This window comes from Pan paniscus, chromosome 1 (assembly GCF_029289425.2).
Source record: "Pan paniscus chromosome 1, NHGRI_mPanPan1-v2.0_pri, whole genome shotgun sequence".
NCBI classification, from domain to species: domain Eukaryota; kingdom Metazoa; phylum Chordata; class Mammalia; order Primates; family Hominidae; genus Pan; species Pan paniscus.
The window spans coordinates 193,769,594-193,841,284 of record NC_073249.2 but is presented as its reverse complement, the minus strand read 5'-3'; the positions used below and the strand labels follow the sequence as shown (position 1 = coordinate 193,841,284).

Sequence of the window (71,691 nt, the reverse complement as noted above, 5' to 3'; positions counted from 1 at the left end):
GAGTGCTGATGCAGCATCAGTGCAGGGAAGAGGCAGGATGAGTTGTTAAACAGTGGTGTCAAGGAAGGTCTTGCTGAGAAGGTGCTATGCATACAAAACTTTAAGGAGGTGAGGGAGTTAGCCATGCAGGTAACTGGGGAAACCCTTATTAAGCAGAAGGAACAGCCAAAGCAAACGCCCTAAGTGTGCTTGGTGGTTCCAAAGAGTAGCCAGGGCCGGGTGCAGTAGCTCACACCTGTAATCCCAGCACTTTGGGAGGCCAAGGTGGGCGGATCACAAGGTCAGGAGTTCAAGACCATCCTGGCCAACATGGTGAAACCCATCTCTACCAAAAATACAAAAATTAGCTGGGCATGGTAGCGCGCCCCTGTAGTCCCAGCTACTCGGGAGGCTGAGGCAGGAAAATCGCTTGAAACCGGGAGGCGGAGGTTGCAGTGAGCTGAGATCGCGCCACTGCGCTCCACCCTGGTGATAGAGCAAGACTTTGTCTCAAAAACAACAACAACAACAAACAAACAAACAACAACAACAACAAAAACAAAGAGCAGCCAGGAGGCTAGTATGGCTGAACAGTGAGCCAGGGAGAGAGTCCTCCCTACCCACAATGTTGCCCCAGTGATTCTTTCTTATACCTTGTTCTGTGCTTCCTTCCTTGCTCTTCTCATAATTTCCAAGTATTTAATTTACTTGAGTGTTTGCTTATTTCTTGTTCGTTTCCTCCACTAGCCCTAAGTTCCTTAAAGTCAGAGAACACACTAGTTTTACTTGGTGTTGACCACAGAGCCTGGGACATAAAAAGCACTTAAAGTTGAATTAATGAATAAACCATCCATCCATCCATCCATCTAGTCACAGTTATGATAGAATCTTCCCATCATGTAGATGGGAAATAGTAATTTCTCAGGGTAACTCTGGTTACCCTGAGAGTTCTAGTTCAGGACATTGGCAAGAGAGTTAAACTGCCTGGGTTCCAGTTCTGGTTCTACTGTTTACTGGTTGTGTGATCTCAGGCAAGTTAAGAAAAACCTCTCTGTGCATCACTTTCCATATCTATCAACTGGCAAAATAGCAGTATCATTCTCTAAGGGAGGGTTGTAAGCAGTGTAAACAGCACCAGGGGTATAGTGCTTATGTATATGTTTTCCCTATGCAGTCTAGCCATGAGCGTGAGGAATCCACTTCCTTCCTCCTGTACCAGATCCCAAAAGGGCAGAGAGAAGGGCAAGGGGTGCCACGGTGAGTGAGGCTACAGAAAATCCCTAATGCGTGCTGCCACATCTGTGCTGTGTGTTGGCAACTGGGGGTGGCCCTAGGGTCTTCACTGAAGTGGCATTCTGAGGATACTGTTCTTGATGTGTAGCCCCCCAGCCTGATCCTCTGGCCTTTTTCTGCTAGACAACCTTTAGTGGAATCTTACTGCTTGCAGTTGAGAAAGTTGACTGATACAGATATTAATACTGAATACCTATTTCTTTTTTTTCTTTTTGAGACGCAGTCTGGTTCTGTCGCCCAGGCTGGAGTGCAATGGCGCGATCTCAGCTCACTGCAACCTCCACCTCCCGAGTTCAAGTGATTCTCCCACCTCAGCCTCCTGAGTAGCTGGGATTATAGCACCTGCCATCATGCCCAGCTAATTTTTGTATTTTTAGTAGAGACGGGGTTTCACCGTCTTGGCCAGGCTTGTCTCCAACTCCTGACCTCAGGTGATCCGCCTGCCTCGGCCTCCCAAAGTGCTGAGATTGCAAGTGTGAGCCACCACGCGTGGCCCTGAATACCTATTCCTATGCCTGATACCTTACATTCATATTTTTATTTTTTTTGAGATGAAGCTCCACCTCCCGGGTTCACGCCATTCTCCTGGCTCAGCCTCCCGAGTAGCTGGGACTACAGGTGTGGCTAATTTTTTGTATTTTTAGTAGAAACGGGGTTTCACCATGTTAGCCAGGATGGTCTCGATCTCCTGACCTCGTGATCCGCCCACCTCGGCCTCCCAAAGAGTTGGGATTACAGGCGTGAGCCACTGCGCCTGGCCTACATTCATTATTTCATTAACTCTTTACACAGACCTGAGAGGCAGACATTAACCCCATTTTACAGATGAAAGAACCAGCTCAGAGAGTTGGAGTAACTTGATCAAGGTCATGTAGCCAACGACTGGCAGAGCCAGGGTTCAGGCCCAGGGTGATTCCTAAATTGCTGTCTCAATGTGATTAAAGGCCCCAGCAGGATTTTCTCCTCCAGCACTTGCTGTCGGTGATGACAGAGCACAGCTCAGCTCAGCCGGAAGGGAGGAAATCGTGTGAATCTCGTCCCTAAGCAAGAAAGAGAAATGGGTCGGGGCAGCCTGGGAGAGTTCTAGAACCTGGAGGGGAACTGACTGTGCCTTGCCTAGGTAAATGCTTCAAACATGAGGAGTCCTGTCCCTACTGCTCCTAAGACCAGAGACATTTTCTCTGTGAGGTCTGAGCCCAGCTATCGCTGAATGGCCTGATTCTCATGAAAATGTGGAGATAGAAAACATCTGGGGTGGCTGTGGTTGCCAGGCAACAACCAGCCATTCACTCTCTTGCCAGAATCAAGGAGGCTGTCTGATGCTGACAGAGATAGCTGCATCTGAGGCCTGGAGACCTAGATTTTGGTTCTGATTTGCTGTGTGGTCTTGGCAAGTCCCTGCCTTTCTCTGAGCCTTCATTTCCCATTTTTTATGTAAAGAGCAGTCAGACTTACAAGTGGCAATATGAGCAGGCACCAGATGGTCAGAATTAGAGTGATAGTGTGGCACAGGCAGAGGACCAGGGCAGGTCATGGGTGAGGGAAGACTCAGTTCTCCCTTCCATCCTGCCCTAGGCTATCCTGACTCTGGTTACTAGCTAGGGGCAAGGGATATTTCCTTTCCCACCCTGAGCTAATTCGGGCCACCCAGACTCCATCCCAGGCTCACCCTTGCAGCTCAGAGTCTAGGAATTGTCTTCATACCCACAAATTAGCACAGCCACCACCTACTTGGCCAACTTTTCCCCATGGGGAATTTCCTCAGTTCCTGCTGAAGTGAAGCTACCCAGCTTTGGGTGTTTCCCTGGACACCCATCAGAGGACCTTCTGACAGTTTGCAGAGATTGCATTGATGGTAAACCCTGAGGGTGGTGTGTTTCGCAGCAATCAGCAGAGTTTACATTTTCTATTTCACATCCATTACAAAATATGACAGCAGCTGCCATTTGCTGGGCCTGGCACAGCCTCAAATGCTTTATGTCTGTAATCTCATTTAATCCTCATACAATCCAGGGGGATAGGAATGAAGGTCCTATTGTACAGATGAGGAAATGGAGCCTCAGAGAGGAGAAGTGATTTGCCCAAGGTCCCAGTAAATGGTGCAGGCAGGACTCCCACTCAGGGCCACAGTCTGGGGTTTAACCACTACAGGACACTGCTTCCTCACAGTCCCACCAGACAGCATCAGAGCTGGAAGGGCTCCACCTGCTCCCAACTTTACAGATGGACAAATCGAGGCCCAGAGGGAAGAAGTGACTGGCCCAAGGTCATGTAACAAGTCAATGCTAGAGCAGATTCTAGGACTGCTCTGCTAAAAGGCTCACCACACCATTCCAGAAAACAAAAAGTGCCTCAGGCAGAAGCAGTGGATATACCAGAAATCTCATTTTAAGAAATCCATAGCATTTCCTAGGAAGTCAAACAGTGCATGAGGTTCACAAGACAAGGATCTTGCAGAGGTTCTTGAGGTTAGGGCAGAGTCCCAGCATTCCTCTAGGCAGTAAGGGGCCCCAACCTCTGGAGAGAGACAATATTCATCAAGTTTCCCTATCAGGAGTTCACTGACCATCTCATCAAGACCCAGACCAGAGTCTCTGTGCGGAGGACCCAGGCTCCAGCTATGTATACAATATAGAGTTTTGTTTTGTTTTTGTTTTTTGAGACAGGGTTGCCCGGGCTGGAGTGCAGTGGCATGGCCATGGCTCACTGCAGCCTTAACATCCAGGGCTCAAGCAATCCTCCTGCCTTAGCCACTCCCTAACCCCAGTAGCTGGGACTACAGGCGTGCACCACCGCCCCCAGCTAATTTTTTGTGTGTGTTTTTTGTAGAGACAGGGTTTTGCCATGTTGCCCAGGCTGGACTGGGACTTGGGCTCAAGTGATCTGTATGCCTCGGCCTCCCAAAGTGCTAAGATTACAGGTGTGAGCCACTGCCCCGGTCAACGGAGTTTTTACACAAGAAAAAATAAAATGAATTAAGCCTGTTAAAAAGATCTGGATTCAAAGATCTTGGTTCTGCCACTTACTAGTTATAAATAGTAATTTTAACTCTGAGAAGCCTCAGATGATGTTTTTGTTTGGTTTTGCTTTTTTAACCTGGAAAATGGGGATAACAGAACCTCCATTATAAGGTGGCTGTGACAAATAAATAAGATCATGCATATCAAAGTGTGGTCTCCAGACCAGCTGCATTAACATCACCTGTGAAGTAGCCCCACTTCTGACATACTGAATCAGAAACCCTGGGCATGGGGCCCAGCAATCTGTGTTACAACACACCCTCCAGGAATTCTGGTGTAGTTCAAGTTTGAAAACCACTGATATATATGTAATACGCCTAGTACCCAATTGGCTTACTATTGACAGTTCTAGTATACTCCCTCTGAGATGCTGAGTTAGGTAGGTATCTTTTCCCCCTCATGTCCTACAAACACTGTATGTCTTAATATCTGGGTTGTCTGCTAATGCAATCTATCACCCACACAGCTGCCCTTTAATATAAGGTAGTCTTCCGGTCTTTCCTTGCATACTTGCAGTAATAGGTAGCTCACTGTTTGTCTGGGTAGGGTAAACCCCCTGGTCAAGCCTGTTCATACAGGCATGCCAACTGCGTATGCACTGTAAAGACCTTCCCCTAAAGGCCTCTTCTCCAAGGTCCCTCAGCTGTGCTTAGGTCTCTCTTTAGCTTCAGGGTAGCTCTCCTGTATGTCTGAGCCTCAGATAAGCTTGATCAGCCCTGAGGAGCAGGGGAGGTTTCCTTCTCAAATCTGGGACCATGTTTCTACTTGCTTGCCTGGTGTTTTGGCAGCCACTTCACCCTGCTGACTCACTCTGGTCTGAGGTCACGCAAAACCTCCAAGCCTTTTTCTCAGGAACTACATACAGGAACTTGCGTCGGCTGGGTCACTCCAGTCCTTGATGTGTGCAATTCATTTCTTAAAAATAACATTACTTTCAAATTATGAAAGACATGCTTGATATAGTAAGTTAGGAAAATGCAAAGGGAAAAAAACCTCACTGGTAATGGTCATCCTAAAATTGACATCTGATTTTCAAAAAGAGGATCCTATATTCTTGTATTCAAGAGAAAAAAAAAAAAAACCCACTTAAGCAATTTCCATTTCTGGGGTAAAGAAAAGAATCAGAGAAAATGAAACTAATGTACTGCAGGAATAATTGTGAATTCCAGCATATATGGACATCTCTTGTCTCATAATTCAAATGTACATCAATGCATAACAATGTAAACTCATCCCCCCAGAGACTACCATTGCTACTCTTTTGGATATAGCCTCCAGTCCTTTGCAGTTACCATCCTGTATTTTTTAACTTAACTCTAGGTCTAAATTTAGCACTGAATTTGGAGATAGACAAACCTGGTTCAAATTCTGGCTTTTGTACTTATGAGTTATACCACTTTGGAAATTCATTTAACCTCCTGAAGCCTCAATTTCCTCATCTGTAAAAGGGGGCTGATAATATCTGCTTTCCAGGTTTGTTGTAAAGATGGAAATTGAGGGCCAGGTGAGGTGGCTCACGCCTGTAATCCCAGCACTTTGGGAGGCTGAGGTGAGCAGATCAGCTGAGGTCAGGAGTTCGAGACCAGCCTGGCCAACATGGTGAAACCCCATCTCTACTAAAAATACAAAAATTAGCTGGGAGTGGTGGCGCATGCCTGTAATCCCAGCTACTCGGGAGGCTGAGGCAGGAGAATCACTTGAACTTGGGAGGCGGAGGATGCATTGAGTGGAGGTCGTGCCACTGCACTCTAGCCTGGGTGACAGAGTGAGAGTTCATCTCAAAAAAAAAAAAAAAAAAAAAGGCCAGGCGTGGTGGCTCACGTCTGTAATCCCAGCACTCTGGGAGGCCAAGGTGGGCAGATCATGAGGTCAGGAGATTGAGACCATCCTGGCTAACACAGTGAAACCCCATCTCTATTAAAAATACAAAAAAATTAGCCAGGCGTGGTGGTGGGCGCCTATAGTCCCAGCTACTCGGGAGGCTGAGGCAGGAGAACGGCGTGAACCTGGGAGGCAGAGCTTGCAATGAGCGGAGATTGTGCCACTGCATTCCAGCCTGGACAACAGAGTGAGATTCCGTCTCAAAAAAAAAAAAAAAAGAAATTAATGAGAATAAAGCTTCTGGCACACAGTAAATGCCTTCGGAGTTTGTATTGGGCTTGTTACCATTAACTCTTCATCTGGCCAACTACTGCTCCCTTCATCCTCCAAGGCAGATGCTGTCCCCCTTTGTATCTTTCCCCACCTTGCTGCTCTCACACATCACACTCCCTCTCTGTCTTGCTGCTGTCTCATGTCTATCTTTGTGTTATAGCATCAGACACGACACAGTGCCCCTCTACCCTATAAGCTCCTCCAGGGCAGGACCATGTCCACTTTATTCTTTTCTGTGTCCCCAGGGTCCAGGAGAAGCCATGACCCAGTGTGGCTGTCAGGTTAGAAGGGGCTGGATAAGAATTTGTGATGGAGGCCGGGTGTTGTGACTCATGCCTGTAATCCCAGCACTTTAGGAGGCTGAAGTGGGTGGATCACCTGAGGTCAGGTATTTGAGACCAGTCTGGCCAACATAGCGAAACTCTGTCTCTACTAAAAATACAAAAAAAAAAAAAAAAAAAAAAATTAATTAGCTGGGCATGGTGGTGCGTGTCGGTAATCCCAGCTACTCGAGAGGCTGAGGCAGGAGAATTGCTTGAACCCAGGAGGTGGAGGCTGCAGTGAGACGAGATCATGCCACTGCACTCCAGCCTGGGCAACAGAGTGAGACTGCATCTCAAAAAAACAAACAAACAAAAATAACGTGTTGATGGAATGAATAAACTTAGAAGAGATTGAATGCATGAATGGATGAATGCATGAATGAGTCAGTAATAGCAGGTATCCACCAGCGGAATCCTCTTTCCCCTAGGGATAGAATCCTCCACCTCCCAGACTCCATCTCAAAAAACAAACAAAAAGAATGTGTTGATGGAATGAACAAACTTAGAAGAGACTGAATGCATGAATGAGTCAGTAGTAGCAGGTGTCATCCACCAGCAGAATCCTCTTTCTCCTAGGGAGAGAATCCTCCACCTCCCAAGGTGGGCCCTGCCACGTATGGGAGCAGGGATCCTGCCTGGCACAGGCTGGGATGAGAGGCTCTGCCCCTCATAGCGAGAGTGTCGCTAGGGGCAGAGCCATCACGGGTCAGGGGTGAAGGGAGGGGGACACGGTGGGGCTGGAGTGGTGGGAGACTTGTAGCCCAGGTAGGGGGGTGCCCTTGCCTAACTTGGTGGGGCTAGAACCCGAGTACTGATGCAACCAAGCTGGTTTCCTACTGCAGCTGCACTCTGGCTCCCACAGTTTCTGTCACCCCATCACTGATGACTGAGGCGTGACCTACAGGAGGGCCTGGCCTACATAGCAGAGAAACAGAGGCCTTAGGGGTAAGGGGCAGCAGCCTGGCTGGCTGGCCGATGAATCCAGGTCCAAGCTTAGCGGGTACTTCCTGCCGCCGGGTCCAGCGCCAGCCAGTTCACCTGCTGTGCAACCCTAGCTAAGACATGTCTCCTCCCCCCTGCCTCAGTTTCACCATCCTGGGGGACTCTTCCTGCTTTGGCATCATTAGAAGTCCTACCTCTCTCCCAGGCAATCTTCAAAAAATTTTCTGATAGCAGAACAAAACCCAAAACCTGATACTCGATACCTCTTTTGAGTCCACTAAGCAGCCCCTTAAGAGAAGCAGAGAGCTCAGAGTCAGGCTGAAAAGCTGTGTTACCCTAAGTTACTTCCCTCTCTTCAGTTTCCTTTCCTGTAAAATGGCCATTGATAATGACTATTTCCATCCCCACAGGATAGCTGTGAGGATTAAGTGAGCTGTTGGGTGTAAACTGCTTTGCAGGGGTTAGGAGCATTACTCTTACTCAGAGAGGCAGTAGCTTCAGGCCCAACCTTTCCTGAGGCCAGCCCCCGACACACCCTCAGCTTGTGGCAGCAGCAGAGATGGGAGGGCCTCCTGGGACATTCCTGAGCCTGGTGTGGCCACAGCTGAAGAAGCAAGTCTGCATATACTCTGTGGTGAGAGCCTGGCTGGTCTCAGGGCTTGCAGGGAAGGGAGTTTTTAGAGAAGGAAATGGTTGTGGTGAGACAGAATGATGGAGCAACTTCTTGGGGATCTGGGTGGAAAGCCCCCACTCCTGGTATGTTCTCATGGTGGGATGTGGAGCAGATAATGCAGCCCTGCACCAACCTCATTCACCATCAGAAAGTACCTGGTGTTCACCGACTGCTGGGCTAGAGCAGAAACAGGTTTTAACATGAAACCTCAGACCACTTGCCATTTCTGGGCCTCAGAACCTCCCTCTCCCCAAGCAATTACTAGGGTCATCTGGAGGCTGGTCCTGCCAGCCAAGCCTCTATTCCGCCACTCCAAGGGATGGGCCAGGAAAATAGCCTTTGGAGTTAGCTCCTGATTTGCTGGTGACATGGGATGTCCTTTCCCCTCTTTGGACCTCGGTACTGGGTGAGAGTGAAGTTGTATCTGGTTTGGCCGTGGCATGACCTTGAACCCAAGATACTGTGGCCATGCCAAGTATTTTGTAAAGTTTGGGCTGTTGGACAGTGGAAAGGCCAAGTGCTGTGGAGGAATGAAGAAAACGCCCAGGACAGTTGAGGGCTTCATCACTTTTCACTGAGCAGCTTGAAGGAGACCCAACCTTCTGTGTTTCCACTTCCTCATCAGTGGAATGGGGACATTTCTTTTTTTGTGGTTATTTGTTTGAGACAAGGTCTCACTCTGTCATCCAGGCTGGAGTACAGTGGCATGATCATGGCTCACTACAGCCTCCATCTCCCGGGCTCAAGCGAGCCTCCAACCTGTGCCTCCTGAGTAGCTGGGACCACACGCATGCACCACCACGTCTGGCTAATTTTTGTTTTTGTAGAGATGGAGTTTCGCCCTATTGCCCAGACTGGTCTTGAACTCCTGGACTCAAGCGATCTGCCCACCTCAACCTCCCAAAGTGCTGGGATTACAGGCATGAGCCACTGTGCCTGGCTGGGACATTCCTCTTTAGGCCTCTCCTTCCTTCTCTGTAAAACAGGAGGCAGGTGAGCTTCCAGGGTCCTGGGCCCTGTGATTCTGCTTCTCAGCTGTGACCTTGGGCAAGTCACTTCATCTTCACCTCTCTGCATCTTGGTTTCTCCATCTGTCCAATGGGTATTTTCCCCCTCCCCATTCTCAGAGTTGCTGAGCTCAAATGGGATGATGAGCACTAAGGTGTTTCGAACAGGAAAAGTGAAAAGGGCTTCTGCAGGGCAGCTCCTTTGAAGCCCCAATCTCCTTGCCCTCACCTGTCCTCCCAAGAAGGTGTAAAGCCTTTTGTGGAGTTCCACCTAAAACAGAGGCCTCCAGTTAGCTCCTTCCTCAAACCCTGCTGGGTTATCTGACAGGCCCATAGCCTAACCTGGCTGGTGACTGGCTGCTTCTCTCTAGCTGGCACAGCCCTGGTGTCCAGGCTACGAGAGAAGAGGCCTGGGTCTCTGCCCAGTGGCTTCTGCAGCAAAGGGTTTTCTAGTCAGATAGAACAGGGTTTGAGCCCCAGCTCTGCCACATTTTAGCTGTGAGCTGTGATGGTTAGTTTTAGCCATTTTACAATTTGATGGTGTCAGTCCGACTGCACCATGGGATACCCAGATAACTTTGGACTTGGACTGGAACTAAACCACTCTCCTGGGTCTCCAGCTTGCCGACTCACTCTGCAGATCTTGGGACTTGCTGGCCTAGCCTGATATATATAGATCCTATTGGCTCTGTTTCCCTGACTGGTACAGAGGCCTTGGGCAATTTGCTGCTCCTTCTGAGTCTGTTTTGAAATCTGTAAAAAATGGAAATAATAATTCCTAGCACAAGGACCACTTTCCTGCTTTAGAATTCCCATTATTGGCTGGGTGCTGTGGCTCACGCCTGTAATCCCAGCCCTTTGGGAGGCCAAGGTGGGCGGATCACAAGGTCAGGAGTTCAAGACCAGCCTGACCAACAAGGTGAAACCCCGTCTCTACTAAAAATACAAAAATTAGCTGGGTGTGGTGGCACCTGCATGTAATCCCAGCTACTCAGGAGGCTGAGGCAGGAGAATTGCTTGAACCTGGGAGGCAGAGGTTGCAGTGAGCCAAGATCGGGCCACTGCACTTCAGTCTGGGCAACAGAGCAAGACATTGTCTTTACAAAAAAAAAAAAAAAAGAATTCCCATTATTTACCGAAATGAACTCTAAATCTTCTTTGCAAGTATTTCTTTTCTTTTCTTTTCTTTTTGAGACAGAGTCTCGCTCTGTCGCCCAGGCTGGAGTGCAGTGGTGCAATCTCGGCTCACTGCAAGCTCCGCCTCCCGGGTTCAGGCTATTCTCCCACCTCAGCCTCCCGAGTAGCTGGGACAACAGGCACCCGCCACCATGCCCGGCTAATTTTTTGTATTTTTAGTAGAGACGGGGTTTCACCATTCACAGGATGGTCTCGATCTCCTGACCTCGTGATCCACCCGCCTCGGCCTCCCAAAGTGCTGGGATTACAGGCATGAGCCACTGTGCCTGGCCTTTTGCAAGTATTTCAAGGACATGCTCTGCTCTGCCCTGGCCCACCTTGCCAAAACTCATTTCATCCATCACTGACTGGACACTCTCACTGGACACCATTCCCTTTCCAGCCTCCATGCCTTTGTACAAGCTGTTCCCTCCCTTGAAATATGCACATTCTCTTTAGTCTACCTGGTAAACTTACACGTCCTCAAGACCCATTTCCAATGTGTGCTCTTCGCAAGGCTTTCCCTGACTCCCCTAGGAGTTGTCTGTGCCCTCACAATGCCTGGCACATCCTTTGGCTATTGCATTATCCATGACACATTGGGGCTTGGGGTCTGTATGTCTCCAAACTGTGACCCTTTGGAAGGCCTGGCTCCAAATCACTCATCTCCATATAAAACAACAGAGTGGTAGTTTCCCCTTCCTCGTGTTCTTTCAACATTTTTCAGTTTCTGGAGCACTTTTAAGATCCTTGATCTCACTTAAACTCATCACAACTCAGGGAAGGAGACAGAGCCAAGATTAAAGCCCCCAGTTCGTCCCACCTTCCTGGCCAGGGCTTTTTCAGAAAGGAGATGTCCAGTGGGGAGTGGGGGTTGGTTCTTTGGTATCTAAGGTTTCCAGCTCAGCAGGAGTTAGGGAAGTTGGGGCCTGCAGGTTGGCAGAGGGTGCAAGGGCAGATGGAGGCCACAGGAAAGGGTCAGGTCTAGGGTAGGTAGGAAAGAGCTGGATCTGATTTCAGATGTATACCTCTGTGGGGCCTTAGGCAGCACTCATTTCTTCTTTCCCTTTTCTTCTCTCTTCCTCCTCTTTCTTCTTCCCTTCCTCCCTCCCTCCCTTCCTCCTTTCTTCTTCCTTCTACTCTTCATTTCTTCCTCCTCCTCTTTTTTTTTTGAGATAGGGTCTTGCTCTGTCACCCAGGCTGGAGTGCGGTGCGATCTTGGCTCACTGCAACCTCTGCCTCCCAGGTTCAAGTGATTCTCCTGCCTTAGCCTCTCAAGAAGCTGGGATTACAGGCATGCACCCCCACACTTGGCTAATTTTTGTATTTTTAGTAGAGATAGCATGTCACCATGTTGGCCAGGCTGGTCTCGAACTCTTGACCTCAAGTGATCCACCCACCTTGGCCTCCCAAAGTGCTGGGATTACAGGTGTGAGCTACCACACCCGGCCTTCTTCTTTTTTATTTTTTTTGAGACGGGGTCTTACTCTGTCACCCAGGCTGGAGTGCAGTGGCATATGCCACCATACCTGGCTGATTTTTTACTTTTTTGTAAAGATAAGGTCCCACTATGCTGCCCAGGCTGGTCTTGATCTCTTGGGCTCAAGCAATCCTCCCGCCTTGGCCTCTCAAAGTGCTGAGATTACAAGCGTGAGCCACCGTGCCCAGCCTGCAATTTTCAATTCTCAATCTTCCATCTCTTGAATCGTTTTTAGCTCCATAAAAGGTAGCTCTGAGGGTCAAAGTGGAATGTATAAGATAATCAAAGTGTGGGTGCTCTGGGAATGAAAGGGACTGAAGAAACTATAGACATGGCAAATACATGCCCCTAAATGTATTCAAACACTTCAACTGCTCCCAGCTTGCTGACAAGTGATCTGTTATTGTTAGAACTCCCTCCCCCAGGTACTCTAAAAACTCATCACCAGAACCCAAGTCTTTTCCTTAAGGGCCTAGAGGCCCTCCCAGTACCACAAAAGCTCTTGAATGGGATCAAGGCCTTCTTAGGGCCCAAAGATACCCCCTCCCACTTCAGGGCTTGAGGGCACAGTGTTCAAGAGCTTGGAGCTTCCTATAGCTTACAAGTCTCTGATGGTGGCACCCACATCCCTTAGAGAGATTACAGGGGCCTGCACTGCTTGCCCAGCATGGGGCTCATGCTCCATTTCATCCAAAAGCAGTTCTGTTTGCAATCTCAAGGGCAGAAATACCATAATTTGCTCTGAATGTCTGCTCTGAGCTCTGGGGACCCTCAGGCTCAGAACAGGGTTGCTCCCAAGTCAAACATATCTCTCAGGTCACTATGGTATTCCTCCAGGAAGTTGTTTCCCAGGCAAGTCCCTGGGAAACAACTGGGAACGTGTGTCTGTCATTCAGGGGTAGCCTGGCTCAGGGCAAAGCTGGGAAAGACAGCAACAATTTTCCTCCATGATCTCACCAGGTTATCCTGGAGCCCAGAGATGTGTGTTCTCATCCTAGTTCTGACCTTGTTGTGACCACGGATGAATCACTTAGACTTCCCAGGTCTGTATGCCTCTGAAAAGGGAGAGTGGGCCCTATCTCACAGAGGATCCAGCAATATTAAAGATATGAAAATTCTTTGCTGTTGACATTTGCATAATGGGAGAAAAATACCAGTGGGAGGGAACTGCAAATTAGTGGGCCTTGAGTCAGACAGATCAGAGTTTTGGCTCCAGACCTCCCTTACTGGCCAGATGACCTGAAACAAGTCATCTCGTACTTGGTAACACTCTTCCTGTGCTGCTTCAGGAAGCTCGTTCTCTAGAACCTCATGTTCAAACTGCAACTCAGGGATGCCTTCCCTGTCTGTGCAGGGAGGTCAGCTGATTGGTATGATCACATCTTTAGCATCTGTCTTCCCAGCCAGACTGAGGGCTCCCAGCAAGAATTTTGTCTGGCCTGTTCTCCAGAGGCCAACATGGGGCCTGGCCCATAGGTGCTCCCTGTTTCTGTATCACCTACAAGTTCTTTCAGTCTTGGCTGCCTCGCTAGGCTGCTGGAGAAACCCAGAAGGTAGACGATGAGACCCACAAGTATGAGGCATTTGGAATGCATGGGCTACCCTGTGAAGAACTTTACCGGAGGTTGAAAGGGGGCAGAGTGCCCTGAACAGGAAGGCACAGGGTGGCCTTTGGCCTCCAGGGAAGGGAAGGAAGTATGAGACACAGGAAGAAATGCAAGCAGCAGGAGGAAGAGTGTTACCAAGCTGGGACTCCAGAGGCTCGAGGCCCTCCCCAGTGCCTGTGAAGCCTGTATGTGGGCTCTGCTCCTTGTAGCCTCGGAGCCTTGAGCTGTGGCTCAGGAACTTGGCACTCAGTCCAGTCCCTGCTGCCTCCCACCTGCCCTGTAGCCCCATCTCCTTGCACTCACATTCCTTCCCACCATCTGCCACATGGAGCTCACCCTTTCCTCAACACCTGGTCTTTTCTGTCTCCCGACCACTGTGGAGGTTGTTCCCTCAATAGGAATGCACATCCCCTTCTCTACCTGGAAGATGCAGTAGCTCCACGTCCTTCCTATAGGGAAGCCGTCCAGGACACTGCAGGCAGTCAGCTGCTCTCTCCATGGAGCCCTGCAGCTCCTTGGGCATCCTTCTCGCTATGCAGTGCAGTACTTCCTTCTCTCTATGCAGTGCAGCACTTATCACACTAGGTTGATGGCTGGTTTTCCTGTCTGTCTCGCTCCACACCCCCCCTCCACCCCCATCACCCCCTGACAACCAACTGGGAGCTACTTGAAGGCAGGGATCAGCTCAGCTCCTCTCTGTGGCCCCAGTGCCCAGCAGTGCTTGGTACCAAGGAGAAATCCTAAATAACCTGGGGCCTGGGTTCTATGCAGGAGGGACTACTTTGTGGTATCCCAAATGTCCAGCCTGTCACAGAGGATATTATGGAGGAAGGTCACGGACAGGAGCAATATTATTCAACTGCCTTCCAGGAAACTGAGGCCAATGGAGGGGTAGGGATTTGCCCAAGCTCCCGCAGCACATCAGCCACCGAGTTGGGCCTGGAACTCAGGGGTCCTGGTGCTTGGTCCCCAGCTCTAGCTGTAGCAGCTTTGAACAGTGTCCAGGCATTGAGCCAGGGTGTCTGGAGGCCCCAGGGGCCCAGCCCATGCAGCTGATCACTCCACTCTGGCTCAGCCCCTCTGGCCCAGCTCTCAGCCAAAGGCAGCACGAGGCTCTGGCTGCCCCTGCCAAAGGTCACGCCTTCAGCAATTTGGGAAGGTGGCCAGGCCACTTCCCTCAGACACAGCAAGACCTGGAGCAGTGTCTCTATTGGACTGTGGGCTCTGAGGCTGGTCCCCCAGGTGGACAGTGTCCTTCTTGCCAACTTGATTAGAACCTGGTTAAACCTGAGGTAATAATCTGAAGCCCACAGAGCAAAGCACAGTATGGAATATGAGTTCAACAAATGTTCATTAGCGTATCATTATTACTGTGACGACGATGAGATCCTACCCAGCACAGTAACTAAAAGCACAGGCCCTGAAGTGTGCCAGCCAGAGTGCAGTCAGGCCCACCATTTACCAAGTTATGCAACTTATTTAATTTTTTTATGCCTCAGTTTTTGAACCTTAAAATGAGAATAGTATCTGTCTCATAGGGCCCTAGGAGAATTAAATCATTTAAAATGCATAAGGTGGCCCGGCACGGTGGCTCATGCCTGTAATCCCAGCACTTTGGCAGACTGCTTGAGGCCAGGAGTTCGAGACCAGCCTGGCCAACGTGGCAAAACCCCATCTTTACTAAAAATATAAAAATTAGCTGGGCATGGTGGTGTGCGCCTGTAGTCTCAGCTACACGGGAGGCTGAGGCATGAGAATCGCTTGAACTCAGGAGGCGCAGGTTGCAGTGAGTGGAGATCACGCCACTGCACTCCAGCCTGGGCAACACAGTGAGGCTCTATCTCAAAAAAATAAAATAAAATAAATGTATAAGGTAATGAGAATGGGGCCTGCAGAGAGTAATAAGACTAAGTGTTAACTGTTGTTAATACTATTAAGTGGCCAAAAGCCTTGGGCTAACAGAACACCCCTGGCCTCCGACCTGGCCTCTCTCTCCTGCTCCACATTAAAACAAAACTGACCACATCATCCCTTCCCTGCTTGAAAAGCTTCAATAACTGGCTCTAAAATGTGTCCAAACCCTTCACATGAGAGTAAGGTCTGCTCTTCCTTGTCCTCTGCCTGCTTCCCTAGCTGCTTCTCCCAGCCTGCTTCCATTCTTCCCATGTTCCTTCAGCCATACGCATACTCACTGACCCTGGAACCTGCTGTGCTTTTTCATGCTTCCATGCCTCGTACAAGCTCTAGTGGCTGTCTTTCACCAACCAGCAGATTCCTGCTCAATTTCCCGTGTGCCCAAAGTAGTTGATCTCTCCTGTGTCCCCTTCATGCTCCAGATATCCTTTCATCCCAGCACACATCACCCAGTATTACAATGGACTGTTTACATGTGAGTTTCTCTCTGGACTGTGACTGCTTCCAGGGTTGGATTGTACCCTTTGCTTCCTGAATCCTTTTTGCCTGACTTGACGCCAGCAGGCCTGTGGCAGAAGCTCAATGTTTGTGGAAGAAGTGAGACTCCCAACTACCTATCCCTGCATCAGAGATGCAGCTCTGATCAGTTGGTGCTAGGTGTGGCAGGGTAGAGATTGAGACCTACTCTTTGTCTTTGAAGGACCCCCAGTCCCCTGGAGAAGATGAGTCCATGTATTTACAAATAAAAGGGTGCTGAGGCTGCGTGAGTGGAGTGTGGGTCAATCACATTTCCAGGAGACAAATTAGAGGTTGCCAGGTGGGTGTGCAGAAGAAGAAGACATAGGAGGAGAAACAGGGAGGTAATGATTTCATGGAACTCTAGGTGGTTGTTTTGCGTGAGCATAAAATTAAGAGAAAGATGAAGCCAAACAGGCCTTGTGTGGCAAGATGATGAGCCTAGACTTTAGCATGCATTCAAAACTCTTCCCTGGCCTCTAATTCTAGGAACTCTTGGCCCAGGGAGGGGTTTCTAGGGCATTTCTTATGTTTCCTACAGCAGTAATGCAAGCTGAGGTATGAACCTAGAAGGGAAAGGCAGCCCAATTTATAAAACATTTACTTTGACACAGCTTATCTGATTCTCACAAAACTCTGCCCCAAGTGGCTGCCTGGCAAACTCTTACTAACCATTCAAGGTGTGGCTCAGATGTCCCCTACTCTGAGGCCTTCCCAGATCCACTTAAGCTAAGTTGATCGCTCCCTGATCTATGTTTTCCACTGCTCTCCATAAGTCTCTCTGATTTTATATCCATCTCCTCTGCTAGACTGGGAGGTCCTTGGGGGCAGGCACTGTCTCATTCATCTTTGTTTCTTGGTCTCCCAGGCCCAGCAAAGATAAGGCAAGAGTAAATCTGTTCAATCAATAAATGTGGTATTACTGTGTCTATTTTGCAAATAGGGAAACTGAGGCTCAAAGACTGTGAATGATACATTCAAGGCCACCTAGTAAGGAGCAGAACCAGCACCTAGGCCTTGTCTGAAGAATCCATCTGGTGAGGAGGAAAGGCACAAGGTTTCACATGGTTAAGGTCAAAGTTTGGCAAACTTTCAAAGGAATTGTGCTTTGGTTCTGATCCCCGCTGCCCCAAAAACAGCACAGCTGAGGGAAGAACTTCACATTCTGCACTACCTCTGTGATGACCTGAGGTCAGGCCACTTACTTCACACTAATGCAAACTTCCCAGGTGACCACTGTCTACTTTACTCACCAGTGTCATAGCTCCAGGCACAAGCTTCTCAGCCAGACAAGCTGGGTCCAAGTCTCAACCTCAACACTTACTGTGTGACCCCTGGGTTTCAGTTTCTCAACTGTAAAATGGGGATAATGATGATACCAAACTTGCAGGTCATTGTAAGGGTTAAGTGAGATAATGCATACAGAGAATTTTTTTTTTTTTTTTTTGAGATGGAGTTTTGCTTTATCGCCCAGGCTGCAGTGCAGTGGCACAATCTCGGCTCACCGCAACCTCTGCCTCCCGGGTTCAGGCAATTCCCCCACCTCAGTCTCCTGAGTAGCTGGGACTAAAGGAGTGCACCACCATGCCTGGCTAATTTTTGTATTTTTGTAGAGACGGGGTTTCTCCATGTTGGCCAATCTTGTCTCGAACTCCTGACCTCAGGTGATCCACCTGTCTCAGCCTCCCAAAGTGTTGGGATTACAGGCGTGAGCCACCACACCTGGCATACAGAGGGTTTAGTATGATGTCTGGCACATGGGAAATGTTCCTTCCTTTCCACCTCCCTACCCCATTGCCCAAATCTTTTACCTCTTCAGGGTTTGGCTCCAGTCTCTCATCCTCCTCCATGAAGCCTCCCTGCTCTGACTGCTGCAACCTTCACTCATTGCCCTCTAACTCCTGCAGCCCTTGTTTATGCCACACAATTCAGGGTATTCAATTGAGCTGGATTCCTATTGGTTACATCCTCAGGATCCGGACTGCTTTCCCCTTCCCCAAAGTCTCAGTTCCCATCAGGAATCCATGTAGTTTCAGGGAAGCTGATTCTACTCTCTCTCTCCCCTATCTCCCCAGTTCTAAGGGTGAGGTACATGATCTAGGCTAAGCCAGTAAACAACCCTTGCCACTAACTGCTGATTCAGAGGTGGGCATGTAATCTTATTCAGTTCACAGTGACTCTCAGGACTTTTGCTGGGAATTCTGTGATACAGGGTCTCTGTATTTTCTCTTGTTCTGGGTGTTGTGGAGTACAGATGTCACGTCTGGAACTGCTGCAGTCATTTTGCTAACATGAGAGAGACAAGCCTGATGATACCAAGGGGGCAGTCAGAGACTGGCACATAAGTGAAGTCCTGACCACACCATGCCTGACTGCTGGGCTCCACTAGACTTTTCAGTTGCATGAGTCAACAAATGTCCTTTATTGAGTTGGTTTTCTGTTATTTACAACTCAAAGCATTCTGATTTAAACATCTAGTTAAATGATTTTGTTTAGGTCACCAAGAAATGTATTTATTCACTTGTATGTTGACTAGGTCCCTGCTACATACAAGCACTGTGCTGGATGCTAGGATTTAATGATGAATAGCATTAATGTGGTACTATTCTCATCAGGGAGCCCAAGCATGACGTATAGTATGGCAAAAGGAATTAGAGATTAAAATGCCTGTGTTTAGGGGATGGCTCTGATGTTGTATTTAACTTCCTCAGTATCCATCTTACCTCCTTTGGATAGCAGAACCCTGACTTTTCTTTGGGAAGCCATCTAAAGGCCTGGTCAGTGGACCCAAGCCTGGCCAAGAGGCATATTCCATGCTCCTGGCCACAGCAACTAATTCAGCGATGGGCATAAAAGTCAGCCCTGAGACTGCAAACTTTAAAAACAGGTCCTGTCCTGCTGGGGTCACTAAACTGGGGAAACATAAGCCTGGGTTTCCTTAAGCTGAAAAAGAGTGCTAAGACTAGTTTATCTCTGAGAGTTGGTAGCAATAAACTTCTCTGACTTCACCCATTATTCAACTAGATATTATCAGTGCCTCCTCTGTGCCTGGCCCTGGGCTGCATGATAAGGAAAGAGGGATGAGGCAGACTTATTCATTTGCCCTCTTTAGCTGAGTGTTGAAAAGACTCAGCTAAACATACACAGTATAGCCATACAAGGGGTAATCAGAGGGCACCAACTCAGCCTGAATTGTTAGTTTTGTGTTTTAAAATTATGTGACATGTTAAACATAGAAAAATTAGAAGACATACTAAAAACTTTAAAACAAAAATCTCCCTTAGTTCAACCACTCAGCTATGATCATTGTTAACATTTTCATCTATATGCACCCGGATGCTTTTCTATGTACATACACTTTTAAATAAAAAAAAAAAAATGCAATGTGGTATAAAGGGTTGGAGCCTGGATAGAAAAGACATTAGTGGAAAAGCTAGTGAAAACCAAATATAGTCAGTCTAGTAATATACCAATGTTAATCTCTTAGTTTTGACAAATGTACCATACTTAAGTAAAATGTTAACATTAGAGGAAACTAGGTGAAGTATATACAGAAACCCTCTATACTATTTTTAGAACCTTTCTGTAAACTTAAAATTACTCCAAAATAAAAAGTTTCCTTTTAAAAATAGATCCATTCTTTACCCAGACATGGTGGCGCACAAGACCAGCCTGGGCAACATATGGAGATCCTGTCTCTAGGAGGAGAAAAAAAAAAAAAAAAGCATATTCCATTCTGTATTGTTTTAAAACCTTTGTTTATTCACTTAATAAATTTACCATAAAATCTTTGTCTTAAAATGACTTATTTCGTGATCACATACTATTCCATCCCATGAATGAATCAGCCAATCTCCCCTTTTGTTGGAAATTTAGGTTGTTTCCAATTCTAACCCTGTTATAAAGAATGCTTTCTGCACATACTTAGTCATTTCCTTGGGGGACATGTACAAACTGGAATTGCTGAGCCAGAGCTGCTAGCTAGGAAACACTTACTGAGCACTATGGGAGTCACTGTTCTAAAATACCTGACAGACATGAACTCATCCTGTCAACAGCACAAAGAGAGAGGTACTGTTCTCATTCCCTTACCACAGGACAATTTTCAAAGGTTTCCAAAACATGAGCCAACATATTCTCACTAAAGACTCTCACGGCCCACTCCAGCACCTCACTGGTGTCACGTGCACACAGATCTACCCCACCATGTTCTTTTGTGCTCCCTCCTATTTTGGCCTCAAGATAGGAGCAGGTACAGCCAGGCCAAGGTGTGGTTTCAGCAGTTGAAGATGCTCCCCTCATCTTCAACTATAGAATGTCCTACTCTCAGTAAGCTTTGGGGGTGCCAAGACCATTGGTATCTGGTTGGCTGCCATGTCAGGACCACAATGTCTCCTGCCAGCCTGGAGTAGAATCAGCATCCCTGGGGAAGATAACACTGATTCCCATCTCCACTCAGGGGCACATCTGGCAGCTCAGGAAACACTCCAGTGAAAAGCAACCTGTTCGGGTTTGGTACTGAATTCCAAGGGGGATGAGGTGGCACTGAGGAATAGGAATGGGTAAAGATACCTATTCTGAAATAGCTGGTAGCCATGGTAAGGTCCTTTTTTCCTCAGCAAATGGCCTTGGGAAAGGACACAGAAAGGATCATTTATTGGGCAGCTGCTATTTCTCAATTCATATGAACTTCACCACTCTTCTAGATGAGTGCTATGACCCTCATTTTACAGATGAGTTCATTGAGGCTTACAGGTTAAGTGTCTCCCTCAAGGCACACAGTAAGCTACTGTCAGGACCAAGATCTAAGCACAGACCATCTTTGTCATCCTCAGAACTCATGCCCATACCACTAGACACATGACTGGAAAAAAGAGCTGACAATAAAACTGAAGGACTTCCCCCGCTTCAGCCCCACAGCAAAGTATCGCCTGATTCATGGTCAAAGCACAGACTGTGGTGTGTTTAGGGGAGGGAGGAAGAGTGGCACATGGGCTGAGCTTAAAGCGGCCCATCAAATCTCTATGTACGTATCCTTGTCTTTTGCTCTTCTGCATTCTTGACATTATTCATGAGCTGAAAAACTTCCCTTCTACGGTCACTGTGCTTTGTTTGAAAAACTTATCTCTAATCAGATACAGATTTCCCAAGAACTCTGGTAGGGGTTCTCTAGGTCAGCAGTCTCCAAGATTTTTGGCACCAGGGACTAGTTTCATGGAAGACAATTTTTCCACAGACCAGGATGAAACTGTTCCACCTCAGATAATCAGGCATTAATTAGATTCTCACAAGGAGCGGGCAACCTACATTACTCGCATGCATAGCTCACAATAGGGTTTGTGCTCCTATGAGAATCTAATGCTACTGCTGATCTGACAGGAGATGGAGCTTAGGCGGTAGTGCTCACTTGCCTGTCGCTCACCTCCTGCTGGTGGTAGTCATGGCCTGGGGGTTGGGGATCCCTGCTTGAGGTTAAAGCAGCCCAGAGCACCAGTGGCCGCTGTACCCTCCCTTGTGCTGTGCCCTCAGCTGGAATGCTGCCACCCTCTGCATGGAGTCACCCAGATCCCACTTCCTTCACAAAGCTACCTTCTTCTCTGCAGTCTGACCTCCTGTACTGCATAATTAGCCCTTCCTTTACACTCTGCTTCTCTTCCAAAATAGACTCAAGGCAGTTTACAACACACATGAGCACAAAAATGCTAAACACTGAACTAAAATTGGGCTGGCGTTGAAATTATTAAGAAACCATGGCTGAGGAATGATTAACAACTGAACACAAGACGTAGTTTTGAGTTTCCTCACAGCCAGGGCAAGAAGGAAGACAGTAGAAAGTGAAGCATTTCTTTCTCTCTTTTTTTTTTTCTTGAGACGGAGCCTTACCCTGTCGCCCAGGCTGGAGTGCAATGGCGCGATCTCAGCTCACTGCGACCTCCGCCTCCCGGGTTCAAGCAATTCTCCTGCCTCGAACTCCCAAATAGTTGCGATTACAGGTGGGCGCCACCATGCCCAGCTGATTTTTTTGTATCTTTAGTAGAGACGGGGTTTCACCACGTTGGCCAGGCTGGTCTCAAACTCCTGACCTTGTGATCCGCATGCCCCGGCCTCCCAAAGTGCTGAGATTACAGGCATGAGCCACCGTGCTCGGCCAAAAATGAAGCATTTCTTATTTAGTAGAAGAAAGAAGACCAGCTAAACAGGAAGCATAATGAACTCCTAGCTAAGCTCAGAGGAATTTGTCTGCAAAACCCTTACAGAACACCACACAATCAAATTATTTGCTCCATAGCAACTTTACCCCCAAAGTGCAGATCTGTTTGGCTTATTGGCTTGAGGGCTATCTGCACAGGATCTAGGCCCATGTTGTCTTGCCCTCTGATGCTCTGTCTTTCCATTTCCACCTGTTTTCTGCTGGGGGCACCTCAATCTGGACTGGGCACCTGGAAGGGGCCCTCTGTGAGAGCAGCTCATCATCACACTGCCATGGATGACTCTAAACCCAGAGCTGCTGCATTCCCAAGACATCAGAAGCACACTGCTCCCCCTGGAGTTATGAATAATGCAACACCATCAGCTACACAGAGCTGCAATCTGAGACGGCTGCCTGTGACTCAACAGCCTACATACACACCCTCCCCTGGCCACCTTATCCAGAACCAGGAGATAATCGTGGAGGACAAGAGATGGGAACCGGCTCCTTCCCCCAACATAACTCACCCCTCCAGCCTTTCTGGAATACGGGTGATTCCAGGAGCTATGCAAATCCAGCACATTGGAACTTTAGTACCAACAATAAGGAAACAACGGAGGATGGCAAAATAGAAAAAGGTCTTACCTGTGGCAGGTCCTTCACTGTAACACAGCAAACCTACTTGAGTTTCTCCTTTTGTTTGGATCCATGGCTCATAGCCTTTTCTGTATCATGAGTGCCTTTGAGATCATTTTGTCTCTCCCCAGCAAAGTGTCAAAGCAATTGGCACAGTGTTAAGAGGCTGGGGTGTGGAGCCAGACTTGGACTCAGGCTCTGGTTCTGCCATTATCAGATGTCTGAACCTCAAAGTCTACAGACATACCATAGAGATAATAGCAGTACTTACCTCCACAGGGTTATCGAGGAGAATAAATGAGATAATGCATGCAGAACCTCTCACACAGCTAAGAATTTAATATGTTAGACTATTATTAATTATGAAAACACATAAAGAATTCTGCATATAATTTCAGAGGTCTATGATTTCTAGGGGATCCTTAGCCTGGTTCCAGATGGTCAGTAAGACAACTTTCTTCAATGCCTACATTTTCCCTCTGAATTCCATCTGTGTTTACTAAGCATCTGCTGTGTCCTGGGCAGTCCAACCCACATGAGTATCTTGGTCACTAGTGTCATCAGCACCTTTGAGGGGTAGGGATCATTCCTATTCTACTGATGAGGTGAGATAACTTGTCCAAGGTCGCATGGTGAAGTCGCTGTTGAAATCTGTCTTCTGACTCGTTGCTCTGTCTTCATCTGAGGAAAGACTTGTGAGGCTTCTGAGGAGGCTGCTCTCCATCCTGCTGTGTTCTGTCAGTGACACTTTGTGCACACAGGAGATCCTAAGACACATACCCCAGGCCCTCAGAGCCGGCAGTGACTTCTTCAAAATCAGTTCCGGCAGCGCTGAGTGTCCATGGAAAAGAGCTCTTATTCAGAGCAGCCCTTCCTGTGTGCAGAGCTATGCAAGTAATTAAATCACTTCAGCAACAAGATCAAGGGGACGGATAAGTGTTAGAGACTGTGTTTCAGTCCTGACTGCCTCTTATGCATGACCTCAGGAATGCCACTTCACCTCTCTGAGTCTGGTTTCCTCACCTATAAAAGTGAAGGACAGTTCTGACTCCACAGGGTGCTGTGTGAGGGTTACGTGAAGTCGAGGGTTACATGAAGCCTTTGCATAATACCTGGCATAACGTCAGTCTTCCGGGAGTGGTAGGACTAGTCTGCATTCTTGGTTTGCAGATTAGATGAGGAAACCCAGGCCCAAAGAAGCAAACAAACAATAGCTCACCCAGTCTTCTCTGTTTATTCTTCTCAACTACACCATGCTGCTTTGCAGGTTGGTTTGACAAACATTTCCCCACAATTAGATGCATGATGACCAAGGGAGGAAAGAAAATTTTCACAGGGTATTTAAAAAGCTCAGGGAACAAACAGATCAGTGCAAATCAGTAAGGCTAACACCTGAAAATGACTCTGCACAGGTGAGGAAGTGGAGCAGAAGAGGGAGGGGCTGGTTCAGGGAACAGGATTTAATATGTCAGTGAAGACCCTGCCTCTCTCTGTAACAAGATGCCTAAAGAAGAATAGTGGTGCTTCCAGCCCAGCTCCCTCTTGTTTTGGGAACAACAGTCATTTCTCAGAAACCTCACTTGCAAAGGCAGCCCTTCCAAAAACATGAGAGCTTTAGTTTGGAGAAATTATTTAAGCTCACTTTTGCTGGAGAGGAAATGAATTTAAACTAGGACACACAGAGAAGCAACAAAGAGTGTTAAAGAAGCAACTGAAAAGGTAGTCAAAGATCTGGCTTAGGGATTAGAAGCACTGGCTTTCTAGACTATGGACAAGTGTCCATTCAACAGTTATCCAGCCTGGCAGGAAGCAGATATCTTTCTGTGTATATCTGGATCCAACTAACATTTATCCAATGTCTGTTGCATGCCAGGTACTGAGCAAAAACCTCTTCCTATAAATTTCATTTAATGCCATTAAGGCCGAGAAGGTGGCATAACCAACTTCCTTTTTCAGCTGAGGAAACAGGAGCACAGTGAATAACTAACTGGCTGGGATTTGTCCTAGGTCCCCTGAACTCCAAGCACAGTGCTATCTCCACTAGACCAAGCTGCCTTGTCTCTGGGCTCAAGAGAAGCCTGCATAGGAGCTGAAGGTCAAGAGGGTGCAGGCTTATCTCATATGCACATACTTGGACCTCCCTACCACACAGCTGCCAGCGACCACAAGAAAGGGCTTCTTTTCCTTCCAGCCAGGTCCAGAATTCAATGTCATTTTTCTAGCTTAGATTATCTAAAAAAAATGCCACAACAGGGGATACAAATTTTAACATATTTTATTGATTTAGGGGCCAAACAAGGCAGCATTTGGTCAGTTAAGAAAGGCACCTCATTGAAAATAATACAACACAGTGCTGTTGAGTGATCCCAGTCACAGGATTTGAGAATGGAAAGGACAATCTTTGGATGACATAGCTTAGGACACTTGCTCATTTATTTAAAAGAGTCCCTTCACACACTGCAGATAAAAGAAGGCAAGAGCATAGGATTGTGGCATGTGCTGAGTAGCTGTGAGAGGTTACTCATGAGAGTAGGTAGCCTAGTAAATTAGTGGTAAGTCAGGGGAAGGGAATCAGCCTCCCTTTCCATTTCATTCCCTTCCCCCTCCCCTTGATTCCAGTTTGCTTGATTTGTTGAGCCACCATCCCTATGAATACACCTTACATCTCTTTCAAATGTGGAGATGGTTTTTTGATCTTACAGTGTGTGGAACCGGGGTCAGTAATCAAAGCTCCCTGTTCCAAGCTATAGACAGACAGGACAACAATTTGATTTCCTGTACTCTTGGTCTGGAACCCATGGGGTTCTGAGATAAAACCTGAGGTCTTAGAGCACTGGCTTTAAAAAATATTTTCACCAGTCCAGAGTAAATGAAAACCCGATTCCTTAGAAATAATATTGTGTCTATTTCTACCCCCACCCTCCAAGCATGGTGTTTTTTAAAAAATTAATTTTTCCCTTACACTTTAAAAACTCTCACCTATGTATAAAAGAAACTGCCACACTACAATAACACTGCTGTTGTTCCGAGTATTCCTCTGAGCCCCTCACCAGCCCTCCCTCACCATCCTCACCCTGACCACCCTTCCCCTCTGCCCAGCACCTAAGAGCAGGGATCACGCCGCGGGGTGATGAGCAGTGTTGCAGTCTCGCCTGGCCTTCTGATACTAGGCTGAAATAGAGAGGAAACAAGAGAGAACAAAATGGGTTTTTAAAAACCAAGTACATATCAGAGGAGGCTGGCATGTAAGCCCCAGCAACCAAATGCATTAAACACTGGAAATTTCTGTGACAGGTAAAAGCAGAACCTGCTGAGGCTGAGGAACTCTGGAATTAAATGAAGCAAAAACAGAATCCTAACCATACTGAGAAGGGTATATGCATTCCCTAGGAATCTTCCAGTTCTTATGGGCAGCCCAAATATTACTTGTACATGTTGTATGCACACGTGAATCTATGTGGACGGATGACAAATATTTGGGCAAGGATCATGCACATTCAATTAGCAAACATTCAGGAACCTCAACTTTGAGGCCAAGTGCTTACAATTGTCCCTAGTTAAAGGGGAGCTGATTCTAAGATTCATGATGCCACTGTCACCCAGAGAAGGATCCCAGACCAGGCACACATAGCTGACAGTTTTTGTTTCACTCCTCTTCCTTGCCCATTCCCAGAAGTCATGTGCTTCCCAGAAACACACAAAGCCAGACTGAGTTTCCACTAAGAGTGGGTGGAGTTGGTTTAGAGCCAGGAAAACAAGGCAGGACAGAGGCAGCAGACACTCACTTGGACCAGGCAAAGAGGGAAGCAAGGTGGCCAGGTACTCATGCCCAGTTGCCATGTGGACGGCAGATAAGACCTCTGGTAGTCTCACAGATGGCAGGAGAGCTCAGGTCAGGAGGCTGGGCACTTTAGAGTCCACTGAATCGAGTCAGCAGCAGATTATGCTGAGGCTGGCGATATTATTTACTGGATCTGCCACTGACTTTCTAATGGTTTTTCCAGAGGCTGCCGTTTTTGTGGTCCTTCATCGCAGTCTGTTACTTCATCTGTTTGCCACAAATCAAACCAGAGACCAAAAGACAGCAGGGACCTTAGAAAATGCTCAATAGTTGGGAAGCTAAGGTTATGAATAAAAGCTGGTAATTGTCACAGGTGGTCTTATTTCTGGGTGATCTTTTCTTGGGGAAGTCCATGGCTATAGCCATCATAAAATTAGGGGTGAAGGGTTGGATCTAGAAGGGAGAGGGTTTGGGCTTAAAAAGAACATATCTGATTTCAGTTTTATGTCCTGGAGAGAGACTGGGTTTGAATAAATACTGATCAAAATGAATCCAAGAATAGATCACACACTGTTTTGTTCACACTTGGAAACACAGGCAAACATTAAAAATAAAAGCAAATAAACCTACCCTGGTCTCTTTTTGGGGAAGTAGATTTGACTGCTCTCAGATGATCAGCCTGGATGTTCAGAAGACAATCTGAATTCAAAAGGACCTTTCACCTGGTTTAATTCTCTGGCAACAATTCAGTTTTCAAACCCAATTCCCAAATAATCGCTATTTTCAGCATCATGATGCAGATCACAAAAATATTCCAATTTGGCCTGGCTCTTTTTATGACAATATCCTCTCCCAGTAATTTCTGTAACCTGCAACATAAGTGCCTTTTTCCTTCCACCTAGGGGGAAAAAATTAATGATCCCTGTTCACACACTGACTCACGTGGGTTTTCATCATGGGTTAGAAAACAAAATGGAATTCTCTGTCCATAATGTGCCATCAGGAACTGTGACCCTGCCTGACTTCACATGATCCTGGACTTCCAATCAGCTGCTGGAAATGGAAGAAATACTATGAGGTTCTGGAATTGCGGTCCCTGGAAGATTACCTGGGTTAGTTCATTTTGGTCAAAAAATAAAATCAAAAGTATGGTTAAAGAAGTAAACAGCTGGGCTGGGTGTAGTGGCTTACGTCTGTGATCCTGGCACTTCAGGAGGCCAAGGTGGGTGGATTGCTTAAGCCTAGGAGTTCAAGACCAGCCTGGCCAACTTGGCAAAATCCTGTCTCTACAAAAAATACAAAAATCAGCCAGGTGTTGTGGCATGCACCTGTAGTCCCAGCTGCTCAGGAGGCTGAGGTGGGAGAATTGCTTGAGCCCCAGGAGGCAGAGGTTGCCGTGAGCCAAGATCACGCCACTGCACTCCAGCCAGGGTGGCAGAGCGAAACCTTGTCTCAAAACAACAACAAAAAAGAAGTAAACAGCTGGTAAAGCAACCTAGCCTAAAACTTACAAAGTAGGAGAGTGAACACATATGTACATGCACACACACACACACAACACACATACACACAGATGAGAGTAGCACACACGCCAAAGATACATTAAGCAAGTGCTTTTTTAATCAATACATCAAATGATATTTTTGCTAGCCTGAGGAAGCTTCTCTTTGCCTGTCCTATCATTCCCACCCATTCCCTCACAGGGATAGAAAGAAATTCCTTCTTGGACCCAACATTAGATAAACATAACCAAGTCTTTACATGTGGCTTTGGAGAAGGCTGCTAGGATGCTTGCGAACACGACATCGGGGGTCTGGGATGCATCGATGGCGGAGTGGATCCCCCGTTTCCTGTAGTACTCTATGAGTGGGGTGGTTTGAGTGTGGTAGGCTTGCAGGCGGATTTTCAAGGCCTTTTCATTATCATCTGATCGACGGATCAAAGGTTCCCCGGTGATCTGAGAACAGGAAGACAGCAATGAAAGGCTGGGACTGTTAGCAAGGTTTTCTTATTCCATGCCAGATGCAGATTTGAGATGGGACCATTCTGCCCAGGATGCTGTCTGTTCCCAAAGCCCATCAGAGACAAAGACAGGCAATCCAGACCCTCTCCGGTGAAGAACTTTGCTACTCCCAGGAGCAGAGCAGCTGGTGAACAGAAGTCAGAGAGTTTGTCAGAAACACCAGCTGTGAGGAAAGGGGTTCATGAGGGGAAGATAGGCAATGACTTTCTCATCTTTGTGCTCAGGCGATTCAGCTTCCAAGATAAACACTTCTAGGGTCAAAAGTAAGGAAGTCAAAAAGGCCCCTAAGACCAGAATACATCAAAATCAAAGATACATTAGCAATTGTAATCTTAGTTGCTTAAATATTTAGTGTATTTACTAGAGTGTCACCCATCAACATTCTAAAAGTGGCAAGTAAAATAAGAACTTTGAATGGTAGAATTAGCAACTTTGCAAAATGTGACTAAGTTGCCATAACGGCTCTGGAACCTGTATTTATAGAACCTGAATGACCTGATGAACTTGTTTCATAGGACAAAGGTAAACCCAGGAAATTCTTACTGTTGCCTGCATGCTTTAAAACAAACCATATAGACTCTTTATGGCAAATGGTGCAGTGACCATGTATGAAACCCCAGGACACAGTACAGCAGCAATAACTATAAAAAGAGAATATTTTTCTGGAGGACTGGTCATCAAACTTCTCTTCAGTGCCACACTCTTCCCACTCTCCAATTGTAGGCTTTTAAGAAACCTTCTCCTGATTAGCTGCTCACTTAGGTGGCCATGATGCCAGAAAAGGGGCTGCTCTTGACAGAAGACAGGTACAATCTGGGCACTGCAAAAAGCTAGCACCACTGGAAGCAACCTTGAGGCCAAGCAATAAACCACCTGAGGAGACACTGAATAGATCTGACACAGGCCATGTGATTTACTTGATAGTGTTATTTTTCATGACTAAGTTAGTAATATTGGTAGAAATAAAAGGAAGATGGAAAGAATAAAGGAAAAAGAAAACAGTGAAGAAAGTGGAAGGAAAGAAAAGGAAATTTTTTGTCCTGAGTTTACATACGTCATCTTTCATGGGCTCTTTTGGAGGGTTGAACTCCTCGTGGTAGGAACGGCCACTCTTGGGGTGAATCAGCCTGAAAGGCAGCAAATGAATATGAGTTAGGTTAACTGACAGTACGCACCTGCACTCCACTCTAGGGGGCTCCGGAATGACAAGCAGAAATAGGGACGCTGGATGCAAGGACCCAGCACCCAGCAGAAAATCCAGCTAAATAACTGGGCTTCCAGGAGAGCTTATGCCAGCGGCAGAGTATATTTTCTATTTTGACCAAACATTATTATGAGTATCTGGCTGAAGAGCAAACTGCTGGCATAACTACCTAATTCAGGACTTGAGAGAAGGAACTCTGGTGCTGGTCTCACACAGCCATCCATTCTGTTCACCCATTTACTTAACAAACATTAATAAGTATTCCATTCAAGCCTTAAGCTGAATTCAGAAGCTACAAAGCAATGAGTAATGATCCCTGCTCACAAGTAGTGCTTAGTGGGAGAGACAAATGTGGAAATAAATAACAAACGTGATAATCCTTTAACAGAGATTTGTACAAAGTGCTATGGGGGACAGAGGACAAAGAAATGACCTCTATTTTCTAACCTAGTTTGGTTACAAAACCAGGAAGGTACTAACAGGAAAAATAATTCCCATGGATGCAAACACCGCCAGATAATGGAACACATCTTTTCGATCACACAGATAAAAGATAGCCTAACCCTTATGGAGCAATATTCAAGTAATCGGGAAAAATGACTTATTAAACAAGTCATGGAATATAGAGCTCAAGAACAGGCATTTATTTGGCACTGAATGTATAGTGGGCAGCTGCATCTGTGCTGAGTCCCCACAGACAACAAGCCCATGTTCCTGACTGGGAATGGCCACACCACAGGAGCCTAGAAACCTAAGGAAAGGAGGCAGGCCAAGCTCTGCTCAGCAGCCAGGCCTTGCTTCACTTCTGTGGTTTCTCAATTCTCTGCCAACCAAGTGTTTGTTTGCTTATTTAACTAATGTTTGCTTTTCTCATGAAGGTCTATTAGACTAGAGCTCCCTAATATTTTTCACCATTTGGCAGGCATAGCAATATTTGGGCTGGGCCCAGCAGCTTATGCCTGTGATCCCAACACTTTGGGAGGCTGAGGGGGGCAGATCACCTGAGGTCAGGAGTTCGAGACCAGCCTGACCAACGTGGCAAAACCCCGTTTCTACTAAAAATATGAAAAATTTAGCTGGGTGGCAGGCACCTGTAATCCCAGCTACTTGGGAGGCTGAGGCAGGAGGATCGCTTGAACCTGGGGGTGGAGGTTGCAGTGAACCGAGATCATACCACTGCACTCCAGCCTGAGTGACGGAGCAAGACTGTCTCAAAAAAATAAAATAAATAAAAATTCTATTCAATTCTATTTAGACTATTGAAGTAGCACCTCTGTAAAATGTGCTACTTTCTTTTTTGTTAATCACAGCATATTTTGGGGGGACAAGATGGTCCATTTGGCATAAAGTGGCACTGGGTTATGGGCAGGAGGGAGGTGACAGTAGAGAAAATAAGCTATAGAGTCATCCCTTGGTATCCACGGGGGGATTGGTTCCAGGAGCCCCCTCTGTGGATACCAAAATCCATAGATGCTCAAGTCCCTGATATAAAATGGTACAGCATTTCCATATAACCTATGCATATCCTCCTGTGTACTTTTATTTTTATTTTATTTTTGAGACAGAGTCTCCCTCTGTCACCCAGGTTGGAATACAGTGGCGCGGTCTCTGCTCACTGCAAGCTCCGCCTCCCGGGTTCACGCCATTCTCCTGCCTCAGCCTCCCAAGTAGCTGGGACTACAGGCACCCACCACCAAGCCTGGCTAATTTTTTGTATATTTAGTAGAAACGGGGTTTCAGTGTTAGCCAGGATGGTCTCGATCTCCTGACCTCGTGATCCACCTGCCTCAGCCTTCCAAAGTGCTGGGATTACAGGTGTGAGCCACTGCGCCTGGTCTATTTATTTTATTTTTTGAGACATGGTCTTGCTCTGTTGTCCAGGCTGGAGTGCAATGGCAATGACCATAGTTCACTGTAACCACAAACTACTGGGCTCAAGTGACCCTCCCGCCTCAGTCTCTGGAGTAGCTGACTACAAGCATGCGCCACCATGCCTGGCTAATTCTTTTATTTTATTTAATTAATTTATTTTATTTTATTATTATTTTTTGAGACAGAGTCTCATTCTGTTGCCCAGGCTGGAGTGCAGTGTCATGGTCTCGGCTCACTGCAACCTCTGCCTCCCAGGTTCAAGCAATTCTCCTGCCTCAGCCTCCTGAGTAGCTGGGATTACAGATGCCTGCCACCACGCCCAGCTAATTTTTTGTATTTTTAGTAGAGACGGGGTTTCACCACGTTGGCCAGGCTGGTCTCGAACTCCTGACCTTGTGATCCACCCACCTCGGCCTCCCAAAGTGTTAGGATTACAGGTGTGAGCCACCGCGCCCGGTCTAATTTTTTAATTTTTTGTAGAGATGAGGTCTCACTATGTTGCCCAGGCTGGTTGTCTTGCATACTTTAAATCACCTCTAGATTATTTATACCTAATACAATGTAAATGCCATGTAAAAAATTGATATACTGAATTTTAAAATTTGTATTATTTTTTATTTTCTTCAGCTTTCCCGGGTTATATTTATTGGTGGTTTTGTTCTGAATATTTTTAATCCACAAATGCTTGAATCCGTAGATGAGGGAATCATGGATATGGAAGGCCAACTGGACAGAGTAGTAAAGGTTCCTGTGACTGCAGTCATGTACTGTGAGGTTGCACCTTCCATTATTTGAGTGCCTGGAAGGATTCCTCTGATGCATTCATTCAGAAATGGCATCCACTGGGAGACCCAGGGAAAGGAGAGAGCAGACTGCTGGGCTCAGCTGCAGCAACTTTGGGAGGGGCTAGGGGCATGAGATACGGACCAGGATATTTTTTTACCTTCTAGAGAGCACAGGGCACATAGCAGCCAGGCTGCAACAAATATGACTCCCACACACTGCTCTTTTGCCATTCACAAATACCACTTTTTAAAACAATACAAGGCTCATTCCATAGAAGGTAAGTGAAAGAAACCCCACTCTCCAAGTTCTCAAAATGGGATTGCTCTCAAGTACCAACCAAAATAGCTCCATGAGCCACTGAGCGTGGCTTGGAGGTATCATCAGGACTGGGAATCTACAATCACTGCTACCGTGAGTGTGATACTTTATTTTTATTTTTTTGAGATAGGGTTTTGCTTTGTCACCCAGGCTGGAGTCCAGTGGCCTAATCATGGCTCGGTGCAGCCTCGACCTCCCTAGCTCAAGCAGTCCTCCCACCTCAGACTCCCAAGTAGCTGGGACCACCACCGCAGGTGCACACTACCACACCTGGCTAACTTTTTTTTTGCTTTATAGTAGAGACGAGGTCTTGCTATGTTGCTCAAGCTGGTCTGAAACTCCTGGCCTCAAGTAATCCTCCTGTTTAGGTCCCTACCAAATGCTGGGATCACAGGCATGAACCACTGCACTCAACATTCAGTGCGACACTTTAAACACTTGTTTTCTCATCCACAAAATTGGGATGGTACCAGGTATTAAGATAATACCAGAGAGCCAACTGGTAGGATAATTAGGATTTGAGAGAGCCAATATTGAATAAGTTAAAAACAAAAACCACAACCACCAACTATTCATATTCAAGAAACAGAACAATGACTCAAAATTACTAGAAGTGAGGTCAGAGCTAATTCAGAAGATTGTTACAATGGGTCCATATCATCTCAGACTTGAAAAAGATCCTGTGTGAGGTCCGGGGTGCATTCCCCAGCATCTTCAAACAGCCGACATCTGTGTCCAACCTGGGCAACAGAGTGAGACTCTGTCTCAAAAACAACAACAACAACAAAAACAAAAAAACAGAAAAGAAAAAGATCCATATTAAACTGACTAGTTCCTGCCTCATTTTCTTCTAACCATCAACATTTTGGACTAGGAGGCAGAAAGCAGGCTTCCAGGGCTAACCCTGCCACTCATCTGTTGGGTAAACTTGGAAAAACACCTTCAGCAGTGACATGCTCTGTGAGGAACGGGGTCCTTCTCTCTGTGAGGAAGTCACACTAACCACCTACTTCCAAATGGAGGGACTGAATCTTCTCTCTTTCACCCTTTACAGCAATCCTGCTGTTTGTTCTTCAGAATCTCTCTGTTCTCTCCCACCCAACCTCAGTTAGAAATCTCCACCACATCATGTGGATCATAAACAGGCTCCTAGATGGTATCCTTATCTGTTTCTCCTTGCCGTAATTTACCTTGTACACCAGGACCAAGCTAATGTTCTTAGAATACTGTTTTTGCCACAATACCCAGTGGCTCAAGAATATCTCATGAGTCCTGAACTCCGTCAAGTCTACCCTCTTTGGTTTGGCAGATCTCCCCAGTAAAGCTCTTCTCAACAGCATTCCTTCTACCTTCCTGCCCCCCAGATCACTGGGCAGACACGTCTGCTACTAGCCTCAGCGAAAGTCCAACACATACTCATTCCGGCTTCTCCTCCCTTCTGGGAAAGGCTCTCTGAAATACTCTTCATCGAGGAAGAGTTTAATGTTATCTCTATCCTAGGCAGCCTTTCTTCCCTGTCCCCAGGCTTTCTTCTTGGACTTTCTACTACACTGAACAGCCCAAGTTTCATATATGACTCTCTGAGGTCAGAGATGGGCATCACTATATGGTTATCCTAGAGCCTCTCGTGGTCCTCTGCTCCCAGGGTCTAGTACTGTGCTATGCACGAAGCAGGTACTCAGGAAGCTGGGCCCATAGAATCAAAGGTCTCCAGTATCACCTGGTTCTGCTAATACGTGCTTAGTGCTTCAGAGACCCCAGGCCTAGTGATGTCTTTACTGTTAACCCTACTGCTTCTCGACCTACATCAGCTTTGTCTACTCTGTGCCCAGTGGGGATACAAAGAAACAGAAGTTCCTGCATTAAAGGAGCCTATGGAATAGCCGGAGACATGTAACCTGGACATTTGAAAAGAAAATGAATATAAGGTAGAGTCCACTGTATTTCATATTGCTTTCCAGGATAATAGTGCTAACCCTGTACTGTCTATTCACATGTTTGTCTCTTCTTGAAGGTATGGACTACAAACACATGGAAAAGATGTTCAACCTCATTAGGAAATCAAAGTAATAATGTCTGAAATAAGAAAACATTTTTTCCCTAATCCAAAAATTTACATGCATTATGATGGCCATAGTATCATTTTAACAGTGGCTAACTGGAAGAAACATAAATGTACAACAATAAGGAAATAAGTAAACAATGGTTTACCTACTGTGAAATATTACACAGCAATTAAAAGTAATGGTCATGGATGTCTGGTTCAAGATGTTTGGCTGACCGCTTTCCTGAGACACCATTAAAATGACAAAGACATAAAAAAGCTACAGCCCACAATAAAGAAGGGAATGGAGGGTCCATTTGCAGTTGAAAGCTTCTGTCATACTTCTGGAAGGCACAAAGCAGATGGCAGTGATTAGTGAAACAGGGTAGAGACAACTGTAGGCTAAAGCAGTGTTGGTCTGTCAGAACAAACGTGTCCAGAAGCAGAGGCATTTCTGTGTTCAATGCTATTACAGAGAAGCAAACATGTTAAAACACACACACACACACACACACAAAGTGGCTGTACTATGAGCAAATTCTTCCTCCATTTTCTAAACTTTGTACAGATGGTTATATTATTTTTACAATAAAAAGTCTACAGCAAAGTATGGCAACTCCAGCTGAAATCAGATTTAAGGAGCACTAAAATGGAGGAGATACACATGTAAAGACATTAACATTTCTTAAGCACCTAATATAGGCAAGGCTTTGAACTATGCATTTTATGTTACCTAACACGTGAAATAGCTTCTCAAAGCAGGTGTTATCAACCCCCTTCTACATATGAGGAAACAGCCTCAGAGAGGTTAAGAAATGTGCCTAGGGTCACAGTTAAAAAGTGACAAGAGGCCAGGCACAGTGGCTCAAGCCTGTAATCCCAGCACTTTGGGAGGCCAAGGCAGGTGGATTGCTTGAGGTCAGAAGTTTGGGACCAGCATGGCCAACATGGTGAAGACCTGTCTCTACTAAAACTACAAAAATTAGCTGGGCGTGGTGGTACATGCCTGTAGTCCGAGTTACTCGGGAGGCTGAGACAGGAGAATTACTTGAACCAGGGAGGCAGAGGTTGCAGTGAGCCAAGATCGCGCCACTGCACTCCAGCCTGGGTGACAGAGTAAGACTCTGTCTCAAAAAAAAAAAAAGCAACAAGAGCCAGGCACAGTGGCTCAAGCGTGTAATCCTAGCACTTTGGGAGGCCGAGGCAGGCGGATCACTTGAGGTCAGTTCAAAACCAGCTGGGCCAACATGGTGAAACTCCATCTCTACTAAAAATACAAAAAAAATTAGCCAGCCCTGGTGGCAGACACCTATAATCCCAGCTACTTGGGAGGTTGAGGTAGGAGAACTGCTTGAACCCAGGAGGTGGAGGTTGCAGTGAGCCGAGACTGCGCCACTGCGACAGAGTTAGACTCCCATCTAAAAAAAAAAAAAAGTGACAAGAATGAGATGCTGTCTGACTTCAAATCCCTTGCTCTTCTTTCCATATCCCGATCCCATCTCACCACTTCAGCGGATGTCACCAAATAAAATCAATCCATGTTGAAATGGCACTAAGCTTCATGGCCGGGATTAGGCAAGAGCAATTCTCAGAGTTTGAGAAAGCTCTGAGAAGCATGAAAAGGGACCTTCAAGGGACAAATACCTTCCTGTGATTCTTCGGATCAGCAGAGAGTCTGGGATGCTGAATTCAATCACAGAATCAAGCTTCTCTTTCCTCTTCTCCATGAGGTCATCGAGCTGTAAAAGAATGTGTGGCCCACCTAAGCTACCAGAGCTTGGTTAGACCCATCTCCTTCAAAGGAATTAAGAAAGACAAAGGACAAGAGTTTGGTTTCATGCAGTAGTAATATAAAAACTAAGCTACCCACCATTTCTGCCTGCCTCACAGTCCGAGGGAAGCCATCCAGAAGAAAACCATTTTTGCACAAGGGGGTCTCCAAATTCTTCTCAATGAGCTCCACTACCATTTCATCACTCACCTGGAAGTTAGGAACAAAATAGCCTTGGGTTTAAATCCATTACCTAGGTGACTGACCTTAGCCCAACTCCACAGCCAAAAGTTTGTGTATATAACCTTATTACTAAACAGCAAGTTTTCTTGGACCCAAAGAAGCAAAAATAAGAGCAAACGTGAAATGGTTCCATTTGGAAGATCCAGTTTCATAATTTTATCTCTGTGGTTGCCAAATACACACTCTCGTCTCTTGAAATTCTCCTGTATCCCAAAAATCTGGGTGAGGGAAGACAGATTCCATTACTTGTTACTTCACCAGGAGAGCTTTGTGTCTTAGGTCCTGAAGGTCCCTCCTGCCACTAGAGTCCAGAGTCCAAACTGTCAGATAACAGCTTATCAGCAATCAGTGATCCTCAAGGCACAGGAAATGTGAGGACAAATGGCTGACAGACCACCTGAGAGAGTGCCAGGAGAGAATGGGGTTGACCAAAACACAGGCATCAGCTTTCCCTGTTCCACAGCTGTCATTAGGCTAACAGTAACGTGACTGATGTGTGTACTTGGTTACACATCTGGGCCATCCTGGACATGAGGAAACAGAGAAGTTCACTGAATTGGCAAGATTGGGTCAGAACCAAGGAACTGAAGAGCCAAGCCAACACTCTTCCCTCACTTTTTTTTTTTTTTTTTTTTTTTTGAGACAGTCTCATTCTGTTGCCCAGGCTGGAGTACAGTGGCACAATCTCCCCTCACTGCAACCTCCACCTTCCAGGTTCAGGTGATTCACGTGCCTCAGCCTCCCAAACAGCTGGGACTACAGGCGCACATGACCATGCCCAGCTAATTTTTTGTATTTTTAATAGAGACGGGGTTTCACCATGTTGGCCAGGCTGGTCTCGAACTGGTGACCTCAAGTGATCTGCCTGTCTCAGCCTCCCAAAGTGTTAGTATTACAGGAGTGAGCCACCATGTCCAGCCCTAAGCCAATACACTTCTGAGTCTCTCTAAAACCCCAATAAGGACTTCTCCCAGTTTTCAGAAACTGGTTTTTCTCTTGGGCTGTTATAGAAAGAAATTCTCCAGCCTGTAGTGAAGCCTGCCCATCTTGGCAGCTAATGCTTTTATTTCTTGGTGCTGTGAACTTGGGGACAAAGTACACACTCTGCAACTAAGTGAAGGTTGGAGATAAGCAATCTCATTGCCACATCTCAATTTTTTCTTAGTACAGAGTCTTCTGTCAAGACTCAAAGTCCAAAATATCTAGCTTTCTGGTTTGACTCAGAGATTCAATTACATGAAGGGAAAACTAGATAGAAATGGGCAGGCAGAGGTATCATTTGATACAGCTACAGAATCTCAAAGCCTAACAGAAGGTAACTTGAGGATTAAAGCAAAGTCCAGCTCCTTCCCCAACCAACATTCTAAGATAAAAAAAGACCAGAAGACCAAGCACAAAATGACTTCTGAAGGTGATTCTCAGAGGCCAAGTTCCAGAATAACTCAGTTATAATTAATCTAGCAATCTTTGATTAGTGCCAGAAAATAATAGATTGTATTTGTCCAATCAGGTCAACTGGCCTAAAGAAGGAGAAAATGTGGCTGGGCATGGCAGCTCACACCTGTAATCCCAGCACTTAGAGAGGCTGGGGCAGGAGGACTGCTCCTGGGTTTAGCTCAGTTCAAAACCAGTGTGGGCAACACAGTGAGACCCCATCTCTACAACAACAACAACAACAACAACAAAAGTAGCAGGGCATGGTGGTGTGTGCCTGTAACCCTAGCTACTCATCAGGCCGAAGTGGGAGGATCACTTGAGCCCAGGAGGTCGAGGCTGTAGTAAGCCATGATTGCGCCACTGCACACCAGCCTGGGTCTCAGAACAAAAAAAAAGGGAGAAAATGCAATTATCGTCCCCAAATAAGAAGGATTACCTTTGTCACAACTGCGAAGTAATTGCTTTGTTACAGAAACAGAACACAGAGCCATAAAGCAGGTTAAAAAACACTTCTGTGACTTCCTAAATCCTCTCTTGAATACATCTCTGAGTTCTGGCCTAGGGACAGCAGTTTCATTTCTGCCTCTAAAATTTAGGTATATAACAAAACACACCAGCACAGAAAAACTTCAAGAATACTATGAATGAGTGCCATAAATTCAGAACAAACAAAATAACTTGCACTCTAAAAAGTCTTATAAGGCCAAGTGCGGTGGCTCACGCCTGTAATTCCAGCACTTTGGGAGGCCAAGGAGGGTGGATCACCTGAGGTCAGGAGTTTGAGACCAGCCTGGCCAACATGGTGAAACCCCATCTCTACTAAAAATATAAAAATTAGCCAGGCATGGTGGCAGGTGCCTGTAATCCTAGCTACTCGGGAGGCTGAGGTACAAGAATCGCTTGAACCCAGGAGGTGGAGGTTGCAGTGAGCCAAGATTACGCCACTGCACTCCAGCCTGGGCGACAGAGTGAGACTTTGTCAAAAAAAAAAAAAAAAAAAAAAAAATTTCCTATAATCTGCCAGTTTGTTAAAACACCCTCTAGCACATGGTTGTTCAACAGAATTTTGTTTGATGATGGAAAGTTCTGTATCAGCGTTGGCTGGTAAATACTTGAAATATGGCTAGTGCAACTGAGGAACTGATTTTTACATTAATTAAATTAATCTAAATAGCCACCTGTGGCTGGTGGCTACCATATTGGACAGTGCAGATCTAGATTCTGAGGAATATCAACACTCATTGGTACCACCAAACCTACCAGTTTCCCAGCATCCATAGTTGCCTTCAGCTTTTTTCCTAGCTCTGAGCCAGAAGCCACCATGGCCCTCAGCATGTCCCCAGTAGCTAAATGGCAGACACAGAAGTTTTCAGCCAATCTGGGTGCCTACGGAGAGGAAGACAAAAACCAAGATTCAATTACATTACAGGCTGTGGAGTCAGACTGCCTAGGTGTGAACCTGGCCCTGCCACTTACTGGCTATGTAAACATGGGCAAATGCCTACTTCCTTACCTGTAATGGGGATAAAAGTACCTTATATTACATTCTAACATATACTGATTATAGGGTTATGGTAAGAATTACATGAAATAATATATGTAAAGCACTTAAAACAGTACAACTAGCACACAGGAAGGAGTCATAAATATTAATTATCACTATTTCCACTCAACACACTAGTGACACATAAGTTTCAGTTTCCCCATTATAAATGGGAAGACTTGCTGGGCATGGTGGCTCACGCCTGTAACCCCAGCACTTTGGGAGGCTGAGGTGGGCGGATCACGAGGTCGGAAGTTCGAGACCAGCCTGACCAACATGGGGAAACCCCGTCTCTACTAAAAATACAAAAATTAGCTGGGTGTGGTGGCGCTTGCCTGGAATTGCAGCTACTCAGGAGGCTGAGGTAGGAGAATTATTTGAATCTGGTAGGCAGAGGCTGCAGTGAGCTGAGATTGCACCACAGCACTCCAGCTCCAGCCTGGGTGACAGTGAGACTTCATCTCAAAAAAAAAAAAAAAAGAGAGAATAAAAATAGTACCAACACTTCACATGGTTGCTGTGAGGTTTAAATGAGATCATGTATATAATGCACTTGGTACAACGCCTGGCACATAACATGTGCTGAATAAACATTTGCCAAAGGGATGAATGTACAATTGTCATGTACTACAGCTACTGGGTCAGGGAGGCAACTAGGAGCAGTTTGCCCCCAGGCAGAACTGGGTTTTCCTCCTTCCCTGTCACTAAGTAGCTGTATTATGGTGGCCACCTCACTTTTCAGTTTCCTTATCTGTTTAAAATGAAGGCAAAAAAGGCTCCATCTCAGAAGATAGCTGTGAGGATTAGCTGAGATATACACAAAGAGCACTTGGCAAATAATAAGCACTTACATACTAGTTTTAGGAGGCATTATAGTGTTTTGGTCAAGAGCACAGGCTTGAGAGTTAAACTGCTGGTTTGCAGACTCCAGGTCCACTAACCATTACGTAAAATTGACTTAAGATGTCACTTCACCTTTCTAGGTTTCAAATTTCCTCTAAGTAAAATGGAGATGGTAATAGTATCTGTATCACTGGGTTGATGAGAAGATTATACAGAATTCAGTATATGCAGACCCTGGCATATAGTAAGCGCTCAGTGGGCACTGGCTGTTACCATAACCCCTGTCCTAATCCTATATTCATTCATACAAAAAGAAAACATTTACTAATGCCTTTCCCAAGAACCCTGCCGGGAGCCTGGGAAACAGATGAATAAAAGGCATAGACTATGTACTTAAAGAGCTTATATTTGGTGAATTATACATGAGAATGCAGAATTAGAACAGGAAGAGACCCTAGACAGCTCAACACTGGCTTTGCAGTGGGAAAAAAAGAATGCAGAATTTACAAGGAATATAATCAGTTCAAGGAGCTCAATTTTAGCTTTTTCCGTTCAATTGTTTTATAAACTAAGTAGGTTTAGATCCCGATTCCAACAAATCAGTTCACTGGGAGTTTTCTTTTCTTTCTTTCTTTTTTTTTTCAGACAGAGTCTCACTCTATCACCCAGGCTGGAGTGCAGTGGCACGATCACGGCTCACTGCAGCCACGAACTCCCTGGGCTCAGGTGATTCTCCTGCCTCAGCCTCCCAGTAGCTGGGATTGCAGGCACACGCCACATGCCTGGCTAATTTTTATGTAATTGGGAGTTTTCTTAGGTGCATGCTTAGGTGCACACAATAAAAGGTACATAGATAGGGCTGGTTTGTGATTCATGGACCAATTCAGTTAAAGCAATGAAATGACTTCATAGCAAAATGGAATCTAGTGAGAAGGCATTAAAAACTGTACTTGGCCGGGTGCAGTGGCTCACGCCTGTAATCCCAGCACTTTGGGAGGCCAAGGCAGGTGGATCACAAGGTCAGGAGATTGAGACCATCCTGGCCAACATGGTGAAACCCCGTCTCTACTAAAATATAAAAAAATTAGCTGGGCATGGTGGCGCATGCCTGTAGTCCCAGCTACTCAGGAGGCTGAGGCAGGAGAATCGCTTGAACCCAGGAGTTGGAGGTTGCAGTGAGCTGAGACTGCACCATTGCACTCCAGCCTGGAGACAGAGCAAGACTCCATCTCACAAAAAAACAAAAAAACAGCAACAAAAAAAACTCTGTACTCTGGGTTGGGCGCAGTGGCTCACACCTGTAATCCCAGCACTTTGGGAGGCCGAGGCGGGTGGATCACCTGAAGTCAGGAGTTCGAGACTAGTCTGGCCAACATGGTGAAACCCCATCTCTACTAAAAATACAAAAATTAGCTGGGCGTGCTGGCACGTGCCTGTAATCCCAGCTACTTGGGAGGCTGAGGCAGGAGAATTGCTTGAACCCAGAAGGTGGAAGTTGCGGCGAGCCGAGATCCAGCCCGGGCGAAGAAGCAAGACTACGTCTCAAACAAACAAACAAACCCAAAAAACCAAAATTCCGTACTTTGCAAAACCAGTGAATGTCAGGAGCCCTGACAATGAAAAACCAGGCTGGCACTGTGGCCATACATCTAGAGAGTGCTTTCTGCCAATCTTTCTCATTGCTGTTGAAATTAACCTGGGTAAACAATTTGGAGGTCAGGCTTGCTCAAGTGGAAAGGCTGACCAAAACACCACAGAGAAGAGCTGTTAGCACAGAACCTGTTCTATTTTTATCACTCCCAAACTGCAGGACTCTTATGCACTGTTCCAGGTGATTGGATTCTACAGCTAGATGAAAGAACACACACCAATAGGGAAGAAAACTAATTCTTGGCTGGGTACGGTGGCTCACGCCTGTAATCCCAGAACTTTGGGAGGCTAAGGCGGGTGGATCACGAGGTCAGGAGTTCAAGACTTCAAGACCAGCCTGGCCAAGATGGTGAAACCCCGTCTCTACTAAAAATACAAAAATTAGCCAGGCGTGGTGGTGGGGGCTTGTAATCCCAGCTACTCAGGAGGCTGTGGCAGAGAACTGCTTGAACCCGCGAGGTGGAGGTTGCAGTGAGCTGAGATCGTGCCACTGTACTCCAGCCTGGGTGACAGAGCAAGACTCCATCTCAAAAAAAAGAAAAAAGAAAAAAAGAAAACGAATTCCTTCATTTCCTGCTGGCTGCCTGGGAGTCAATGTGGTAGGCTGTAAAGAGCACGCATGGGTTTTGAAGTCAGACAGATTTACACTTGATTCCTAGCTAAGGCACTCAGTAGCTGTGTGATCTTGGGCTAAGTACTTAACTTCGCAGAGTGTCAGTTTCCTCATCAGTTTAATGGGGATAATGACTACTTCACAGGGTTCTTATGAAGATAAATGAAATAAAGTACCAAAAACATCAGACACGCAGCAGGCATTCAATAAATAAAAGGGTTCCTTCCATGGTCTTTCTTCTTTGCATTAGTCTTTATTTACAGGCTGCAGAAACCTAATGAAATAACTTTATTATAGTCCCCTCACACTTCAAACTTATGCTTTAGAGCAGCCATTCGCAGACTCTAAATCACTGGAGGAATGCTGTTAAAATGCAGATTCCGGCTGGGCGCGGTGGCTCACGCCTGTAATCCCAGCACTCTAGGAGGCCGAAGCAGGCGGATCATCTGAGGTCGGGAGTTCAAGACCAGCATGACCAACATGGAGAAACCCCGTCTCTACTGAAAATACAACATTAGCTGGGCGTGGTGGCACATGCCTATAATCCCAGTTACTAGGGAGGCAGAGGCAGAAGAATTGCTTAAACCTGGGAGGCAGAGGTTGTGGTGAGCTGAGATTGAGATCGTGCCGCTACACTCCAGCCTGGGCAACGAGAGTGAAACTCCGTCTCAAGAAAAAAAAAAATACAGATTCTAGTTCAATAGGGTAGGGCCTAAGTACCTGCATTTTAAGCAAGCTTCCCGGCCTGGATGAGTGGCTGGGCTCTAAACTACACTTTGAAGAGCAGGGGTCTGAAGCCCACACTCAGTCATAGTCTGTTGCTGTCAGCCAAAAACTGTTGCTGAGCCCAAGAAACAGGCTCATCACCTCTATGAAAACTCTGTGTGGGGTGGAGGACTCTGGGGTAATTAATGGGAATGCTAAAACCACTAGAGAGACAGCATGGTGGGCTGAGTGGTTCTCAAATTTCAGTGTATTATCAATCATCTAGGGCATTTCCTAGGCCCACCTTTAAAGTTTATGATTGAGTGGCTCTCAAGCAGCACCTCAGGTTCTGATGGATACAGTATGTGAAGCCCTGATGTAGTGGCAGAGACTGGGTTTTGTAGTGGTACAGATCTGGGTTAGGAAACGGGCTCTACCGTTTATTCACTGTGTCATCCTGAACAAATTACATTACCTTTTCTAAGGTCTCGTTTTCTTTATCCATAGAACAGAAAACAGTGTCTATCTGCTGAACTGTTGTGGGGATTTAATAAGATTACGTATGCAAAGACATCCAGCATAGGGCCTGACAACTAGGAAATAAAGGGAAACTATCAGTCCTAGAGATTTGGTTTAATCCCAAATTCACCAGTCTTCTCACCTTGTAACCATCATCTTCTTCTTATGTTTTTTTTAGAAATGAGGTCTTGCAATGTTGCCCAGGGTGGAGCACAGTGGCTTCACAAGTGTTAGCCCACTACACATCGGCATGGGAATTTTGGCCTGCTCTTTTTCTGACCTGGGCCGATTTACCTCTCCTTAGGCAACCTAGTGGTCTCCTGCTCCTGGGAGGTCACCATATTGATGTTGAACTTTTTTTTTTTTTTTTTTGAGATAGGGTCTCACTCTATTGCCCAGGCTGGAGTGCAGTGACATGTTCATAGTTCACTGTGGCCTCAAACTCCCGGGCTCAAGCAATCTTCCTGCCTTAGTCTCCCAGGTAGCTGGGACTCAGGCATGCAGTACCATGCCCGGCTAATTATTGTATTTTTTGTAGAGATGGGGTTTCGTCATGTTGCCCAGGCTGGTCTCCAACTCCTGAGCTCAAGCGAGCTGCCTACCTCAGCCTCTCAAAGTGCTGGAATTATAGGCACAAGCCACAGTGCCTGGCCTGATGCTGAATTTAGTGCAGACACCTGATCAGCATAGCACACTATAGCCCCAAACTCCTGTGCCCAAGCAATCCTCCCACCACAGCTTCCGGAGTAGTTGGGACTATGGGCGCATATCACTGTGCCTGGCACAATTACCTTTGTGCCTCCAGTCTTTGTCACTCCTGCTGTCAATGTTCCTACACATGCAGCTAGAATCATATCTTAAAACACTGTTGGATATGCTACCTACCCTCCAAAACATACACATTCCGAAGCCTTCAACATCTCTGTGGTACAATAGAGGAAGAGTCCAAATATCTTAGCCTGGCACTCAGCTGCCCTCCACAATCAACTTCTAAAACCTGCTAAGCCCTCCCAACTTACTTCCACAAGTGCCCTGTGTTTACGTCCTGCACCACTGCAGACAAACTGCTCTTACGCATGGTTCCCAAATACGCGGCATAAATGCCTCTCCAAGGACCTCAACACAAGCTCCTCACTCCACAGGAATGCCCTCTCTGCTCCAATATTGGTCTAAGCCTTTTCTGTAGTACACTTCTGAGTACATTTCTCCCATCAAAAGCCTAACTGGGCTGGAAGCAGTGGCTCACATCTGTAATCCCAGCACTTTGGGAGGATCACTTGAGGCCAAAAGTTTGAGACTAGTCCGGGCAACACAGCAAGACCCCATTTCTACATTTTTTTTTTTTAATTAGCTGGGCATGGTGGCAGGTACTTATAGTCCAGCTACTTAGGAGGCTGAGGTGGGAGGACCATTTGAGCCCTAGAGTTCGAGGCTTCAATGAACTATGACCGTGCCATTGCACTCCAGCCTGAGTGACAGAGTGAGACCCTGTCTCCTAAAACAAAAACACCTCCCCAACTACCCCTTCTTCCGCTGAGGATTCATATTAACATTAGCTAACTTTGAGCATGTGCATCATGCCAAGCAGTTTTCCATGCATTGTTTTACGGTACTTAGTATGTATAATACATAATAAACCCATGAGGTAGGAACTATTTTTAACTGCATTTTACAGATGAAACTCCGGGGCTAAGTTGCCCAAGATCACAGAGCTAGTAAAAGAACTGGCAACAGGCCAGATTACCAAGCCCTAGCTCTTAGCCATGACACTATAAGGCTTTAAGACAAACAACCCAAAGAGCCTTAGTGGCTATCCTCCTGGAAGGGAGCACAAGGAGGATTTCAAAGTGCTGGCAATATTCTGTTTCTTGATAATGGGTGTAAGCTACACAAATCTGTTCACATTGTAAAATAAATCAAGCTGTTCACTTTTTCTAGGTATCTTATAGCTTAAGTTGTTTTTTTTTTTAATCACAGAAACCTGTGTTTGCATTTCAGCTGTCTCTTAACTTACTGAGGAAATCATTACCAACCTCACTGGGTGGATAGGAGGATGAACAGGAGAACTTCAGCAAATTGTAGTTCTTGTTCTATCCCTGAACTAACCCAACATTCAAAGTCACTCATCTGATGCTTCCCACCTGGCACCCTGCACTTGTTTGTATTTTTCCATTCATATTCATTTCTGCCTCTTCATCTAGATTACACAGCAACAATGTAAAATAATGACTACTCAAGAGTCAGACAGACATGAGTTCAAATCCTACCTTTGCTACTTACTACATGTGTGTCCTGAGGCAAGATAAAGCCTCTGAGCTCAGTTTCTCTGTCAGTAAAAAGGACCTATCTCCTAGTGTTATAGGATTAAATCAGATGATACATGTAAAATCTTTAGCTTGGGGGTCTGTCACATAACTGAGCAATGGGTGACTATGTTGTAATTATTACACCCTCCTGACATGCATACGGTAGGAGAAAAATCTAACCTGGGGCAGTAGATAGCAGCAGAAAGAGCAGGAGCTTTGGAGTCATTCAGATGCAAGCTCTGTAAATTACTTGCTATGTAGCCTAGAGAACAAGCCATTCAAACTTCAGTTTCTCCAACTGTAAAAGGGGAAATAAGAGTGTGGGTCTCAGAGATGTTGCAAGTATCACTGCAATGACATAACTGATGCATCTGACCCATAAGACTGCCTAAGCGTGCCTGGCCTCGAAGAATTGGGCATAAGTTTGACACATGGAAGAAACGAGGAGGGGTTGGCAAAAAAACCAAGAAACATACCTTTGGTTTTGACCACACCGAAGGAGCATCCAACCCCAAAAGGGAGGCAAGGAAATAAAGTTATTTAAATAAAATAACAAACCCAGGTATTATAGATGTTTTAAAACATTACATTGATGCAAAAGTGAGTAGTTTTGAAATATTTAACTACTTTAGTTAAAAGTGAGGAGTTTTAAAAGGAAACATTATTTCAGTCATGCAACATAAAGCACATAAAATACTGAGTTACGCAGGTATAACAAAGTATAGCAGGAAGAAAACAAACATTACTGAGCAGGCACTAGGCACTAACCCCAGGTTAGGGATTTTACATGTAAGATTGCAAACATCTGCCAGTGGGAGCCAAGCAGGCAACGCAACTGTATGAAATGAGTCAAATGTAAGCAATGGGCAGTGAAGAGGACCGTGCAGGGGACAGGAAGACACACAGACCATCCAAAGCAGCAATGCCACACAACTGCAAGTGACTGCTGCCACACTGGAATGGAGGCATCACTGCCAGGTCTTCTGGTTTCTCAAGAGAAACTGGAGCTCTGGATTTTTAAGAGAAATTGCATAACCGAAAACGCTCTGTGGTCAACCTACTATTTTGAAAGCTGACAAAGAGAATAAATCAACCATTTATCCTGACTTTTCTATACCAACCATATCACGGGGTAACGAAACAGTAGATGAGGGGAAGTTTCTCTTTATAGAAATATTTCAGCTAATAAATGACCAGGGAACGATATAATTAGAATACCACCATTTCACCATCCATAACGAATTACTGAACCTAGACACTGAACAGCATGACTATAAACACCAGAGACAAGGAAATACCATGTGCCTCCTCAGGGAGAGCACAGCACCCACCACCTGTGAAGTAGTTGGGCCAAAAAATTGAACCTGAATTGAATTAAGTATATACTAATTAAGTATAAACCACCAATTTACAGGAAATAGAGAGGGCAGAGGAAGATGTTAAGTACACCAGGGGAATACAACTGAAAATTCCCAGAGAATGGTATAATACTCCCAGGAAAAATAATCCAATTTCTGGGGCCGGACATGATGGCTCACGGCTATAATCCCAGCACTTTGGGAGGCCAAGGTGGGCGGATCATGAGGTCAGGAGATCGAGACCATCCTGGCTAACACAGTGAAACCCCGTCTCTACTAAAGATACAAAAAATTAGCCGGGTGTGGTGGCAGGCACCTGTAGTCCCAGCTACTCGGGAGACTGAGGCAGAATGGGTGAATCCGGGAAGCAGAGCTTGCAGTGAGCCAAGATCACACCACTGCACTCCAGCCTGGGCAACAGAGCGAGACTCTGTCTCAAAAAAAAAAAAAAAAAGAAAAGAAAAATAATCCAATTTCTTCGGCAAAACCCCAGGAAAAAAAGAGAAGGGGAACTTATAAATTAAAAGGAAGGATGGGCACAGTGGCACATGCCTGTAGTCCCAGCTACTTGGGTGGCTGAGGGAGGAGCCCGGTAGTTCAAGACCAGCCTGAGCAACATGGCAGGACCCCCATCTTTAAAACACTAGAAAAGTTAGCCAGGCACGGTGGCATGCACCTGTCATCCCAGCTATTCAGGAAGCTGAGGTGGGAGGATTAAGGCTACCGTGAGCTATGATTGGGCTACTACACTCCAGCTTGGGCAACTGAGCAAGACTTTGTCTGTAAAAAAATAAATAAATAAAAGAAACAAAATTATCACATTGGTAACACAAAAGAAAATTTGAATAAAAATTGTTGATTTTTTAAAGGATATTATGCTTATGTTTTAAAAAATTATCTTTTAGCAATACATACTAATATTATTTACAAATGAAATGTTATGATGCCTGGGAGGTGCTTTATAATAATTTGTGAAGGGAGAATGGCTGGAGGAGCGAAGGCCACCAGTTAATGGTTGGGGCTGGGTAAGGGCTCATTATGCCATCCCGTCTTCTTTTGTGTATTCAAAATTCTTCATAATAAAAAGTTAAGGTGTATGGGATGTGTCTGCAGGCTAAATGTTATTGTAGGCTACCATTTGTAAAGTCTGATTTAAGATCTTTTTTTTTTGAGACAAGGTCTCACTCTGTTGCCCAGGCTGGAGCGCAATGGTGAGATCCCAGCTCACTACAAACTCTGCCTCCAAGGCTCAAGTGATCCTCCCACCTCAGCCTCCTGAATAGCTGGGACTACAGGCATGCACCACCATGCCTGGCTAATTTTTGCATTTTTTTGTAGAGATGGGGTTTCGCCATGTTGCCCAGGCTTGAACTTTTTTTTAAACTCCACAAAAATACATACAATCACCAGTATTCCTATTGTTACAACTCTGGAAAGTGTACAGAGGTTAAATGACTTGTGTAAATCTTATCCTTTCAACTCCCAGCTCTAATCACATCTCCTCTATTTCTACAAAGCCTTCTCTGACCAACTCTCATCATCATGCACCCTTATCAATCAACTCATTAGTATAATGTTCTTCTAAACTTCCTGAATAAATCATGTCTTATACTGAAACATCCAAGTTGAAGGAGGGGAAGGGAGATGTGTTACTAAGATAAAAGGGAGTCAAAATTTATTGAGTACCTACTATATAACAGGCTGTCATCTAGGTTGTGGGTGCTTGATACACACACACACACACACACACACACACACATATATATCATAATTTTCCAGTATCATTGTGAATGTTTAGTTGATGAGGGCAAGAACTTCATCAGTCTTGCCCAATGCTTTATATCCCCAATGTTAGGTGCTCATGAAATGCTGAATGAGCAAGGTAGGTATTATCCCCATTTTTCAGGTAAGAACACTGAGGCTCAGAAGTTACATAGCTTGCTAAATTATAAAACCCTTGTCCCAGTACTATACTAGTATAGGTTGTCCATTCCATAATTACTGAAATTATTAACTTCAATATGAGTTAAGAAAAAAATCTCAGGGCATAGTGGCTTGTGCCTATAATCCCTGCACTTTGGGAGGCCAAGGCAGGAGGATCGCCTGTGTCCAGGAGTTCAAGACCAGCCTGGGCAACATAGCAAGACCCTGTCTCTACAAAAAATTGTTTAAAAATTAGCTGGGCATGGTGGCATGTGCCTGTACTCCCAGCTACCTGGGAGGGTGAGGTGGGAGGATTGCTTGAGCTCACACCACTGCGCTCCAACCTGGGCAACAGAGTGAGACCCTGTCTCAAAAAAAAGAAAAAGAAAAAGAAAAACAATGAAGCATTTGAGCTACTGTTTATACTTGATCACTCACAGCAAAAGTCTGCAGAGTCTAAGATTAAACCTCCCTAAGCTGCAGATTACCCAATAAATGAGTGTGGCAGCAACAGGAAAGAGATGTCAACAACGCTGAGGATAAAGGATAAAGGGATCAGGTACAGGTAAGCTCCAAAGAATCATCTCAGTCTGTGGAAAGAAAAGAAAGTTGTCTTTTCTGACCTAGTGCCCAGGTCACAGGAATGAACGGAGTGTTCCAGAACTTCTTTCTTTATCACCCACATTAATCTGCGACATTCATCCACTTCCACTAACCCCATCAAGGGCCAAGTAATGTGCTAGGTGCCACAAGGGGTACCAAGAATGAGTAAGATGGTCTGTTTGCCAAGATTTTTAAAACTTGGCAAGTGCTAGGAAGAGAAAAGCGGGCACAGGGCAGTCCTCAGATTCCCTTTCATTTGGGAGCTCAGACTTCCCTCTTTGAAGCCTAACAACAGGCAAGAGCCAGAGGCTTAGGGCCCCAGGGGCAATGCCAGACCCCAAGCAAGAAGGGGACATCAATAATCCAACCTGTGGGCTTCCAAATCCGAAATGAGATCATCGATCCCAACCCTAATCTATGGCCCCATTATGTCCCAGATGTAGAAGGGGCCCAGATCCCAAGTGAGGCCCTTGTTGCCTGTTAGGGCAGATGGTAACTTCAGACTCTAACTCCATGGCTCCTGAGGTCTCAGGCTCATGAAACTCATTTCACTAATTTGGGAAAGCCACCTGACCTTTCTGGGCCTGTTTTTTAACCTGTTGATTGATAAAGTTAAAATTTCAAGTTCCCTATAAACAACAACAAAATAAAAAAAGGAAAAAATAAATAAAAACCAAAGGGAAGGAAGATACAAACAAACAAAAATAATAAAAACAAAATAAAAAAAATTCAAGTTCCTTTTCATCTAAAATCATTTGAGTCATCCCAAGCTGCTTAGCCTTCAGTAGCCTCAGGTCCTAACTCCAAGCCAGGTCCCATGAGCACTCCCAACCCTTATTGTGGATACTACTCAAAGGTTGCGACTCATGGGTCTCCAGGCTATAAACCAGTTCTACACATTCACCCCCAACTTTCAAACAGGGAGAGCTTTAGGTTTTCTCCCATCTCAATTCAACTGGCTCACACAGCACATGTCAGCTCTCACTCTGCCCCACGTGTTGGAGATGCTTCTGCTCCCCTCCCCCTAAGTCATAAATCATTATCAAAATCTCCCGACCTCCAGTGCCTGGAATGTAACCCTGATTCTGGACAATTCACCTCCAACTCGCAGGTAACCTGGGCCATAAAGCTAATTGCCTCCATTCAGCCTGTAATCTAGATGCCTCGGCCCAGGGCTCACTCTACCCCTCAAACCTTTCCAGTCTCTAGACCCTTAGTGGAATTAATCAGCCCTCCCATTCCCTAACCCAACACTTCAACACTGAATCCCTCGGGCACTCCAATCCTAACTCAGACTGCCCCGACCTCCAATTTGGACCCTCTCCGAAATGCCCCACCAGAACCGAGACCCCGGCCAGCGTTCCCCGCAGGCCTTAGTCCCCGGCCCGCTCCGGGCAGGTCCAGGGCTTCTAGATCTCCGGCCGCCTTGACCTTGGAGTTCAGCAGGCTCCGCCGCCAAGCCCAGTCCTGCCGCTCACCTGGGTCCCTTTACCGGCCCCGGGAGGCCCCAGCAGCACGGCCCGGATGCCTTTAGGATACTCGGGTTCTGCCGCTGGCACGCTGGGAGCCATGTCCGCCGGAGTCTCTCACTGCCACCAGTTCGCACACCTCACAGGTCCAGTGCTTCCCAGGTCAACGCACGCACGCCACGCACGTCCCACTCGCCGCTCACACTGGCCCATAGCCGCGTCCGTCAGCCCGTTCCGCCCGCCCCTGAGCACGACGGACTCTTCACCTTACCAACTGCACGGCGATACTGAGGAAGTTTGCTTTTGATTGGACAGAATTGGTGCGTGATAAGGAAGGGGCGGGCCAGCATGTACTAAGGGTGGCGGGTGTGCGGAGTGGGCGGGAAAACGCGAAGGAGGACAGGAGGTCAGGCCGGAAGGTATACTTCGGCATTTGACAGTTGACGACACCAGCAACAACATTGAAATCCTATTAAATTGCGCGTGGGAGTTTAAATGGGTAAAATCACTCTTAGAAGACAAATTGGTAATATGTTTCAAATACTCTTTGGTCCAGCAATTCCACTTCCACGAATTCAATGAATAAAATCAAGGATATGAGTAAAGATTCGTGTAACAAAGATGTTAATTGCAACACTTAGCCCAAAAGCCCGAGAAAAACCATAAAATAAAGGCAATACTCCAAATGTCCAACAATAAGAGATTGGTTAAATAAATTGCAACCAATTTGTATCCTGGAATACCCCTGTTGTATAAGATAATTTAATCATGCAGGAAAATGTTAGCAAAGCGAGATACAAAATTGCAGTTACAACAAAATCCGAATTTTGGCCGGACGCGGTGGCTCACGCCTGTAATCCCCACACTTTGGGAGACCATGGCGAGCGGATTACCTGAGGTCAGAAGTTCGAGACCAGCCTGACCAACATGATGAAACCCCATCTCTACTGAAAATACAAAATTAGCTGGGAGTGGTGGCATATGCCTGTAATCCCAGCTACTTGGGAGGCTGAGGCAGGAGAACTGCTTGAACCCAGGAGGCGGAGGTTACAGTGAGCCAAGATTGAGCCATTACACTCCAGCCTGGGCAACAAGAGTGAAACTCCGTCCCACTCCCCCCCAAAAAAATCCCGATTTTGTTTATTACAAGTGTAGACCGCTGTGTAGTGTGATTAGAGGAGCACCTCTGCTTTGTATATTTTAATAGATTTTTTAAAGTTCTATAGTAAATTCTTAATAAGTTTAAAAACTTAAGTTTAAAACAAGTTTTACCTTTATATTAAGAAAAACGTTAACCTTTTAAAGTCAGGAAAAGATAGTTTTTCTCAAAAGAGATGACCCTCTTGGATAGGGAAATAATTTCTACAGCTTTTTGGTGTGTGAAAGTTTCATCCAGCTCCAAGGGCCTCTTTGGACCTTTAGTTAAGAGTGTGTAATGAAACGATTATGTTTCCCCACAGGCTCCTAACAACTCATTTTCTACATCTTGATGATGAATTTGCTACCCCTTCAGCTGTGGTCTCTTTTTTTTTTTTTTTTTTTTTTTTTTTTTGAGACGTGGTCTCGCTCTGTTGCCCAGGCTGGAGTGCGGTGGCGCGATCTCGGCTCGCTGCAAGCTCCACCTCCTGGGTTCACGCCATTCTCCTGCCTCAGCCTCCTGAGTAGCTGGGACTATAGGTGCCCGCCACCACGCCTGGCTAATTTTTTTTGTACTTTTAGTAGAGACGGGATTTCACCGTGTTAGTCAGGATGGTCTTGATCTCCTGACCTCGTGATCCACGCGCCTGGGCCTCCCAAAGTGCTGGGATTACAGGCGTAAACCACTGTGCCCAGCCCAGCTGTGGTCTCTTCCTTACCACACAGAAGTTAACATTCATTTCTCATCGCCACGCTGGACTTTTACAGTGTACCTGCTTAATATTGTTGGATACTCCCAATGACATTGAAGGAAGAAAGGATTGTTATGTCTATTTTTCAGAACGGAAGCTGAGGCCTGAAGATACGTAGTGACCAAAGTCACACAGTAGCAGACTCACAATTAAGACTGAGGATAGGCCAGGTCCAGTGACTCACGCCTGTAATCCCAGCACTTTGAGAGCCTGAGGGGAGGCAGATCACCTGAGGTCAGGAGTTCAAGACCAGCCTGGCCAACATGGCGAAACCCCGTCTCTACTAAAATTACAAAAAAATTAGCCCAGTGTGGCGGCGCATGCCTGTAATCCCAGCTATTAGGGAGGCTGAGGCAGGAGTATTGCTTGAACCCGGGAGGTGGAGGTTGCAGTGAGCTGAGATGGCACCACTACACTCCAGGCTGGGTGACAGAGCAAGACTCTGAAAACAAAAACAAAAACAAAAACAACTGAGGACGACAAGCAGGTGCCCTAGAGATTACAGGGCTTATGGGCAGAGGGATGGGAAAACAAGCTGCAGGAAGCCTCTCTGTGGCCAAAATTCACTTCAGTCCAATAAGACCAGAGTTTATTGAAATTTTCTATGCACAGGGACCAGGCAAGGGGAGTAGGAGCAGCCTTCCCTTTCTACCACCAATCCCTATAGTGATTCTGACAAGACTTAGGGCTCCCAGGAGGGAAAGTAAGGAAGACTATCCATAAAGACACAAAGTGTAAGATTTATTCAATACACTTTGAAGTGTAATGAATCACAAATTAAGTCTTTTTTTTTCTTTTTTGAGAAGGAGCCGCACTCTGTCACCCAGGCTGGAGTGCAGTGGTGCAATCTCTGCTCACTGCAACCTCCGCCTCCTGGGTTCAAGAGATTCTCCTGCCTCAGCCTCCTGAATAGCTGGGATTACAGGCGCCCCTACCCCCCCCCCCCCCGCCCCGGCTAACTTTTGTATTTTCAGTAGAGATGGGGTTTCACCATGTTGGCCAGGCTGGTCTCAAATTCCTGACCTCCGGTGATCCGCCCATCTCGGGCCTCCCAAAGTGCTGGGATTACAGGAGTGAGCCACCGTGTCCGGCCAGTTCCTTTTAAAATTTATTTTCTCTTCTCCTTTCTTCCCGCTCCCACTTCTGATTTAATCTTTGAATTTCTTTGAATTTCTAAAGAAGAAATTTTACCAACTTCTTCACCAGACACTCCCTTCAAGGCAAGTTCATCTAATTCTTGGAAAGTTAACAGAGCAAAGCATGCCCGCTAGGGAACTTTCACCTTGGAACTTCTACCCTCTGGGGGATTGCTTCGAACTCACACCTACCAAGAGGGAATGTTGAAAGCGTGTCCACTTGGCCACTTTTATAACTTACTTCTGCCCAGGAAGGCACTAACTCAACTGCCCAGCAGTTAAGCCACCAGAGGTAACGGAGACGCCCTCCCCCTGCTCACTTCCTCCCACCACCTTATAAAAGACCCACTTTCTGCTCCAAAAGGGAAGTGGCACATTTAAGGCAGGATGCTTCGTGCCATTTCCACAAGCTAGCTTCAAAATAAATTCATTTTTTCGTCCCAGACCTTGCTCTTTTTAACTGGACTCTGAATGTTGTGAGCAACTAACCTGCTTTTCAGTTACAAAATTATGGTAGCCTCTGAAGTCAGAAAAGGCAAGGAAATGGGTTCTCCCCTAGAGTCTCCAAAGGAACATGACCCTGAAGATATTTTGATTTTAGCCCCATATGACCTATTTTGAACCCCTGACCTCCAAAACTTTAAGGTAATAAATTTCCGTTGTTATAGACCACCAAGTTTGTGGTAATTGGAAACTAGCAGCCATAGGAAACTAGTACATATTCTTTGGATACAAGCAATAGAAACAGACTCTAGCTACATCAAGCAAAAACAAAATTCGCTGAGAGGATTCAGTTGTACAACCACAGGCCTTGGAAGTGATAGGAGCCAGGGCTGCGTTGGGTAATCTAGATATAAGGAATAAGTAGGCCAGGTGTGGTGGCTCACGCCTGTAACACTTTGGGAGGCCAAGGCGGGCGGATCACCTGAAGTCAGGAGTTTGAGACGAGCCTGGCCAACATGGCAAAACCCTGTCTCTACTAAAAATAGAAAACTTAGCTGGGCATGGTGGCGCATGCCTGTAATCCCAGCTACTTGGGAGGCTGAGGCAGGAGAATTGCTTGAACCAGGACCTGGGAGGCAGAGGTTACAGTGAGACAAGATTGCGCCACTGCACTCCAGCCTGGGCTACAGAGCGAGACTCCGTATCAAAAAAAAAGAAAGAAAGAAAGAAAGAAAATTCCACACTAACAGGCGGTGTGGTGGCTCTCACCTGTAATCCCAGTGCTTTGGGAGGCTGAGGTGGGAGAATTGCCTGAAGCCAGGAGTTTGAGACCAGCGTGGACTTGGTCTCTACTAATAATAAAATTAGCCAGGCATGATGGTGCACTCCAGTAGTCCCAGCTACTTGGGAGGTTGAGGTGGAAAGATTGCTTGAGTCCAGGAGTTCAAGGCTGCAGCCAGGTATGATTGTGCCACTGTGGTTGAGGTGGAAGGATTGCATGAGCCCAGGAGTTCAAGGCTACAGCCAGGTATGATGGTGTCACTGCGCTGCAGCCTGAGTGACAGAGCAACCTTGTCTCTGAAAAAAAAAAAAAAAGAAAAAAGACAAAAATCCACACCTGACCTCACGTGACAGGTTGCAGTCAAAACACAGACATACAACACAGTTTTTTCAGCATCTCCAGGTATTATTTTGATGATGCTACTATGCTGCTTACTTACCCTGAACACATTACTTTTTCACTGCATTAATGGTCTTTTTTTTTAACTGATAAATGTGAATAAGTGTAAGAAAAATGATACAGCATATAAATTCAGAGTCATGAATGATGGTGACGCCGAACAACCACAGATTTTCCAGATGGGTGTCTAAGTGACACTTTTGTTTTCCCATGATTCAGTATACACAAACTTGGTTTTGTGCACAGAATTATTAAAAATATTGTATAAAATTACCTTCAGGTTATGTGTATAAGGTCTATATAAAACATAAATGAATTTATATTTAGACTTGGTTCCCATCCCCAAGATATCTCATTAAGTATATGCAAATATTCCAAAATCTGAAAATGATCCAAAATCTGAAATACTGCTGGTCCCAAGCACTTTGGATTAGGGATACTCAACCTGTATCTCATTAGTGAGTATGCGGAGAATGAACTGAGCACAACTCAGCTCTTCCTCCTTTTTTCTCTTTCAAATGTGCCTGCCCTTAAGAAGCATGATTTTTTGCCCTCTTCCTCCATGTTCTATTAATACATTTCCCACAGTCTAGCCCTCCCAGAGAGGACTATGATTGGTCAGGCACAGTGGCTCATGCTTGTAATCCCAGCACTCTGGGAGACTGAGGTGGGCGGATCATTTGAGGTCAGGAGTTCAAGACCAGCCTAGCCAACATGGTGAAACCCTGTCTCTACTAAAAATACAAAAATTAGCTGGGCGTGGTGGCGGGCACCTGTAATCCCAGCTACTCAGTAGGCTGAGGCACGAGAATCCCTTGAACCAAGGAGGTGGAGGTTACAATGAGCCGAGATTGTGCCACTTGCACTCCAGCCTGGGTGACAGAGCGAGACTCCATCTAAAAAAAAGAAGAGGCCGGGCATGGTGGCTCACACCTATAATCCCAGCACTTTGGGAGGCTGAGGTGGGTGGTTCACCTAAGGTCAGGAGTTTGAGACCCGCCTGGCCAACATGGTGAACCCCTGTCTCTACTAAAAATACAAAAAAATAGCTGGGCGTGGTGGCGGGCACCTGTAATCCCAGCTGCTCGGGAGGCTGAGGCAGGAGAATCGTTTGAACTCGGGAGGCGGAGGTTGCAGTAAACTGAGACTGTGCCATTGCACTCCAGCCTGGGCAACAAGAGTGAAACTCTGTCTCAAAAAAAAAAAAAAAAGAAAAAGAAAAAGAAAAGAGGGCTATGATGATTTTCTAGCACTGCCCGGGATCAGGTGGAAAAGTTTAACTTGGGGGTCCAGAATTCATAACCCCACTTTTCTCTCAGTAAATGCATATGTCAAGCAGCGTTGTCAGTAAAAAGAGTGATATTCTGATTTCCCTGTGCCTTACTTCTGTGGTTATTGCCTCATTTGGGTCTAAACGTGGGTGAGACCACCCCAAAACCCAACAAACAATTTCTTATGGATGCTATGATTTAAATGACTCAGTTCCAACCAGTTTCTATATCTATGTCATTCTGCTCAAGACATTAATTTCTGGCTTGGCTTGGATCTCCTGTTCATCCCTTGGCAATGGTGTAGAGGACCTTAATTGACAGTTCCCTCTAGACTACAGAGAATGGAAGAAGTAGTTTCCCAGAAGCAAATTGTGGCAGTTTCCAAAATAAGAAAGAGATACTGAGCAGGCAGAAACAACAGATGTCCTCTGCAGGGAACTATTGCAAAGGCCCAGGAGAAAGAAAATGCAGGCCTAGACTATGGAGGTAGAATTAATGGGACTTGACACCAGACCAGATGGGGATAAGAATGACTGAGTTGAGGGGCCAAGTGACTGGGGGGGATGATGGTGCCATTAATATTCATCTCATTCATTCATTAGCTGATTCATTCAACATGCATTTAATGAGCATTTATTATGTGTCTAGTATTGTGCTAGATGCTAAGGATCCAGTGGTAAATAATGAGGCCAGGGTTGGTCTAGGCACAGTGGCTCATGCCTGTAATTTCAACACTTTGGGAGGCCGAGGTGGGAGAATTGCCTGAGGCCAGGAGTTTGAGATCAGCCTGGGCAACATGGCCTGGGCTTGAGCAGTGGGAGGTCCTGCCTGGGACTTTCACCCTTGAGGGACAGAAAGGAAGGGGCAGGGTCTGTTCTTGGCGGGGAGGTGAGAGTCCAGCAGCAGTGGGTGGACAATGACCAGTCATGTCTGTCCAAGTAGTCTTTTCCTGTACCATGTCTTTGGCTGTGTTCTTAGCCTAATTGCTTTTGGTTTCTACTCATGTTTGAAATTTGTGAGAACCCCAGAAAAAATTTAAAAAATTAGCCCGGTGTGGTGGTATGCACCTTTGGTTCTAGCTGATAGAGCAGGAGTATCACCATCTTGGACAAGCACTGTCATTTAAAAATTCACCTTAATCGAAAACCGTCTAAATCCAAAGAGCATCAGCCTAATGGCTTAGGTCAGCATGACCATAAACCACAAATAACATCTCCAACCAGAAACATTCCAAACTCCTCCTCAACCAGAGACATGCTAGCCCCAAAATAACCCCCCTCCAGCTGGGAAGATGCCAGCCCTGAATATAACCCCACACCTGCTGAAAAGATGTCAGCCTCAAGATAACCTCCCCTCTGCCCAGAACATTCCAATCCCGCCATAAACTTCTCCCCAACACATAAACATTCCAAGCTTGTAATAAGCCCCCTCACCCTAAAACCAATATATATCTCTGTAAGAGAAAACGCTCCTGACCGAAATTGGCCAGAAGCCCCTCTCAGGTTTTTTCTCTAAAATAAGCTTGTCTTTAAGGGGTTAAGTCACGTTTCGTGTTTCTTTCTTCTTTCTTAACTCTTACACTAGCTACTTGGGAGGCTGAAGTGTGGGAATCACTTGCTGCCAGGAGGTTGAGGCTGCCATAAACTATAATTAGCCCATTGTACTCCAGCCCAGGTGACAGAGCGAGACCCTGTCTCTAAAAACAAAACAAAAGCAAGGTTTCCACCTTTAGAAAACTCTCCACTTCGGGCTGGGCGCAGTGGCTCACACCTGTAATCCCAGCACTTTGGGAGGCCGAGGCGGGCAGATCACCTGAGGTCAGGAGTTTAAGACCAGCGTGGCCAGCATGGTGAAACCCTGTCTCTACTAAAAATACCAAAATTAGCCAGGTGTGGTGGCACGTGCCTGTAATCCCAGCTACTTAGGAGGCTGAGGCAGGAGAATCACTTGAACCTAGGAGGCAGAGGTTGTAGTGGGCTGAGACTGTGCCACTGCACTCTAGCCTGGGTGACAGAGCAAGATCCCATCTCAAAAAAAAAAAAAAAGAAAAGAAAAGAAAACTCTCCACTTCTACAGAACTTGCAGTCAAGTGGGGGAAAAAAACAAAAAAAACAACAAATAAGACATTGACGGAGTCTGTGCTGGGAAAGGTACAGGCTTCAGTAACAGCACAATAGAGGAGCCCCCAGCTCAGATTTGAGGGGAAATGATGTGTAAGTGAGATGAAACCTTAAGAACAAGGAGGATTTGCTTAGGGAAGAGAGGGAAGAAGGGTATTCTAGACAAAGGGAATGGCATGTGCAAAGTCCTGGAGTTAAGAAAGATTATAACAAGAGGTTGAGCGTGGTGGCTCATGCCTGTAATCTCAACACTTTGGGCGGCCGAGGTGGGCAGATCACCTGAGGTCAGGAGTTCAGGACCAGCCTGGCCAACATGGTGAAACCCCATCCCTACTAAAAATACAAAAATTAGCCAGGTATGGTGGCGAGCATCTCTAATCCCAGCTACTCGGGAGGCTGAGGCATGAGAATCACTTGAACCTGGGAGGCGGAGGTTTCAGTGAGCCAAGATCATGCCACTGCACTCCAGCCTGAGGGATAGAGCAAGACCCTGTCTCCAAAAAAAAAAAAGAAAGATTATAGAAAGTTGAGGGGAACTGTGATATTTGGCAGAGGAACACCCCTCTTGTGTTGTGGAAATCCTTCACTGCAAGGAACTTGGGGGAAAACAGAGCCACCCTGCAGAAGCTGAAAGGGCAGACTCTTTCCTGCCTTCTTGGCAACAGGGGAGTGAGCACGTGACCAGGCTTGGCCAGTGGGATGTCCTGCCCAGGACTTTGACTCTTGAGGGAGAGAGAGGAAGGGGCAGGGCCTGTTCTTGGTGGGGAGGTAAGAGTCCAGCCTCAGTGGGTGGACCGCGGCCAGTGGTGGCTGTCCAGGTAGGCTTTTCCTGTGCCATGTCTTTGGCTGTGTTCTTAGCCTAATTACTTTTGGTTCCTACTCATGTTTGGAATTGGTGAAAACCTCACAGTATTCAATAAATTCCTTCACTGCTTAGGTTACCCACCAAGACTTCTGTTTGGTACAGAGTTGAAAGAGGGTCAGTCTGGCTGGAGTTACAACTCAAGAGGGTAAGGAAAGAAAAAAGGGGGAGAGGAGACAGGGTCCTATGGGAAATTCTCTTGGGGGCTTTTGTGGGAGGCTTTGCTTTCCAGGAAAAAGAGATGAACAAGAAGAAAAACTCCCTTCCTGCCTGCCTCAGGGATGATGCAGCGCTTGAAATGTAGCAGCTATCTTGGGACCAGGAGGGGAGAGCTGCGAGACTCAGAGGGAAGCTGACCTAGGGTCTGAAGTCACTGAGCTGCTGAATTAAGCAACTCAGATGTCACCTTCTTCCACACTTCTTGTGATGAGAGATAAACCCCTAATGTTCAAGCCGCATCTATGTCGGCATTCTGATACCCACTGCCCAAAGCACCTTATGTGACATGGCAAGTAACTTAACCCTGCTGGGCCTCAGTTTCTCTTTGCAAAATCAGGATGCCGATACCCACTTCACAGGATCACAGTGAGTATCAGATTACATAATGGATGTAAAGTACTTAGCACGGTGCCCTACTCATGGTAAGCACTCAGTAAATGTTAACTATCACTACCTGCGTCAAAGACATAGAGGAGATGAGCTTGTTTTGTGGGAGGGTAGAGAGGAGAGGAGAATGACGACTAAAAGCTGGGAAGCCAACACTTGAGGGGAAAGGAGTCAGAGAATGACTAGAGACTAAAGAAGAAAACCTGAAATTTCATTCTACCCACCACATCCTTTTTTTTTTTTTTTGAGACGGAGTCTCACTCTGTTGTCCAGGCTAGGGTGCAGTGGTGTGACCTTGGTTCACTGCAACCTCCGCCTCCCGGGTTCAAGCAATTCTCCTGCCTCAGCCTCCTGAATAGCTGGGATTACAGGTGCCTGCTACCATGCCTGGCTAATTTTTGTATTTTTAGTAGAGGTGGGATTTCACCATGTTGGCCAGGTTGGTCTTGAACTCCTGACCTCAGATGATCCCCCACCTTAGCCTCCCAAAGTGCTGGGATTACAGGCATGAGCCACCGTGCACGGCCACCACATTCTTTTTCTTTTTCTTTTCCCTTTTTTTTTTTGAGACAGAGTTTCACTCTGTTGCCCAGGCTGGAGTGCAGTGGCTCGATCTCAGCTCACTGCAACCTCTGCCTCCTGGGTTCAAGCGATTCTCCTGCCTTAGTCTCCCAAGTAGCTAGGATTACAGGTGCCCACCAACAGACTTGGCTAATTTTTATATTTTTAGTAGAGACGAGGTTTCACCATGTTGGCCAGGCTGGTCTTGAACTCCTGAGTCAAGTGATCCACCCACCTCGGCCTCCCAAAGTGCTGGGATTACAAGCATGAGCCAATGCCCTCGGCCCATTCTATCAATTTTTATCTGCCCTGTAAGGCCTTTGTTGATCTTTCCTTCCTTCCCAAGCCTGGCCTTTGTCCCATCTCTTCACTTAACTGTGTTAAATGTGGGGTTCATGATATCAACTTGACAATCCCAGATTCTTTCATTCAGGAATTCTCTGGACATGCATCAAATATATCTCTTGGAGACACTCATTTCCAGGAGTTCCCAGTTGATATGCAAATTAGGCCTTTATAGTTACTTCCAGACACTTGGAAACTGTGAGTAAAGCTTCTCCAGTCTGCCTCTCCAGTCTATTCTATTAACCACTATGCTATGTTGTCTCTCATATGTAGTGGGACACTGATTAGTGTTTATTGATAGAAATGATGAAGAAGGAGTGTTACCAAAGCCAAATAAAAAGTTTCTGGGAGTGTATTAGTCAGCTTCAGCTAAGTTATATTACAGCGACAAATAACCCCAAAATATCAGCTTACAGAAAGGGTTACATGTTAGCTGCAGGTCAGCTATGGCTCTGCTGTACACTGGGGATGCAGGCTGAAGGTTCTGTTCTTGGAAGAGAGGGTAAAGGTACACTGGTATGCTGGTATAACTTGCATTAGAGAAAGCTGATAGTGTATATCTCTTCCCAACTTTGTGCTCAGTGATGTCACATTGGTAGCTTGAAATCAGTTATGGTGGAAGTACATATACTACAGAATGTGGCAAATATTTTCCCTCTAGAAGAGCCAGTTGTTAAATGTTTACCAGCACAGGACTGGAAAAAAGGAAAATGATGGGATCTCTTGTTGGCCCTTAAACCTTCTGCCTAGAAATGGCACAGGCCATGGAAATGCTACAGGTCACATGCACTTACATTGTACTTGTCAAAGCAAGTCTCATGGACAAGCTGCAGTCAATGGGGCCAGGAATGTACTTCTTCCACTGAGAGGGACTCAGTAGGTGAGGCAGGGAATATTCATGAACAATAGCACAACCTTCCTTCCTGGCGGAGTCAAAGGTGAGGACTGAGAAAAGTCCCTTGGAATTGGCCTCAAGGAGTTTGCCCTTTAACATGAGAGCAGTTTCAGCTGAAGGAAGTGACTTTTATTTTACTCTTGCCTGTGGTGATCAGAGTTCTGCACTGATTAATTTTTAAAAGTTACCATTTATTGAGCAAGGATTGGTACCAAGCCCTGTGATCAGATCTCTACATACAATCTCACTGAGTCATCACAATACACTTGCTATGTCAAAACTATTTTTTCTTTTTTTTTTTGAGATGGAGTCTTGCTCTGTATCCAGGCTGGAATGCAGTGGCACGATCTTGGCTCACTGCAATCTCTGCCTCTCAGGTTCAAGTGATTCCCCTGCCTCAGCCTCCTGAGTAGGTGAGACTACAGGTGCACACCACCACACCTGGCTAATTTGCCAGAACTATTATATCCCTACTTGATGCATGGGGAAACTGAGGCTTAACTCAGCATGGTTAATTGGCTTGCTTGAAATCACACAGCCGGTGAAGTCTCCCACCACACAGCATTTTCTTTTGTGGCAGACTGTACTGTTTTCCACAAATATTTGATGTCTCTTGCTGTGAAAGGATTATTTGTTTCTGTTCTGTTGAACTTGGGTGAGGGCATATGACTTGCACTGGCCAGTGAAATGCGAACAGAAGTAGCGTGCATGACAATTCAAGGGAGAAGCTTTTGAGAGCCAGGGCAGGATTCACATGTTCTTTTGACCTCAGCAGTCATGGCAGACTGTTGAGATGGAACCTCCACCAGACTAGGTCCCTGAGAGACAAACCACCTGCAGCAGAGCCCCCTAGTCAATCCAAATGAGCAGGTAGTATGAGCAAGGGTTTTATTTATTTTTATTTTTTATTTTTTTGAGATGGAGTCTCGCTCTGTCACCCAGGCTGGAGTGTAGTGGCACTATCTCAGCTCACTGCAACCTCCGCCTCCCGGGTTAAAGCAATTCTCCTGCCTCAGCCTCCCGAGTAGCTGGGACTGCAGGCATGCGCCACCATGCCTGGCTAATTTTTGTGTTTTTAGTAGAGACGGGGTTTTGCCATGTTGGCCAGGCTGGTCTCGAACTCCTGATCTCAGGTGATCCACCCACCTTGGCCTCCCAAAGTGCTAGGATTACAGGCATAAGCCACTGTGCCCAGCCTTATTTTGTTATTTTTAAGCTACAGAGGTCCAGTAGCTTAAATTTTCCCCAGCTGTTTCTTCTAAAGCAAAACCTCATGCATCCTAACTGTTCTATCCCTTGTGAGGGCCAGACAAAGAGGCTGGACAGGAAGCTCTTGCTGAGTATGCCAAGACCTACTTACCTTGGTCAGTAGAGATGTAGACTGAGTTCCAGGGGGTTTGTGGACTTTAAGTTCCAGTTACCTACACAGACCAACTCCCCCCTACCTGGCAGCGTGCATCTCTCCTGTGTCTTTTTTGGGCTTCACAGCCCACTTGACCTAGGACCGCTTCCCAATTTTTGTAACATGCTTCCTGTTCCTTTGTCACCCAAACCACAACCATGAGATGTGGTTTTCTAAAGAACTGGCTGAGTCCAAGCCACCTGAACAAGCAAAGCCTTTCTACTACTGTTTTGAGGTCACTGTGGCGAAATTCTGATTTCCGTAAAAGTCGCCAGCTTCCAAGAAAAGGCGTATGATATTAACAGCAACAAAAACACCCTCAGCTGGGAAATGCTACACATTAGACATGGCCTGTGAGGAAATCCTTGTGGAGGGAATCAAAGCGCTGGGATTACAGGTGTGAGCCACCACGCCCGGCCTAACATTTAATTTATAAATTGGGGCCAGGCATAGTGGCTCGCACCAATCCCAGCACTTTGGGAGGCTGAGGAGGGAGGATCGCTTGAGGTAAAGAGTTCGAGACTAGCCTGGGCAACATGGTGAAACCACATCTCTACAAAAAACACAAAAATTAGCCAGCCATGGTGGTGTGGACCTGTAGGGCTTGCTACTCGGGAGGCTTAAGTGGGAGGATTGCTTGAGCCTAGGAGGTTGAGGCTGCAGTAAGCTGTGATTGTGCCACTGCCCTCCATCCTGGGCGACAGAATGAGACCTTGCCTCAAAAAGAAAAAAAAATTATAAATTAGGCACAGCAAGAGATTAATAACAATAACTAATAATAAAACAATTACAGCAATACACTATAATTATGTGAATGTAATCCCTTTATCTCTCTGAAAATATCTTATTGTGCTCTGCTCACCCTTCTTGTGATCTGTTGATCTGATAAATAGGACAGCTACTAAGCTACTAGCTGGTGGGTGGTGTATATAGCATGGATACGCTGGACAAAGGGATGATTCACATCCTGGGTGAGATGGCTCCAGATTTCATCATGCTGCTCATAAAAGCATGCAATTTACAACTTATGAATTGTTTATTTCTGGAATTTTCCCATGTAATATTTTTGGATCACATTTGTCCTTTGGTAAGTGAAACTGCAGAAAGGGAAACTGGATAATAGGAAACTACTGTGGTTAGGAAACAGACTCAGCTACTATAGCAGAGACTCCAAAATAACAATGACTTAGACAAGATAGGTGCTTACTTCTTGCTTATGTCAAAACCCTGGCAGGCAAGGGGCAGTGGATATGGTGGCTCTACCATCAGGGAACCCTGGCTTTTTCTGTCTCCTTGGTTTGACATCAACATGCGGCTTCCTTCCTGTGGTCCAAAAGGGCAGCTCCAGCTCCTACCATCACTTCTGCATTTCAGCCAGCAGGAAGGAGTAATGGGGCAGTGGGGGATGCCCCCCTTCCCTCTAAAGGCATAACCTGGAATTGCACCTGTTACTTTCATTCTCATTGCACTGACTGGAACTTAGTTACAATGCCACGACTAGCAGCCGGGGTACTGGGAAACGTAGCTTTTATTCTGGACAGACATATGCCTAGCCAACAGGTACAGGCTCTATTACTAAAGGAAGAATAGATGCTGGGGAACAATTAGCTGTGTGCAACAGAGTTTACCTTTTGGAAAGATCTCTTGGGGGAAGGGTGGAAAAAGGGCTGGATGGTAACAGATCACAGCCAAGGCAGAGACATCCGGGATGGAGAGAAGTGGCAGAAGGCTTATGAGATATGGAAGTTGAATGGACAGGATGTGTGACTAATTGGCTATACTTCTAATTAACTGTACTTATCATAGCCTGTATTTGTGCGATTAACTATTTAATATCTACGTTTCAGGACGGGCTCACACCTGTAATCCCAGCACTTTGGGAGGCTGAGGCGGGCAGATCACGAGGTCAGGAGATAGAGACCATCCTGGCCAACATGGTGAAACCCCGTTTCCACTAAAAATACAAAAATTAGCTGGGTTGGTGGTGTGTGCCTGTAATCCCAACTATTCGGGAGGCTGAGCCCCAAGAATCACTTGAACCCAGGAGGCGGAGGTTGCTGTGAGCCAAGATAATGCTACTGTACTCCAGCCTGGCGATAGAGCGAGACTCCATCTCAAAACAAACAAACAAACAAAAAAAAAACAAAAAAAGGCTAGGCGCAGCGGCTCACGCCTGTAATCCCAACATTTCGGGAGGCTGAGATGGGCGGATCACAAGGTCAGGAGTTTGAAATCAGCCTGGCCAACACAGTGAAACCTCGTTTCTACTAAAAAAATACAAAAATATTAGCTGGACGTGGTGGCGGGTGCCTTTCATCCCAGCTACTTGGGAGACTGAGGCAAGGTGAATTGCTTGAACCTGGGAGGTGGAGGATGCAGTGAGCCAAGATTGCGCCACTGCACTCCAGCCCAAGCAACAGTGCAAGACTCTGTCTCAGAAAAAAAAAAAATCTCCCTCTCCAGGAGGATTATAAGCTCCATGAAGACAGAGATTGAGTCTGTTTTGTTTATCACAGCATCCCAGGGCCAGTGCCAAATACAGTGCCTGGCATACAATAAGTGCTTATGTGTGAGCGAATGAATGAGATAAAAGAGGAGCAGCCAAGGACAATAACAACAATAACTCTGGGGACAAGTTTGATTGAGAAAAATCAAAATCTTAAAGTAAACGTCAAACAAAAAAAATTTTTTTTTTTTTGAGACAGGGTCTTACCCTATTGACCAGGCTAGAGGGCAGTGGCACGATCACAGCTCACTTCAGCCTCAACCTCTCCAAGTAGCTGGGACTATACTACAGGTGGGTGCCACCACCTCTAGCTGATTTTTGTATTTTTCTTTTTCTTTTTTTTTGAGACGGAGTCTCGCTCTGTCACCAGGCTGGAGTGCAGTGGTGGGATCTCGGCTCACTGCAACCTCCACCTCCTGGTTTCAAGCGATTCTCCTGCCTCAGCCTCCCGAGTAGCTGGATTACAGGTGCATGCCACCACACCCAGCTAATTTTTGTATTTTTAGTAGAGATGGGGTTTTGCCATGTTGGCCAGGCTGGTCTTGAACTCCTGACCTCAGGTGATCCACCCACCTCAGCCTCCCAAAGTGTTGGGATTACAGGCATAAACCACAGCACCTGGCCTAACAGTTATTTAAAAAATAATTTCTACCAACTGTAATCTGTCATCCCCTTTCCTGATGGACATTTGGCCCCCTTGATGACATCTCCAGCTGGTTCCAAAACTTTTCAGTCGTTTTTAGTTATTAATGCAGTCTCTTGTTTCAGCCATTAACTTGGTCTTTTCATTTTCGAAGGTCAGTCTCCTTTGGGACTCACAGTCCAGCAGGCAGGCCTTATGGCATGGAGGGGAGATGGGTCTGCTCTCTCTTCTCTGCCCTCTGGTGGGGAGAAACAAGAAGGAAAAAAAGGACTTGTTTCCTTAGGTGTCCCCTGCTGGCCCTTGGCTGACCTCTTCTTCGCTTCTTGCGAGGTGTCTGTGTTCCTGTCCTCTCAGACATCACAGCTGCTCAGCTCCTTATCTGTAGACACGGGGTGATGGAGTAGCACGCTGCAAAAGGGCTTGGTGCCAAGTTGCTCTCCTCTGCTGGTGGCCTCTGGCTCACCCTTCACAGTGCACCTCTTTGCCCCCCGCAGGCCTGCTGCCCCATCACATCTACCCTCTGCAGCCCCAGCCTGGGGCCTGTGGACACAGGCCTGTCTCAGAAAAAATCTCAGAATCCATCTTTCTGCCACTCCTTGCCACCTGATCACATCCTTGGCCTTCCCTCTCCATGCCCTTTCCCCTATTTCCGTAGCACCAGGACAGGTTGGCAAGTGTAGTTGCTCAGCAAACATCATCAGGGAAGGAGAAGTCAGATGCCCTCTGGTGGCACCCCACACCTGATGAATGATTCTTTTGGCTCTGTTCCAGTTAGCTACTGTCCTAGTTAGCTCTGTTCCAGTTAGCTTGTGTAACTAACGGATCAGCCTCAACTTCGAGGTATAACACAATCACCATTTCATCATTGTCATGGAATCTGTGGGTCAGGAGTTTCACAAGGCACAGCGGGGATGACTGGTCTCTGCTTACGGTAGGTGGCCTCCAAGATGGCTCTCAAAGACCCCTCCCCCCTGGTATTCACCCCCTTGTGTAGTCCCCTTCCACACCATATCAGTTGGTCTGTGTGACCGACAGAATATAGCAGAAGTGATAGTATGTCACTTTTGAAGCTAGGTTGTGGAAGATAGTGTGAGGCTGGGCGCGGTATCTTACACTTATAATCCCAGCACTTGGGGAGGCCAAGGTAGAAGGATCGCTTCTACTTGATTGAGAAAAGCCAGGAGTTTGAGACCAGTCTGGGCAACATAGGGAGACCCTGTCTCTACAAAAAAATTTTTAAAAATTAGCCGGTGCAGAACGAGACTCTGTCTCAAAAAAAAAAAAAAAAAAAAAAAAAATTAGCCGGTGCAATGACTCACACCTGTAGTTGCAGCTAGTTGGGAGGCTGAGGCAGGAGGATTGCTTGAACACAGGAGGTAGAGGCTGTAGTGATCTGTGATTGTGCCACTCTGCACTCTAGCCTGGGTGACAGAGCAAGACTCTGTCTCAGAAGAAAAAAAAGAAGATATTGTGGCTTCTGCCTCTCTGTCTCTTGGATCACTCCCTTGGGGAAGCCAGGTGCCGCGCTGTGAGGCCAGCTGCCTCTATGGAGAGGCCCACCTGGAGAGGAACTGAGGCTTCCTGCCAATGGCCACATGAATGAGCTTGGAAATGGATCCTCTGGCCCCAGAGAAAGTAGATGACTGCAGCCCTGCCGACAGCTTAACTGCAATTTCATGAGAGACCTTGAATCAGAATCACCCAGATATGCTGCTCTTGGATTCCTGACTATCAGAAACTGGGTGAGATGATAAATATTTGTTGTTTTAAGCGGTTACATTCTGGGGGTAACTTGCCATGCAACAGTGCATAACTAATACACTGCGCCATGATGTCTGGGACCTTAGCTGGGAAGACTCAAATGGCTGGGGGCTGGAATCACCTGGAGGTTGCTTCACTCACATGACCAGTGCCTGAGCTGGGACTGTCACCTGGAGAACCTAAACGTGGCCTCCCTATGTGGCTTGGCTTCTCACAGCATAGCACCTGGGTACCAAAAATGAGTGCCTGTAAACTGAGCTTTCTAAGAGACCAAGGAAGAAGTTATAAGGTTTCTTTTGGCCTAGCCTGAGAAATGGTGCATTGTAACTTCTGCTGCATTCTCTGGGTTAGTAGCAGTCACCAAGGCCAGCCCATATTCAAGGGGAGGAGAATTTGACTGGTCCCCTTGACAAAGTAAAAAGGTCATATTGCAAAACCTGTCTTGGGGGAATTGCCTGCCCTACCCTGAGGGAGACAGGGACAGATGGCTTCGTTTCACAAGCCCTGCATAGCTCCTGCATAGAACAGCACTACATAGTGCTAGTTCTGCTGAAATAGCACTTCCTATCAACCCTTCAGGGGAGCTTCTGAGTTTGGAAGGTGGAGTATTTCTCAGCTTTTGTTCTCATTTGTGGACTCTGGCGCTAATTCTTTTTTTTTTTTTTTTTTTTTTTTTGAGACAGAGTCTTGCTCTGTTGCCCAGCCTGGAGTGCAGTGGTGCGATCTCGGCTCACTGCAAGCTCCGCCTCCTGGGTTCACGCCATTCTCTTGCCTCAGCCTCCCGAGTAGCTAGGACTACAGGTGCCCGCCACCAGGCCCGGCTAATTTTTAAAAAATATTTTTAGTAGAGACGGGGTTTCACCGTGTTAGCCAGGATGGTCTCGATCTCCTGACCTCGTGATCCGCCCGCCTCGGCCTCCCAAAGTGCTGGGATTACAGGCGTGAGCCACTGTGCCCGGCCTTTTTTTTTTTTTTTTTTTTTGAGATGGAGTCTTGCTCTGTCACCCAGGCTGGAGTGCAGTGGTGGTGTGATCTTGGCTCACTGCAGCCCCCACCTCCCGGGTTCTAGCGATTCTCTTGCCTCAGCCTCCCAGGTAGCTGGGATTGCAGGCATGCACCACCATGCCCAGATAATTTTTGTATTTTTAGTAGAGACGGGGCTTCGCCATGTTGGTCAGAGTGGTCTTGAACTCCCGACCTCAGGTGATCCGCCCACCTTGGCCTCCCAAAGTGCTGGGATTATAGGTATGAGCCACCGCGCCTGGCCCTCTGGTGCTAATTCTACCTTTCTGGAAAATCACGGAAGGTCTCACAGGCTCCTCCCACCACCAAGTCACCCCATCCTTTCTCTGCCAGCCACTGCACTTAGCCCTCTACTTCCGTCAGGTAAGTAGCCCTTTACCTACCCTGCTAGCTGGAATTATGGCCCTGTTTTACAGAGGAGGAAGTAATCTGGCCAAGGCCACACAACCAGAGGGTGGTAAAGCAGGAACTCAGTGCCAGCTCTGACCCCTAAGTCTATGCTTTAGGGCTTCTGGGATTCCAGAAAGCCTGCAGGTGTTGGAGCCTCAACTCTCATATCCTCATGGCCCTGCTGAGGGTGGGGCCAGTGTGAGCAGCATGAGAGGGTGGGGCTGGAGGGGGCAGGGGCTTCAAACTCTGCCAGAGGGTTGGGGCTAGTTGTCAGGTGCACTCTCTGGGTGAAAGGGGAAGAGAAACAAGTGAGAGAAAATCGATTTTTACTTTCTTTTCAGGCCCGTCCCCAGTTGGTGAGTCTTCCAGTGGCTGGAAGACCGAGCCCTAGAGTAACAGCTGTGGACTCACTGCCCACTCTGTGTTTATTGGGCTGGAACCCCCTCTCTGTCCTGGAACTTCTGGTTGGAGAGCCCTCTGAGCTCATGGGGCCTGTGAATGGTGGGTCTTGAAGTGATTTCCAGCCCCAGTGATCAGGTCTCCTGTCAGTGCCCCTCAACTCCCTGCAGTCCCCTACTTCCCATCACGCCAACTCCCAAGTTCCAGGATGTGACAGTTCCCAGGTCTACTGCCTTCCAGGCACTGAGCTCATGTTGGGGACCCAGAAATAAATGAGATACATACAACCTCTGTCCTTGAGTTGGTCACAGTCTAGTAGGTCACAGTCTAGTAGAAG

General features: G+C 46.4%; 1 protein-coding gene across 4 annotated transcripts; it reads right to left on the bottom strand.

The window, feature by feature from the left end:
- Positions 1-24,128: 24,128 nt before the first annotated feature.
- Positions 24,129-52,144, bottom strand: AK2 (adenylate kinase 2). Of its 4 annotated transcripts, none has more exons than XM_003812539.6 (7): positions 51,931-52,134; positions 39,650-39,775; positions 36,809-36,919; positions 36,583-36,677; positions 29,769-29,841; positions 28,453-28,648; positions 24,129-26,081 (listed from the first exon to the last, which is right to left on the bottom strand). In XM_003812539.6, the coding sequence occupies exons 1-7, from the start codon at positions 52,021-52,023 to the stop codon at positions 26,077-26,079; spliced, it is 699 nt and encodes a 232-aa protein (XP_003812587.1). In that variant the 5' UTR covers positions 52,024-52,134; the 3' UTR covers positions 24,129-26,076. The 4 variants fall into 4 exon arrangements, with proteins under 4 accessions (XP_003812587.1, XP_034816533.1, XP_034816518.1 ...); XM_034960642.3 differs by adding an exon at positions 46,749-46,866 and having other exon boundaries at positions 24,129-28,648; positions 51,931-51,961; XM_034960627.3 differs by having other exon boundaries at positions 24,129-28,648; positions 51,931-52,132.
- Positions 52,145-71,691: the final 19,547 nt, after the last annotated feature.

Coding starts and splice junctions, on each gene's coding strand:
- AK2 (XM_034960627.3), bottom strand. CDS start 52,023: ATGGCTCCCAGCGTGCCAGCGGCAGAACCCGAGTATCCTAAAGGCATC. Junction 36,920..39,649: donor CTATGGATGCTGGGAAACTG/GTAGGTTTGGTG, acceptor CCTAACTTCCAG/GTGAGTGATGAAATGGTAGT. Junction 36,678..36,808: donor CTGTGAGGCAGGCAGAAATG/GTGGGTAGCTTA, acceptor ATTCTTTTACAG/CTCGATGACCTCATGGAGAA.